Genomic DNA, 72,089 nt, shown 5'->3' on the forward strand with positions numbered 1-72,089 from the left:
ACCGAAATGCCTATGGCCATTTTGGATCGACGCTTTGTTATCGCTTACTTCTCAAATTAATTAAATAATCAAAGGAAAATTGTTCGCGTGTTTGCTTAAGTAGTCTTTATTTTCTTTAGAAAGTAATGTTATAATTCTAATGTAAAATCTTTTATATATTTAAAAATTCGACGTCTTCGATTAATTTGGCAAATTGTTTCTCTTTAATTATAGCAACGGCAACTTGCGAAAAATTTTTACTAAAGACGAATCCTCAAAACGTAGGCACGTGGCGGCACTTTACATCTCACATTTGTACAAGTGGGAGTGTACCATGCGCTTTCACTCACACACAAGCATTTGGACCTCAACATTAAACCTCCTCGGTAGAGCACACACACACCGCCGCTCGTAACCCTAACCGTACAAACACAGCGGCACTCTCAGTTCCATACAACCTCCTCTGCTGCACTCACGCGCAGAAAAAAAGATAACGCGATCTATCGATCTTTTTTCCAATAAAAAAAGACACCGTCTGATAGGCTACGTAGCTATAGTCGGATAAGCCTGCCGTCTACAATCGAACGCGTCGTCTTCGGCCGACACATTTATTTCGATCACAATATTTATGACAGCGTAATTAATTAAACATGTCGTTTTAATTATGTAAATACAAATGGGTGATAATCAATTTAAATTATGTGTTCCGATCTCTTCCATTTAATTTAATGCAAACAGATATTTATCACATTTAGTGACGTTTTTACGGTGCCAATGTTTTAAAGCTAAAACTTTGAATGTAAAAATATAATAAAGTTGTGTGGTATTAAAATGGTTGACTTGAGACCTTTGTGATTTTAATAGTTTGTGAACGATACTTCTGGTGTACATGTCTTTGATATAGTCATACCATTATGGAACGTCACCAAAATGGTATGGATGTGTGGGTAGGTAAGGGTATATAAATAATGTTGTTATTTAACATCGTTACTTTTTAATCTGAGTTATTGCTTTTAAAAAAGAGTTTTTTTTTCATTAATTTTTATGTATAAAATAATGCCCTATGGGATTTGAAAGTTTTCAAAATTTGTTATATATTGTCGAAGAGTATAAAGATTTATGTGTTATAAAAGCGATAACTCAATATTTTTATTAAATCTAGTCTTTTTAAAATTATTATTTAGCAGAGAGCGTTAATGGTATTAATGTGTGCTGTAGTAAATATAATTTTGGAACCCTTCTTTTTTCAGCAATCTTACTGTTATTCGTTACATTCTATTACATTTTGAAAATTAAGCTCATGTGTGTGATATATATGATCATAACAAATCGTACTATAGTTGGAACTGCCTTTTAATTTCTTATTTCTCTATGGCGTAATTGCATAAAGAACTTGTAAATTAAAAATAAACATCGTTTATACTTTTATGTACAGGTTTACATATTCTATAATAATTATTGCGAGAAATATTAGATTTTCCACTAATTATAAAGTGCTATTTGTTAAGGCTTCTACTTGGAAGCATAACTTACTTTGTTAATATCCTCCATTCAAAAGGTATCAATAATTTTAATTTGAAGTTCGCTCATAAATATTAAAACTTTCTTTGTAAACGAGTATACTTTGTCCAAATTTAAGTTTATAAAGCAATTTGCTTATTTTAATTATAATTTAACAAAACAATTAAACAATCCTAGAAGTATTGCTTCTGTAAGTCATGTCTAAAAAGGGTACTCTGATCCTTAATTACGGTTGAGTGTTACCTTAGGACCTTAGGTCACAGGGTTGAGCATTAACATGAGCACACATAAAATGATTTGAACCATGGTCATTACTTACGAATGGTGAATGAAGTAAAAGATTTAAAGGAAACCGGCATAGGCCGAAAGAGATTAGACCTATTCGCTGAATCCTTTAAAATGGTCATTGTTTTTAAAAGGCTTATGTACGAGACCTGAGAACATCGAAGGAATATATCTACATATAATCGAACAGTTATAAAACTGTTCAATGCTTTTATGTACCATCTAACATTTCGTTATATATTTATGTATTATTTGCAATTTTATAATTATTTATTCATTGATCACTCTAGGCTATAAAATAAATGTAGCAATATAAAAAGGAATTAAATACAGGATGTCCCATAATAAAGTTTAAAATTGACTTATTGATTATATAAGTTAGTTATCAGATTAGTTATTAAGTTTTATTATAAAAATTTATTTCTACAACTAAGGCTTATTTCCGGGAAATAATATCATAGAAACCATTATCGAATAGTAAAGTTCCTCATGACGGCTCAGTAGGCTCAGCAGTTATTTCATTACTAGTATTATTTTCATTACTAGTAGGAACTCAATTCATTAGCATAATACTTTAGTAGAAAGAAAATAGGTTTTAATAAAGACTGCAAAAGCGTCAAACTTCAATCAACTCATCAGGAGAGCAGTTGCCAAAAAAAAATTAAACACATTTGTGAATGGTATATGTGACATGTGTAGTCCTGCGGAAAATATATTCCTTGTTAGCCACGACAGTTTTGCAGTCCAAGCATCAACTTGCTTTGGATAAAAAAATATAAACTGCCTTTTCAGATACCCATTTATATATTTCATTTGTTTATAGAGCGAATACTAATTCGGGGAAAAATTTTGTGTCAAAATATTATAGATCTTTGTGAGTAAGCGTTGTATGTATGTTAGTATAATATTAGGATCATAACTTTAAATAATAATAACAAAAAATATTCTACCAAAACGTATCACCTGTTTATTAGCTTTAATATGATTATCGCTTAAATAACCACGAAAATGACGAGAACTTGGAACCAAATAACGCAAGATGTAACGCATAAATTTGCCTAAATAAAACACGGGCTAATTTTTTTCCTGCCAAATGTCTTATGTATAAAATAATTAATCAGTCATCTCTCCCGCTCGGTGCTTTGGTTCTTGTAGTTTTTATTTTGCAATATTAAACCCGTAACTAAATAAGTAATTTTGATGTTTGTTGAAGACGAGATACGAGCGTCTAAAGAATTTTAGTAAATTTTCGAATTTTACTCAAATACCATATTTACTGTACGGCATTGTGCAAAAATTAAAAAAAAATGTACATTAATTATATTGAACCTCTAATGTTCACTATCATGTTCACTGCTTCACCGATGTGTCCTTCTTAGATTTCCAAAAAGACCGGCTGAAAGCAGCCTAAGTCCGGCATCTTCAATGACTAACATGATCGTCTGTCCACATCGTGGACGTCCTTCACTGCCCTTGTCCGTCCATGTCTCCATTAAAGAACCTTGCCCACTGATAATGGTTAATTCTCAGTCGTTTTAAACACTCAGGATGATTCTACATGCCCATCATATATAAGTTATTCATGAAACCCTTGTTATCAACACACTAGCCTGTGGTTTGTCTATGCATCTCCTTATTCCTAATTTGAACTCATAGAGTAGCCCTCTCCATGGCTTAGTGAGCGACTGTCAGCTTGTCCAGATTGAGATACAACATTGCAAGACCGTGGTGTCTTTCTTTCTACGGATACAGTAGCTACTGTATAGAGACTTATTACGTATAAATATTGTAATTGTAATCTATTATGCCCTCATAATATTAAGATGTACTGACGTTAAATTAGGACAGGGCCGAGTGAACCAGCTCGGCGGACTATTCATCAATGGACGCCCTTTGCCGAACCACATCCGACTGAAGATCGTCGAGATGGCAGCCGCTGGAGTAAGACCCTGCGTCATATCCCGACAACTCCGTGTGTCTCATGGTTGCGTCTCCAAAATTCTTAATAGGTACCAGGTGAGAGGGTTTCATTTACATTTAAATATTATCATCTATGTTTTAAGCTTCTAATTTGATTAAAATAATATATCAAACTTTTGGTTAAGATAATAAAACCATATTGCGGTATATTTTTTATGTTCCTGACCTTTCGAGTGCTTTCAAGCACCAACTTTCATTTGTAAAATGTAAGTCGGCTATATGTCATATTTATTCTGCGGTGAAATATTAAAAAACCGGCGCTCAAAGAAGTCTGCAATTTGTTAACATGTATAAGACCGCACGTCACTACATCAGATTTTATAAACCACAAACCTTTTTAAAAGAACATAGATACCTACAAAGGTTTTGAAATTAAAATAATTTAACCCAACTTTAATAGTGGGATTTACTGAATGTTGTCATCGGTGTAAGAATACATGATTTGTACGTCAACTATATAAACACTTCATATTAACAATAATTGTGTCCTTAACCAACATCATTTATGTTTTTAACGGACACGAACAATATTCTATTTATTGTAACTTCTAATTACATTTCAAATTACGCAATATTGTAATTAAAAACACAACAAAAATTACAGCTAGAATTAAAATTAAAATGAAAAAATTAGTCATAATTACAATTATCATGACAAAGGTTAAAATAACTACATCTTTAAATAAGTATAACACCACAAGATCTCATTTTGAGTAGATCAAACCTACAAGAAAAATTAAGAAATTTGAATTTCGAAAACCAGGGGTTCTGATGCCTCAAAAAAAAATCAGTGCAGCCAAGCTGATCTAAATTGGCTACCGGTGACAATATAATGGGAGAATATTGTAAACTTCAGGGTTACTATGATATATGGGCGTCCAACATATCAGTCTCTTTTTATGATCATGGAAATATCGTCACTTGAAATGTCAGAAATATTAAAATAAAATAAACAAATTTAAGCCCTTATTATTTGGTTGTATCTATATTCACATAAATTTGCGAAATCATTAAATATTTCGTGCTAATAAGTTATCTTGTCAGTTAAATTTACACAAGTTAACAAAACAATCAACAACGGTCATTAATTAGACGTTAGAGAGTGAAGTCAATCTTCCGACTCCTCCCCGGTAGCCGATGAAACAATTGCTATTGATTTTCTGCGCGGCCAAGCCTGAAGGCTCGTTTCCAACAACACCCCCGTGTACATACTACAATAATAGCGATTGTTTCGTCCAGGAAACGTTTATTTACGCTCCACGTGCCCTGCAGCGGCCTCCACCAGCCCGTTTACATCTATTGTCAAAGTAATAGTGCTGCGTCAAATATATGTATGTTGTTTATGCCAACGGTGATTGTTTCCGCAATCGTTAAAGGCATTCTAGAAGTAATATTTTTCATTACTTATTCTTATAACAAAATCATGCGGTGTTTAACTTCTTCAGTAATTATTTTTTTTGTGGGAAAACATCCATTATTGATATTTGTTTATAAAAATAGAAAAGGTGCCCAAACTTAATCAATTATTTTTTACATAACCCTCAAAATACACGCAAAATGCGTGTATATAATAACATTTATAATTACTTAATATTAATGACACAAATATGCTATTATTGTTACATTTATTTATTCAACACATATCCCTTTAATGTTGTTAATAGTTTTTTATGTACAATGACATTATGTTAATTTTTAAGCTGTGGATGACATTAGAAATTTACCTTGTTAATATAAAACAAATTTTATTTACAATTCCATACAAAATTAATCGCGAATCAAAAAAATATTTGACACTAACGTGTACATAGTAGGCGATAGTCTAAAAAGGTCCAATATCTTCTTTTTGCTTAGGAGACCGGGTCAATCAGACCAGGCGTTATTGGCGGATCAAAACCACGAGTGGCAACACCAGAAGTGGAAGCGCGAATTGAAGAATTAAAACGACAAAATCCAGGAATATTCTCGTGGGAAATACGTGAAAAATTAATCAAGGTATGAATTTACTATTACAGTTATTTAAACTTTTATATTATTTGTGTATATATTTATTTCTATAATCGCTACCAAACCTAAATTTGATCTAAAACTTATAAGGCATTATTTAAATACAAATCTCGTATAATAAAATTCTAATTTGCACGTATTTGTAACGTTAATAGGCGAGTATTTCTATAATTCCGCTTATATTCTATAACTGAAGTAGCTAATTAAAGTAACTATGTATCTAGATGTACTATTATATCTCGGGAAGAACGCGCAACTTGTTGCTGTATCTTTTTTTTTCTCAACAATTACCAGACTCGAGCATTTATGTCCCTATTATTTACCATCTTCATCGTCATTATTTCAGCTGTAGCATTTTCAGCTGTAGAACGTTCAATGCTTGAGACTGGCCTCCGTGGATTTTCTAGCACTTAAAAGCAACCAGTATCAAGTGTCTCCCCACGACCTTAACAAGGTCGTCTGTCCATATTGTGGTTGGATGCGTTTGTCGTTCCGTAATTACTCTAAAACCTTAAGGTATCCGCTATCTGTTATGTGCATTATGTAGCCTATCTATTCCTGCCTTCAATTTAGCAATCCGCTGGGCGATGTCGGTTACTTTGGATCGTCTATCTAATCGTTCCTGATTCAATCTCGTAGAGATATTGCGCTTACCAATGAGATTCGAAATAAGAGACCACGTTACACTGATATATGACGTCATTGATAACACATTAGTCGTAGAACTTCGTTAAGGCACTGGTCAATACCTCGGATAAGAAGATGTGTCAACGCTACCTAGCCATGTTGGATTCAACGATTGACCTCCTTCACAAAGTTGGATGTACTATAACATCAACATAACATTTTTTTCTCATTGTGACCCCGTGCCTACAGAGTTGCGACAGTGAAACTGCATTTATATTGCTAGTGATGATTTATTACAGAACAAATATTAGCTGGATTCACGCTCCATCGATATTCGCCGCGGTCATTGCAGTTGCCAATTTTGTGAAACTCGATTATGAAATTGCAGACAGCGATTATGTTAGCCTATGAATCATAGCTACGATACTTAATATTACACTTTGAGTCAACTGATCGCGATCCACAAAGTTAAAATTTTATTATAGCTGCAAAAAATGTTAGTTCATAAATCTGTACTGTTGATAATCTAAGGTAATCTTGCATTCGATGGAGAAATGCAAATACGTAAATATCATCATAATCACCATATTTGTCATCACCATTTCAACCGAGGAACATCCGTCCATTGCTGGATTTAAGTCTCCCCCATAGATTTCTAACAGAACCTGTTGGAAGCAACCTGTATCTAGATTCTTCCGACGAATTTAACAAGGTCTTACCGGCCTTACACTCTACACTAGATTTTAAGGTCCCGGTGACCATTAGTTATATGCGCTATCTTGTTTGACTACTGCTACTTCAACGTGTCAAACCGCTAAACTAAATACATTATTTTCATTAATAATTATAGTCGGTAGAAAATATTAACAAACCAAAACGTTCTAAGAGTTCACATTCTCAAAATTATTATACAACTGCATTGTATACATTGTTTAAAATATGTATATATATGGTAAAATATAATGAAAATAATCTATGACATGTGACATATAATTTAAACGAATGAACGAGTGAACATGTATTTTTGTATGAAACGTATTTTTATACAATGATATTAAAAATTTCAGGAAGGAGTAACGGATCCGCCGAGCATATCCTCCATCTCTCGGCTATTACGCGGTGGCTCCCGAGATCCTGATGGAAAAAAAGATTACAGTATTGATGGTATCCTTGGAGGTAAGAGATTCATGCTTTACTGGTTATCAATTTAATTCATGTAACTAGTTTTTTTAATCATTATTATCAACATCATGTCAGCCCCTGCAAGGCATACGCCTCTTCCAAAGATGGCCACACGACTCTTTTAATAACACTTTGTTTATATAAATTTTATAAAATATGTAACTGAAATAATAAAAAACCAACACAAAGTTGGTTATATTCCAATACATAATTATAACAAATAATAATCAATTATGTAAAAAATTAATTCAGTACATTTACATGAATAAAAAAAAATCACAGTGCATATTGTACATAGATTTATAAATGTATAGAATGAAAACGGAAATCACATTTATTTTTAAATGCACAGAACGATAGCAACTCGACCCACCTGTACACATTGCACAATAACTTCCCGACTGCACGAACGCTTATTTTGCAATAGCGGCAACCTGCAAAGCATTCACACGAGAGCGGTCAAAAAATCAATTTCCGCACACAAATCTTACCACGTCATTGTTGGCGTTTGAAATATTATAGTTTGTTCTCGAGGCGTTAAAGGGCGGCCGCGTTTGCGAAGCAGTTTCTACACGTAACCGACAAAGCCCGCCGCGGACGCCCGTCGCGACTCTTCATAGTGCTGAAAACATCTACAATTGTCGTAACATGTTTTGGTTATTGTCCACTCTATATTTTGTCGCACAGTTAATAGTGCTTTGCATTTAAATGCCGCTTGTCTTTATATCGCCGGAACATACGACAACAAACAAGTGATACATTGTTAAGAATTTAGACAAAGAATTTTTCTTTTTTATGAACAAAACATTTCTTAAACTTTTTAATAGGTATGAGCCCTAGAGAGCAGTAAAAACTATAATTATTGATATATTTAATTTTATATACTATATTTGCGTGTACTCAACACATTACATAACAAGTGTGTAAAAAATCAGAAAACGGCCATAGTTATAAATAAGAAGCTTTGTCAATTCCTAAGCTGACTAAATTTATTATGTATTATTAGTATTATATATTCTCTTAAAAATTGATGTAATAAAAAATAAGATCTGATCCACAGTCATAACAATAAATGAAAAAGAATAAAAAAAGTATGTCATAAAAATTGAGGTAATACAAATATTTTTACCAATTTTTTTTATTCTCCGAAATGTACATGTTCTTTGATATTATTTTCTGAAAAATTACCTTATTCAAGAAATGTAATGGTAAATTACATGTGCTTCCATATATTATGCATTACACACTAAGTTGTCGCCTCGAGTGCCATCAAGATAAAACAAGCGATCCACTTTCACATCGCATCAGAACAATACAAAAAGAGGTGGCGATAAAATCTTACATTTGTTTAATAACATCGGTCGTTAGAATCAACTAATGTCGCGCAGTGGAGAGCAGATGGGCTATTACAAAGAACCTCCACGAAGACAGTCACTGGCAATAACTATAATATAATATATATTATAAAAAGCGACAAACCCATTTTCTGTATATTTCTCATAGGTGACATAGATTCAAAAAAAATTCAAAATACAATTTGATTAAAGACATAAAAATACGACTCTAATTTATGTCGAGAAATATAATTTTGAGTAAATATTTTATAAACACATGGCAATGTTAATATGAACTTAGTTTCAATGGGTAGATTCTGACCATCTTTATAAAGCGCAAATGATGCTATAACAACTCGTAACCAAATCAAGCACTGTTCACACCGAGGATGCTCTTTCATTTTCATTAATGAGTGACAGACAAGTTGCTGTAGCTACTTTCAATACTTTATTTTTCAACACTAGCCTTTATGTTAATTTCTGAAGTTCTTGCGAACAAGCCGAGGCTCTATAGGCATGCCTAGCATCCACCAATACTTCCTATCATTCAATAGAGTTTCTACCGATCTTATGCTATGCTATAGTTTAGCGGGCATTTAATGCAATCAAATAAATGATGCAATTGCACTAACTGATACTTCGGGCATTATTGATTAGCTCACAATCGCTTAATGAGCTATGAACAGAGCTAAGCTAGGGATTTCTATATGAGATCCTATCAGGAACTATGAAATTTGAAGACGAAATGAACAAAGAGACAAATTGACATGATCCATATTATACATATATATACCATATATAGATGGGTAAATGAAGATAAGTGGCAAAAAATAATTCGGATAGCGCACAGAACAAATAGCCGTTCGGTCTAGAATATTCTGAAGACACTCACATTAGACAGATGGTCTATTTAAGGAAGTTTTAAGACGTGAGATGCAGTCGCATACAACCGGCCTCATTGGAAATACTTGCAAGGGCCTATGTCCAGCTCTAAACTTGTTTCGGCTGAAATGATAATGATGGTGAACCGAAAGAGAGCTCTTTCAATTAGTGTATAGAAGTCTAGGACAAGCACCTTCGACGCTCTGCCATATTAATACCGATGACACTTCTTTTTGACAACGAGTAAACAGCACAAAGAAGTACAGGAAAAAAAGAAAACAAAGTGTGAATGTTCATGTAAAACGTCGCTTTTGTGCTACTCAATATACGACAATTTAGTTTAATTATTATCCTATCGAATTCATTTACTAAGGTTCGTCAAAACCGAAATACAATAGTGTTTTATGCTTATCTAATTCCTATATCTATCTTACTAAAGAAACCTACTACTATTCGAACAAAACGAATCCCTGGTTGGTTAAAAATACGTGACATTTTGTGACATTTTTGTTTAGATTTCATGACAAAAAGAGAGATACCCGAGAGAAAGAAAAAACTCTTAAGTTCAACGATCCAACAATCATAAGTAATTATAAATATTTAGGACAACAGTACCAAATAAAAACTAGGATCTTCTAAATTTAAACTTAACTTAAAGATAAATTAAGTACATAATCTTAATTACATAATCCAATATAAGCATGTAGTTTTACTAAGACATTTCATTAAATATCATTGGCCCTTAAAAACTTTCACCGAGTGTAATCGGAAATAGTATTTCACTAACGCGTAGAGCACGAGTGGTACTTGAAATGCTCATTGGTTGTTTGGTTCTTTACTATAGCATTGTATTTGACACGATTTCGTATCATCACATTATTCAACGTAAGCCCTCCCATAGAGCCATGAGTCTCTTTAGAAATAAAATTAAACTACTCAAAAGTGGTGGTGATTGATCATGTTTAATTTGACTTAGACAAACATCATAATTCCTTTTTTAAGTTTTACAACGTTTTTAAAGATATCTTTTTTAACGTTAAAACATTTATGTTATAAATTAATTCATTTTTAGAAATGAAAAGAAATCTATGCAATTGAGATCATTTTTGTTAAAATTATATTTAATGCATAAAATGTTATTATTTAATTTAAGCCACAATAAAAATTGTGGTACTTTAAGTTGCCAGTTAGTTAACTGAAAAATAGTCTGTACAATTAATTATTTGCACTAACTCCTGTTAGTTAACAGTAAAATATACAAAATATATATAAAAACTTTTCATACATATTATAAATAAATTTTAATATCTACATAATAACAGTTACAAATCTCGATGACCTTTTCAATATAATTCTTGTATGAATGATGAATATGATTCAAATGAGTAACTTAATAAAGACAAAGATATTTATAAATTATTGTGGCATTTGCGGGCCCATACATTAGATTTGATTCTAAAGAATATGCTTTTGAAAAAACTTGCGAGAAAATATTTAAAATGGCTGTTACTTCACAAGTATAGTTAAAGCTTGGCAAGCTTAACAATATAAACAATATTTCAACCTAAGTTTTAATACCCGTAGTCTTTGAAATTTAATATTCGCGGCATACTAAAACAATTTAAGGGGAGCATTAAGAAAGCGCTCAAAATCACGATGAAAAACGAGGAACGCACGCCCCCGCCGCGCGGACGTGCTAATCCGGCCATCTGTTAACATCGGAACAAACCGCTGAAACAAAGCCCGCCCGACCGTTTTAATGAAGCCAGATTATGAAGGTGTTAAACCGCTGCCGCCGCTCTTTCAACTTCCAAATTATGACTTTTGAACAGAGCCGGCGTCTTCACGGGGTCACATTTCGGCAATCGCCAAAGATCACTCCACTCTCTCCCACCCACGTTCCATGTATATACCTCTCGCATTTCTTTGAACATAAAATCCTTTACAGCTTTGGTTTTATTTCAATTTTCAACTGTCAAAATAACCTCTAAAACCCACGTGTTAAGGTTGTGAATAGTTTGTAACGATTGATATAGGCACCGAGAGTTATTTAGCCCCATACGTTATGATCAGAGTCGGTACAAAAAAGACAAAATAATTTTGTCCCTGTCTTACGAGTCGGCCATAGAATTTAAGCAATGTAAATCATTTTATTACAACAAACTTGTTTTTTCATTGGTTTCCCAGGCATTGTAGCTTAAATCCTCTGTTTTATATGTTTACATATTATAATGCTTTGGTTGAATAACACTTAAATTAATTACTATAAATGATATGCATTAACTATCATAATAATATTATACAGTTAGATTTTGTAACGCGTCATACTTTATGATTATAAAAATTATCATAAAAAATGAGCAATTAGTGGAATACATTATTTATAGACAATAGAATAATTTAAGAGAACCTTACAATTAAAACCCTTTCGTATTATTATCATTTATTTAAATATTTCTTATACTATTAACAATCATTTGGGCGGCGCAGAGATAAATTAATGAAGGAAGGTGAAATAAGAGAATATCGTAAAAGCCATTTAAAGAGCCAAAATTTACAAGTTTGTTTTTATAAATAGTGGAATCCTGAGTTATATAAAAAAGGAATGTAACCGGCGATCAACGCAAATTAAACTCGGAAAGATTGAACATATTAAAGTCCGCGCTTTTCCTTTTGCGTGTCATAAATCCAGAGCGCGACACCAAAATATTGAATGGTGCCAAAATGTCACCCGGACGGCAAAGAGGCCGACAAAGAAGCCGCCACACTGGGTGTTCCTTATACCACCGCACTGATCCACACTGAGCCCCAATTTTTTCATTTCATTCAATTCTGACTTCTTTCAAAAGGCTATTAATATAAGCCGCATTTTTAAACAGTTTTAAACTTGTGCATTGTTATGAGCATTTTTTAAGTCTGTTTCCGTAGGATACCGCTACCGATTTATAAATGATACTCGGCTCGCAGATCTGGCGCTCCTTGATCCAAGCGAATTAAAACGTGATGTGAGGTTTAACAAAAAACCGACCGTTAATAAATTATGCGTTGTAAAAAATGAATGAAGACAAATAGGTTCAGTGCGACGTCTAATAAATTACGAATGAATATTATGATAATTATATAACACACAGATCGCACATGTCTACGATTCATGACTATAATTTTCTCTTACAGTATTATTGAAACAAAACTAAAAACTGTCTAAGTGCGAAGGACAAAAATTAAGTACGTTTTATAGACAATATTATAATATTTTATTAATTTCAATTTAATTATTACGCGGCGAGGGCAGACCACTAGGTGGACCGACCACATAGTTATAGTCACCTCGACTAAAAGAAGAAGTATTACTTCACAGTATAAGTAAAATAAAGAAAAGGTTTTTGTCTGTGTTTCTTAAATAAAATTTAATTTAAGTTTGTAGTTGAAATGAGCAAATGACTTTCAGTGCTAGATTTCAATAATATTAAATCCATATTATTAGAATAAATAACCAAGATTTTTACAATTGTTAACTTTTTTAGAACATTGTTTTTATTACAAATGAATAAATAAAAATAAAGTTTGCTGATTAGAAAAAAAATACATGCTTCATATTAACTAAACAGAAAACGTTACACACACTTAAATCAGTGATTTTAGTAATAATATTAGTAACAAAACAATTATTGATGTTTTATTGTTTATTTATTTTATACGAGTATGAAAAAAGTTTTTTGATTTTTTTTATATTAAAGATATTGCCGTATACGGACACTTTTTTCAATAACCAAGGTTTTTTTATCGACAACCAGACATTGTACGGAATGATTGGTAATATGTGTAAACTATGTATATGTATAGCCCATTTGTTAGAAAAAGTCTTAAAGTTTTTACTCCTATTTCCAATCACTCTGTATAAAGTGATCACTCTGAAATAAGTTGCAGTATTATTTCTATTGCAATACGAAAGGCCAAACCTTCTGGAAATTAACTTCTGGATTTTAGTTAACAATAATTAATTTAAATATGTAGTAATCGGAAATTTCAAACGCTTTTTTTTCTATGTTATCGTTAAGTTAAGTATTTCCAATGTCTGAAACCGTTGATTTTTGGAAAGATTATATAACACATTTATTGGCGGCAAATGAACCATGATTTACCCCTCTGGATATTTACCGAGACTTTTAAATTTCGATAAATTTTTTATCAATTTAATCTGTATAAATTTGTGTGCACTGTTTTTAACCTTTAGCATTTATTTTATAGGAAGAGGTTCAGACTCATCTGATATTGAATCGGAGCCTGGTTTAACTTTGAAGAGGAAGCAACGGCGGTCGCGTACCACATTCACTGGTGAACAGTTGGATGCGTTAGAGAGAGCATTCCACAGAACACAATATCCTGACGTCTACACACGAGAAGAGTTAGCTCTGCAAACAGGACTTACGGAAGCCAGAATTCAGGTATAACGTATTTATTTTAATGAGTAATGTGCGTACTATAGTACCACACTACTCATTACTGTACTCACCACACTGCGATCGCCAACTCGCCTGTTAAGCATGGCGATTATGGTATATTCCCATAGATATGTTCGGAAGACCCTATTCCTTGCAGTGGTTTACATACACAAGAAAGAAAAAGAAGGAGAAAGTACCAAATAGGCCACGCCGTTTTTGAAAATGATCTAGATTAAAGAACAGCAATTCATTTCAATTGAGATCAATAATACTTGCTATATCTACCTACTGTCATACATATTTATTAATCTGCTATAATTTTTAAATGAAACTTTTAGTACAGTTTAAAAAATCTTTTAATGTGTCTTATTTGTATTATACATTATACATGAGTATAATTATTCAATGGCCTATGTCCAGCAATGGAAATGATGATGCTGTGGTTTTTTGTTTACCCCCTTGTTTTTTTACATGATTTCAAATGTAACGCCCTGTGACTGTGAGGCACTACACAGTTGTGAGTACTACCACATATACATTAGCTTACCAGAAGGACAACAGTAAATTTTATTATATCTTGAATTAGAGCAAAGGATATTATAATAAAGTAACTATATATTCTCCGAGACGTTAACAATGATTCCCGGCGTCGGGTGAGAGACTTATCGGTGTAATGATCGATTTCATTGTTCTATCTACGAAGTTGTGGACATGTTTTGTATTGTTTTCTTCTTAATATTTCTTTAAATCTTTCCTTCGAAATTTTTAAAATCGTTATAACTCTAAAGAGGTTTATGAAAAATTCACTGGCATCAATTCTTCTCTGTGGTCTCACGTTATGCGTCGCCTAAGAGCTTGGTGCTTGGCATTCATTTACTGTGTTTCAATAATTCATTACATTGGTGAACGTGACGTCACAAATATAGGTCAGCAAAAAAGTACTATATACCGAAACATCTTCTTTTAAGTATTTCACGATCATTTACCCAAAATGCTGTTACAATTATATCACACTAAAACAAGTCTTGCATATCCTTTTCAATATTACACTCTGTATTGATGGTAAGTGATACTTCTATACCATAACAATAATATCAAAACGTAATTGTATTAAATGTAACCTCCTTTACGTACTTCGAATCAAACAACAATGATGCTTACTATTTCGGTCAGCGACGTAGATAGAAGCTGCATTGGAACACAGATATGTGCACATTTTTGGATTTTCTTGTTCAAGTTGATTCATTCATGCTCCCATTAGAGTAATAGTAAATTTCATTTTTTAAAGTTTTAATATTTGTTAACGCATAAAATATAATTATGAACATCTATGTCTTAATTTTCTTTCCATTTCAGGTTTGGTTTTCAAATCGAAGAGCTCGTCTACGAAAACATACAGGATCTAATACTGCGCAAACACTTGCTACATATTCCGCGATACCGATGCCACAAATACCGTGTCCATATCCTGCTGGGGACATACCCACTCTGTCACAACATCACCCACAGCACTCTGACAGCTGGCACCACCAAAAATATGCCAACTATAATCAACTAATGGCACAGTCGCAACATCTAAATCAAGCTTTTCAAAGCGCTGCTTTTCCAAGCACATCTGGTTCCACTTTCGGGCATCTAGTTACTGGTACCAATGGTCCACCTCATAGTCAAATATTAGATCCAAGCGTACCCAGGAATGATTATCCGCGATATGCTACTAACGAAATTTATAATAAAAATATCAACTATTTACCCAAAGAGAATGAAGGAGATGACAAAGTTACTACTGATGAGGTTATAGAGCCACGAGATGAAGCATTCGTTAAAGCAGCACCGAGTGAGTACAACAAGGAGTTACCAAATAGTGAATATTCTAAAGTTCCTACAGACTATTCTAAAGTGTCAGTAGATCCTTCTTCAGCTACGAATTGGAGCCCTTCTCACAGCTCCTTGAACATGAGCTTAGCAGGCTTGTCGAGTGAATATAAATATATGAACGATCCTTATGCATTTCCTAACATGGTTGATCCTCTTAACCAGCATAGTTATCCTAATCCTGCGAACACTGGCAACAAATATTGGATTTGACATAAAAATTTAAATAGATTCTCTTTACATTATTGGAAACAATTTTGTTCTGAAACTAGTGTTAAATAATTATAAGTCTTTAGATAGAATTTAAAAAATTAGTTAAGAATTTAAAAGATACCTCTGTTAATCATTCCACTTTAGTATACCTATGATAAAACCAAATTGTAAAATATATACTAGTAAAAGTCAGTAGTAAAATATACATACGCAATAAATTTATTGTTTTATTTCTTCATATTAAATTTTATAAAGTGAAATCTTGCCAAAACAAGCTATTTTATTATACTAACGTATGCGAATTCTGACGAACATAAAAACCATACCACATAATTAAAACGTGTGTAGTCTTGTACCGAATTACAATTTCCTTTAATTACTTGCATGAAAATGCGCTTACGCTGCGCTTACCTATCCGTTATCTCCAAACTGATCGCTCTTCCGGTAATCTGTTCTGCGCACTATGCGACCAACTCACTGCCAATTGAATTTGTTTTAATGTTGTATACTATTAAAAAAAATTACATTTTATAATTTATTTTATAATAATGTTAAGACTACATTTATAACTATGAAAAAGTGAAAAAAATCGACTGGATAATATTAGGCAAAGCACAAGCTATGCATTATTTTAATAAGGTGGGCAGCATTTAAAGAAACGCACTGATATCGCAAACTACTGTAAAGTTTTAACCAACTTGGCAAAACAGTTTTAATTAAGATGAAAAACACGTAAGATGCGTATTGAGAAATTCCTCAGATGTGAAAAATCATTCAATAAAGTTCTTAAAAATTACCACTGGCAGACCATATAGCCAAGTTCAAAGATGTACAAGAGAAGAAAGAAGAAGAGTTAGACATGTTGGACATCTTTGGATGTATTTGTCGGTCAGAAAGACAATATGTTTTCTGTATATACCGTGATATTAAGTATATATAATATATACGATATCTACACTGTAAGAAAATAAAATATCATACTACTTGTTGAGGAATCTTATTACATTACAACAACTACTCTCTTCTGTTCAATTAATTACAGTCATAGTATTACTATATTATATCGTAATACTTATGAAAATTGTACCTGTTACTTCTATATAGCTTTCCATAATTGCTCGTTAAATTTAGTCACTCTTTTCTCTAAAAAAGTATTTTATGGCTAAAACTAGCTTACTCAAATTTATGATAAAATATGCGACTATTTTATTTTTATTACAAACTAGCTGCCGGACTTCCTACTGACAAAAATTATTAGCCTATCGTACTTCAATAGTAAAAATAAATAGAACATAGTTTGGAAATGAAAAAACTCCAACTAGCTTCCCCGTTCTCGGATTTTGAGGTTAACAATGTATTTAACGCTTCATTTTATTTTATATAGGTATACATATAAAAATACGGACGTTGAATTGTGACAGAAGGCAATAGAGAAGATCTTTGTTTACTAGTGGTGAAACAGGAGCTTATTTTAATATTTATTGTATATCAATTTCATTTTTTATTTACAATTTATCCTCACAGAGGAGAAATAGAAAGAGGTAGAAAATATAATTAAATGTATTACGCTAATACGTCTACTGTAGTAAGTGTGCCAGGCTTGAATTAAAAGAAATTTATGAGGTTGTTGCGTGTAAAATAAATAAGAGCGATATTTTTCTGTACAATTTATTGCTACTTTTTCTAAAATATTGAAGATTATACGAATACATTTAACTCATTGATTTAATAACAAATGCACTGAAATCTACGAGATTTAAATAAGTTTCCTTCTTTTATTTTCGTTTAAAAATATTTTATCACTGTTTTGCTATATCTACTATTATGGCATGAGGTTCTACTGGAAGTGAAGTACCTACAAGCGTAGATTCCGTATTTAGAGTATTTACTTCATTATTTTCTTTTGTTGGTACCTCTTTAGGTATTACTTCTATTATGCTTTGTTCTGTATTAGAATTGATAATTTTACCTGTACTTAATGATGTCACTTCATTTACAATTACTGGTTGTTCCGTGTAAGATATTTCATTTACCATAGTAGGTTCAGTGGCTAATACAGTTTGATTTAATTCCTCCACTTTCGGGCCAATGTTTAGATTTTGAGATTCAATTATTCCATTAGATCCAATTACAGTATTAGTTATTTCGTTATTAGCAGAAACGTTTTTCATCTCGCGCGCAATATCTTGAGGTTGTTCATAATATTCTGATACTGACTTTGGAGTAACGTCAGTAACCACCGAACTATACGACGGAGAAGATAAATCGACTTTGTTTGAAGAATTTACTAAGGAAACGGATGTATTACCCATATCGTTATTTTTTTCTGGCGCGGTAATGACTTCATTTGTACTATTGGAAATGTTAGAAGAAGTCTCTATATTATTATGAGCAACTGTTGCGCTATTTTCTGTAGTAGATGATCCTCCAGGACGTATATCATTTTTAGATTCTTTCAAAGATGCATCTATAGTAATAGAATTAACAGCAGTAGCATCACTAATTTTTACAGACGTTTCAGCATAAGAATCGTTCTTCTCAGGAGCTGCCTCGGTAACAGCAATGTCAACTAATAACGATCCTTCAGAACTCAAAGAAATAATACTGTTTTCAGTGCTCGTTATTTGATTTTTAATCGAAATTGAATCTCCGATTACATTTATCAAATTTTTCTCAGAATTCACTGATGCTGTTCCTTCATTTAAACTTGATGTAGTCGGAGACGAAGTAATTTCATTTACTGATGATGATGATGTTACTAGTAATGTATTATTTTCTGACCTTTCAGATGGCTCGACATTAGAAGTATCATTAATAACTGTCGATGATAAATTGCCATTGGGGATATCGATCTCATTAGCAGGATTCGTTGTTGCAGTATTTAAAGACGATTCCTTATTAAAGTTAATGCTAATGAGAGAACTTTCTGGTGTGGAAGATCCAGATTCGGGTAAAGAATTTTGTATTTCGACTCCGTTTGTAAATGATGTATTGGAATCAACATTGACAGCGCCAGTATTACTTACATTAGACAATGTATCACTCTCATTTGGAACTGATTCAGTTCTTACTGTATTTTTCGTTCCTTCAGAACTCGGAGGTTTATTACTGGTCACTGTATTCGATATTTGATCTGCCTGAGAAGGTGAACCTATGATTATGTTTATCAAATCGTTAGTTATACTTTTCGCTGCATCTAATTTACTCTTAGCGATTTCAACGATCGATGATTCTAATTCACCCGCTAAATCGGATATCGCAGGAGATGCCGTAGTTATGTCATTACTTACCGCCGATGGTTGATTATTATTTGATATTTCAGACTGTGCAATGCTGGTAGGATTGTTTGTAGTCGAAGATGCCAAGTTACTTGTTTCACTTTCAACATTAATTTCATCGACAGGATTAACAATACTAGTAGATGAGGTCTTATTTAAGTCAACGTCTATAGATGAACTGGTGAAAACCGATGACTTGTTATTAATGACTTCTGATGGGTTAGTTAAATCATTTGGTGTTACCTCCTTATTAGTAACCGAATTACTTTCAGTTTTTTGCAAAGCATCTTTAGAGCCAGAGTCACTTGTAATAGTGTCATATGATACTTGACTGACTTCGGCGGTATCATTTATATTTGTTATGTAACTATTATTGCTTATTGACGAATTCTCTGGTGCTCGATTATCATTAAACCAGTTTGGCAATACGTTTGATAGTATTTGTTTGATGGATTCTAAAAAGGATACCCTTGCTGCAATGTTTTCTTTAGCGTTAGGTACCCAAGTTAAATTAATATTGTTAAGTAAGTCGGTTTGATTTTGCAATTTATCAATGTCTTTTTGAATTTTTCCTCGAATTCTTTGAACACCTACATAGTTAATGTAATCAATTAATTGAGTTTGTAACACACCAATTTCTGTCACATTTTGTAATTTGGTTTGAACGAGGTTCAATATTGCTTTGCGACGTTCAACCTCTGTGCTATTAGAATTAAGACCTAATTCTTCTTGCATAAACCTCTTTAATGCTGCGTTTTTCTCTATTCTAGAGCTCGTTTCATTTATACCGTATTTTTTATAGATGTGTATTTTCCAAAACTCTTTCATTGAGTCATCTTCTTGTACACTTAATGTATCTTTTTCCATTTCTTTCAAGTCTTTTTGGATTTGCTCTTGTCGTTTACGTTCATTTTCAAGAAGTTTTTCTTGAATTTTCTTCTGCTCTTCTTCCAACTTCTTCCTTTCTTTCTCTAGCCGTTCTTCCTGTTTTCGCCTTTCTTTTTGACGTTTCTCTTCTTCCTTTTGTAGTTCCTTCGCTATTTTCTCTTCAAGTTTACGTTGAGCTTCTTCCTGCCTTTGTCTCTCTTTTTCTTGTTTTTCTAATAACTTTTGTCTCATTTTTTCCATGTTTGCAATACGCTTTGATTGCTCTTTTTCTTGAATTTGTTCTGGTACGTTATCACCGTCATTGCTATTTGAATCGTCTTCATCTTCGGAAGATTCTTCCGAGTCAGATCTTTTATGACGACTTAACAACTGCCCGGAATTTTCCCATTCATTTGGTAGATATTTTGCTGTCACAATGCAGGCACCCACCTGAAAAATATTATTTACATGAAAAAATATTTTTTTCTTTCTTGTAAACGAGATGTTTTTCTACGCAATTTCTACACCATTGTAAGGACTCAATGGGACATTTTTAGAAATAAAATTAAAGGAAATAAGCACATGAAGGTAATTAAATCAGAGCGATATTAAACGAAATAATAAATTGTGCAATCTCTGTTATTCCTTATAATAAAAATTTTAGGATACATAGAAATTTAAACAAACTTCACTTTATCGCTCATGTCAATCCACGATCCAGAAAGTAAATTTGTAAATTATTACAGGCATGCATTTCCCTAATATTGGATAAAATTTTACCTTTACTTTTAAATCTATATATTAAATATACCGGTTACATGCAAATACATAATAATATAAAAATATAATCTTTATGTATATGTTAGTCTTAATTATACTATTAAAAACATTCTACTTGCTCCAAATATCTTGTCGTCGAATTTGCGTTGGCTTATTTCTACGTGATATATGAATAAAATAAATACATGGTTACATTACAGTTGTATTAGATATATATTTATCTGAATCAAAAACTAATTGTACAATTATGTCAGACATAAAATTAATGCGCCATTACAGTAAAATAAATAAAGTGTTTTTTTTTTAATTCTTGTATATTAGGGTAACATGCCTGGAATATTATTCTTTCTCAAGTACTATAAATTATTTGTATATGTAATTCACTACTTACAATCAACAGCAATATCGTTAACCTCATTTTAAAAGGGCCAACGTTTTTTTTTAAATCAAAGTCGTTCGTAACTATATCACAAATTCAAATGCACTTGTGGTTCGTTGCGGCTCGTTCGTTATAATGCCGAATTCCTTCAAACCAACCTTTTATAGTCACTGTGACAACCAACGCTGATAACGCAAGATAATTGTTTGTAGATAGATAAGTACCATCTCTAAGTCAAACAACGTGTTTTCGCGAAGACTGACTCAAACCAAACAATGTTCTTATAGCCGCAATCCAAGATTGTTAGAGCGGTATGAAAATATCAAATGAGTGTAAAACCACCGGATGTTTACTGCAAAATAAATATTAAACGGAAACAATAAGTCTTCGGTAACTATTAACATTACGAAATGTTTATCACGTACAATTAAAATTATTTATATTAAAATGGTCTGTATTCCATTTTAGTCAAAAATATTTATGACATATGTTTTTGTGCAATGGTAGCCCAGCGGTAGAGGACTGTAATTGGAATCGTAGGTCGCGGGTTTGATTCCAAGTATACAGTCTTGTCTATAATACATATTCTGAGCAATAATTATATAGAATTGCCTCTGCTCACAACAAATATTACAGTGCATTGGTAGCAGCGTCCTCTGCGTACCATAATATCACACCATGTGATCCCTCCCGCATGCCAAGCGTGGTGATTAATGGTATATCCCCATAGATATCTTTTGGGGGAGGTCTATGCCTTTCTTCTTTGATTACGCCTCTTTACGATTACGCCATCTTTTTTTAAAACGTCGTTAACGACTTCGGTTTAATTGTTCATTTAGTAACTTAAACCCGGTTTTTCAATTTCGTAACATATGTTTTAGTGTATGGTCGTTTTTATAATTCTTATTTTAATTATGTATATATATTCTTATTATTTTTTCATACAGATCCTCGGTTAGTCCTGCCGTAATCTCATCCATCCCCGAATGCAAATGCTAAACGCGTATCGACCAATAGCCCAAACTGCGGAACACTGACCCTTGATCCCCCACATCCATTCAGTACGCGAATCGTTTTCTAAAAGCAACCTAGAAGCTCGGAGATCTCTCGAGTTGGTAAAATAAACAATGTGATTAATCGAACAGGCAGAACAGTCTTCAAGCTTAATTAGGAGAAAAATATATAGTTATATACTTATGTTAAAATAATGAATAGTTTATACGTCATTAAGATTTAGATACAACAACATACATATAACAATTTAGAGAGAGACGAAACTGAGACCAAGTCGTGTTAAGAAGTAATATAATACCAATGACACGTTTTGACTTCTGACACGTTAAAAAAATCTATGGTAATATTAATGTGAATTCTTTATTTAAAACATTTCATTTATACAAGGTTAACCCAATGTTAAAGTTATCACCAATATACAAAAAATATACAAAAAGATATAACTTTAAAAAAATAGGGAAATTGTATTTAGTGACAACATATAAATAAAATTACAAAAAATGTGTATCGAATTTAAAGACTAAAAATTTTTCTTTTCGTAATGTTTCTTTAAAAATTTGTAAATAATATAATAAAATAATTGATACGGCTACTTATTTATTTCTTACTTTTTCTTTTATTTGGTCGTCCTATGAAATCCAACTTTTTTGTTGTGCTGCAGAATGTAATGAATTACAAATACTTGTTAATCGTATTTGTTCTATTTTATTATAACACTGGAAGGTGTGAAAATAGAGCTTGCAATCCCAACAGTAACGTTATTAACAAGAGTATTGACGATATTGTGAAGACGATCCTTCAAATGAAATGTACTGTAATAGTTTCCATATGCATTCCTTAGATACTACTTTCTTCTACGACAAGAATTGATGTATAACTTCATCACCATCAACAATATTTAACCCCGTAAAAATTTCCAATAAGAGTTGAAGAAGCGGCATTCAACATCTTCCAACGACCATTACAAAGCCGTCCTTAGTTACGTTATATATATATATATATATATATATATATATATATATATATATATATATATATACATATATATATATATATATGTATATATATATATATATTGTTTTACTTTAAAGTCATGAAATGTATATTTAGTTTTTCTTTTCTTCACTGAATAATTCCATTCAAAACATTCACGATAGAATTGGGGATTACTCCTTATCTTTTTTAGCTGCTATGCGTTTAACACTGCATTATGATTATTTACAGACATAAGTACTCCGCTTTTTTAATTACTGTTTGCAACACTTAGTTAATTACTTAGTACAATGCACGTGACGTTAAGTCAATGAACATTAATATACAATTATTTTGTTAATAACTTTCGATAGCCAACAATTAATCAACGATGGGTATTTCATAGATGGCTCTTGGTCATTGATATTACAATATTTTAATGACAACTCAATACAGTGTAAACTTGTTAGTATTTTCTAATTACACATTAACAACTAAAAAAAATATTTTTAATTTTAATCTGAGTTTTGAACATCCGGTTAAATATATTCTGTATCACAAACCCAATCTTGATTGATACAATGTGTCTTGCTAGTATCATAAAACATTAACTATAAGAAACAAGTTTTTTTTACTTACTTGGTTTACAACTAAGAATTTACACCAAGCTTACTAAGTGACTAAATTACGTAAGGAAAAAAACTAGCGTAATTACAATTTTAGATTCAAAATACCTTTATTCAAGTAGGCATTTACATGCACTTTTGAATCGTCGATAAGTCTAACATTAAGCTATCATTTTCACGGACAGCCGATCTGCTGAAAAGAGCTCGGCAGAAACCACTGAACAGTTGCTCTTTTTAAATGCAATTTAATAATAGTTTTTATGTACATTATAATATCAACGATGCGAAAATTGGGTGACAGCTCACGCAGAGATCCTCTTCTGAAGCTCTTGGGACTAGTTTCTTTATGATATTAACATGTAAACTGTCTAAAAGTTATATGATCGAATATCTAATACATCGGCCCGAGCTAACGAGGATGAGCGGCGGAGCACCCAGCATACTTGTTGAAAATGGAGGTAGACTAAGCAGTCTTAGTGTCCAGCCACTTCAGAAACGGTGAAACAGTAGGTAAATAAGAGGAACGAGGTGTCCTTACGAAATACAATTTTTTTTTATAAATAATTTGGTTATAAAGCTATATCTGGCTTACAATCTGAGAACATTTATTTATTATTATACATAAAAGTCTGGAAAATAACATCTTTTATTACAACTAGTATAATAATAAACAATAAGAACACATGACATCAAAAAGTAATATTTTGTTTGTACTCGGTCGCTTCTCTATCTGTTGGCTCTAGTAAACAAATAAGTTACGTGAAAATTATATAAACACAGCTTGTGTCGTGTAGCAGTCATATGAATAAAATTACGCCATACTCTACAGTTATTTTATTGATAATGTTATAGTTTCATTTATATTTGTATATATAAATAGTTACTTCCTGTTCCACGTAAATCTCATGATTTGTGTAAACAACAATCATCGTCATCATTTCAGTTATGTGACGTTCACTGGTGGAAATTGGCTCTCCCAGAAATTTCAAATGGGATTGGTTGGGAGCAGCTTGCGTTCAGCGTCATACAAATGATAAACGACAATATTATGAACCATTTATTTATTTCTTTACAATTGAACCGCCTTAACAAATATGTGTCTTATAGGTACTGACTCATAATATCCGGCCTTAATTTGCATGTACATCTAATACTGCCTTAAATAATATTCATTTTAAAGCCAAATTCTGGTCGAGTTTACTACACGATTTTTCTTGTACATGTTATCATATTTTTAAATTAAACGGATTGTGTGTATTCCATGGGAGATTGTTTTTGTTGCAATACACGTACAATGTCTATTCTCAAACAATGTTCGAAAAATGTTTCACAACATAAACAATGGTTTAGCACACGAAAGTTTTTTTCCACCTCGACATTTTTTCTCGGAGCGTTTTTGGATGCGGTAGGTTAGCGGTAATGATATTTAGGCAGCTACTAACCAGGTCGAAGTTCTGCGCCCTTAAATCAGAGTGCTCAACTAGTTCTGAGTGACCATCCAAGCCTAGAAGGTCCCTATGCCAAGTGAATCCAAAGACCGCCCGCCTAAGCTACGAGGGTGGATTGAAAAGTACTCGGCCTAACACAGATCCATTCAATTCTAAAAATCAAATCTATCCACATTATTTAGTTCAGTTCAGACTAGTTCATTGTGTGAAGTTCGAAAGGTGTGCGATAACTAGTTGTGATTTTATAAATTTATTAACAAAGTAATCGGACATAATTTCCGAGAATGGAGCAAATCGAGCAGCGTGCCGTCATTAAGTACCTCCATAAGAAGGGGCTATCATCAAAAGCCATCCATGATGACATGGTCAGTACATTAGGCGATTGTGCTCTGTCATATTCATCCGTCAAAAAATGGATAGCAGAATTTAAGCGTGGTAGAGAGAGTGTGAAAGATGAACCCCGCTCTGGAAGGTCTTCGACGTCAACTACTGACGAAAATATTAAAAAAGTACTTGATTTAATAATGGGAGACCGCAGATTAAAAATTAGAGAGATAGCCGTGATTATAGGCATCTCTAATGAACGAACTCAATTCACACGACTGTTTGGAGTTATTTGAAGCCGATGCAGATGATTTTTTGAATCGTTTTGTTACTATGGACGAAACATGGGTTCATTACTGTACACCGGAAACAAAACAACAATCAAAACAGTGGAGAAGACCTGGTTCACCACCCCCTAAAAAGGCTAAGTCGATTTTGTCGGCAAATAAGGTGGTGGCTTCAGTATTCTGGGACTCGAAAGGTGTGATTATGATTGATTATCTTGAAAGGGGTCAGACTATAAACTCTGATTACTACTGCACCTTACTACGTCCTTTACGAGAGGAATTAAAAGAAAAACGTCGAGGAATGCTCAGAAGAAAAGTCCTGTTTCATCAAGATAACGCCCGTGTTCACACGTCAGTACAGTCAATGGCTGAAATTCACAACTGTGGCTTTGAACTGTTACTGCATCTGCCGTATTCACCTGATCTGGCACCATCAGACTTCTTTCTGTTCCCTAACCTAAAAAAGCACTTGAGAGGTCAAAGATTTTCGACAAACGACGAGGTCAAAGCAGCTGTAGACGCATATTTTGACTCTAAGGAAGAATCATTTTTTTCAACGGTCTAAATGCTTGGAAGGGGAGGTGGCAAAAGTGTATTGAACTTGATGGTGATTATGTAGAAAAATAAAAATATAACTGATTTAGTATGTGTTTATTTTCTTGGTTAGGCCGAGTACTTTTCAATCCACCCTCGTAATAAAGAGCTTGGCGGTCAACTAACCCGGGAATATAGTAGAGTAGGAGCGTTCCAACTTTACTACCTGTAAAAGAGGTTTAAGCTATGCGTCATCTACACTCTGATCAATCAAACCCTCATAAACTGCCAATATCATTTGGGTAGTAGTGTACATCGAGTCAAAAAAGTGTTAAGTTTCACATTTATAGAAGAAAAACCACTCGCAGGCTGGAATCCGAGACTCCGTATGAAACTATAAATGATAATTGCCCATTTTAATTCTCTTACTTCTATTTTTCAGTGACGTAGCAAATACTTTATCTTATTTATAAATTATGCGATAATAATTATGTGATTTCTAAATTCATTTTTAAATCTTTCATAGCATAGTTAATATATTATGTTAATTTCAGACACTCATTAAAATATATTCTGTTTATGTTTGTGCATGCAGTCTTGAAACTTGTACTAGGACTCTTTTGGCCACAAATCTCTTAAATAAATAAATTTAAACGAGCAGAAACCATATGAAAGTTTTTGATGACCTCGGGTGTATTAAACTTACGAAGTAGGCCGATTGTTTTTACTGTACTATTTTTTTTTAAATATTATAATAAAATCAATACTTTAACATGTTCCAAATTAAATAACAAAATTTTTAAAATAGAGAATAAACAATTTTTTTTCTAGAACTGATTTTAAAAAGAGGATCTTGTTTAAAATCAATTCTACAAAAATCAGTTGGTAATCTGTTTTCGAATTATAAATTAAATTAAAATGTGGCTGAATATTAGACAGTTATTCTACAAAAAATTAGTTTTTTTTGCGAAAATTTTTACAAAGATTACGAAACGAATAATAAAAGTAGTTAAGTCCACATACTTGTAGTGTTCACTAAATCAAATATCATTACGTCATATGCAAACACTTGCTTAAATACAGTCACCTGCAATTAGATCACCTACACACTGTCTTAGGAATTATATCAGCAGGTGTGTACATCAATTTAAAAAATTTGAATACAAAAAGTAGATCTAATAGTCAAAATAAATTAAAATCCCCTAGTTATTTTAATAGATAGTAAAACAAATGTACCAATTATTTTGTCCATTTTTGATAACAAATTTTTGTTGTTATAATTTTAATTAATGTAGAAATTTCTTCATAATTCCCATATAGACCATTGAAAATAAAGTGCTATATTATATAATAATTTAAAGAAAAAGTTCCTTTTTTCACATAGCGCATAGAACAGATGTACGTCGGACTATTAGAGAGTGGAGTTCACAGACCGACAAGCGCAGCGTCGCATGACAGCTTACCATGTGACAGACGTCCTTGTTAAGATCGTTGGAAGAGGATGAATGCAGGCCGATTCCAACTGGTCCTATCTGGAAATCTATAGGAGAGGTCTACGTTAAACAGTGGACTCCATATAGCTGAAATAACGATAATGATAAACAAAGCAGTTGATTTCATGTTAGAAATTAAGTTCTTAAAATGTAATACACAACAGTTACACATAACCTAACCTAATAATACATGGTATGATCACAACATACAGCAGTCTGATGAACTGTTACGCGGTGGATTGACTAATATCACAAGATACGTACGTCACGTAAGTCACGTACAAAAACTTACACGATAAATTCAAAAATATACAATGATGCACTAGAGTATGTAGCATTTTATGCAATAACTCTTTTCTACATTATATTAAAATTCTCATGTAACGCCTGTGATTTAACATGCGATAACTTTTAAAAGTTAACAAACAAATATTTGTAAACAAAATCTTATTACAGTGTAAATGACTATTTAAGTGATAATAAAGCTTGAGAATGAATTGATTTAACTATTGGGTTAAGGGTATTTGTTATGCGATTACGACAATTTGATAAGGGTTTCTCTTTTCAAATTAGAGCGCGTTCGGAACTCTCGTAAGCAATTATTATAAATTTAAGGATACTATTCAAGGAGAGTTAAGTTTAATTCTGGCTACTACTAAGTATGAGTCTATGAGAAGACTCAATATAAATTATCCTAATTGTATAATAATAAGAATAAATTAATAAATTTACTATATGAATTGACGTGTAAATCTTTATCTATACAACTTCCTATAAACAAATGATATTTTGAAGCATGTAATAGAATAATGACATATCTTTGTTTCCTTATTAAAATATTTAGTTCATAAACTATTAGATTAGGTTAAATAAAAATTCGAAATTTCAGATTAGCTAGTTTTTGATACAATATTAGTGAAAGGTATAAAACCAACTTTGATGAATTAGTTTCTCTTTTCCGTACATGAGCAATCTGGCATCAAAATTCATATTTTACTTCTCTGAACGAACGACGTATCAAATGTAATCTTGGGAAACGTCGGGTGCGAAGTGAGCAGAGATTCGCATTGTTATAATGGCTTTTATCGCTAAAATTCATATATTTTGTTGTGCAACTTTCTTGCAACCTTTTCAAATAAAATACCAATACAAATATATGAATAAAATATTAAAGATTTTTCATTTTGTAGCATGAGGGACGAGTAATCACATCCTGTCAAAAGATACAGTTCACAATAAGCTCTAATGGAATTAAAAATATGTATACAACAGAGAATCAATCATTAGTAAAGTTCTGTGATTTTACTTGTAACGTCGCCATTCTCATCCTCTTTTGTCATTGACGAAAACTGAATAAACGGCTTAGGTAAAGTGGACAGTCGACCTTTCTGAGTCGACGGAAGATGTTAGACGCAAACCAGAAATTTAAGGAGAGAAAACATGTGCCCTGCAGTGAAAGTCAAAAAAGTCAAAAAAAGCAGAGTTTAAATGACGATAGTGATCTTCAACATAAAAAAACGTGCACTAGAGTGTAATGCCTAAAATTTTGTAATTAAAAACCTGGAGGATCTTATTTACCGGTCGGTAGTACAGCCTTCAACTTTGCACTGCCAAATAACAGCTTGCGCCGTTTTCTTACATTTACACGTAAATGTACACTTTTTGATTTTTAATGATAATCTGTTATTGTGTACATATGTGTACATAACATAACTGCTTCGTAATAGGAAGAGCGGTGTTTGCTTTTTTCATATATCAAGATTATTGTTATTTGATTTAAACAAACTGCGATAAAACATAAAAATTTATCATAGGCCATTGAAAACATTGTAATCATATTTACACAACTGTAAAATTATATAGAGATTAAAATGAAACTAAGATCTTCGACTGACTGACCACTAAAACAAGAAAAATAATGTTTAAAAAATTAATATTATTAACTAAATGAAAAGTAAGATGAAATAGTAAACTAAAAGCATTAATTTAATTCTACACCGAATGATAAGTCTTGTCAAGTCAATATAATATGATTAAATTACAGTTCGAAAAAATCTACTGTGATAAATTGCGAATTCTTTCTGCCATCCGCCAGTGCGCTATTTCCATCTGTGATATTCGAAGACAGTATTATACAAAACTACTTTTTATCTAGAAAACGGAATGATTACATTAACGTCATAGTTTTTTATGTAAAATCTTATAATATGAATTGATTTTATAACGTAGTGTTTTATTTAATGATATAATTTCACCAACTTCACCATAATTTCAGCCGAAGGACATCCACAGCCGGACATAAGTCTCCCATATACATTTTCAATACCAACCGTATTGCAGCCTGCAATTTTAACTACTTTTATTATATAAGTTAGTTACAGGATAAACAATAAAAAGGAAAATATAGCCGCGAATCAAGGAAAACACACGCAACGCAGTAAACAAATCATAATATCTGACGGGTTTGCAAATGATAACAATTATAAATACATTATGTTCTAATGTGATTTCATGGCAGATAGCTACGCCAAAGGTTTTGGATCTAAATATAGCGAGAAATATTATGAGTATCATATTTTTTGTCATTAACAAATATTTGTTCGACTTTGGTATTTATAGTTGCTCCGCACTTATCCTTAGTTACTTTGAATAAATTCTTTACAATAACTTAGCCTAATGGCCTCCTGCGGAATTTTAGCTTCTCCTGTTAACTATTTAAACAACCGTATAGATCAGTAGGATAAACATAAACGACTTAAAAAAAAGTATTTCATTTCATCAACATTTTTCTGGAAATTATATTTCTATAAAACTAAAATTAATTTAATATTTTGGGTTTAAATTATTTCTTATCGTCATTTACAGTTAACATGGCACACGTACAATAATTCGATTACCTCTTTGTAAAACAGAACGATTAAATTTCGTATTTTATAAGACTTAAATTTTAAAATATTTAAATATCTTTGCGCTATAAATAGTATTCCTGCTTGCAGAGAAAGCGGTTTCATAATGAACAATAGTTTAATAATGGTAATTCCATCATCTTGTAGCTGCCACACTAGAAGCTACAGCCCTATCCCAAAACTCTTAACCCATGAGCCCCAACCGACGTTTTGACGAAGCGATGTGACTTGCCTTCAAGAACGTCGCTGCAATAAAAACACCGCATTAATAAACGTCGCCACAACTGACGGCGTGCCATTTGATACGCCACGCGAACGTCGCGAATTATTCCCTTGGGTACACACCGTTTACATAAATGTCCATGTAATTTTGACAAAACAGACATTCCATATGTAACAGTCAGCCAGTTTTTCATTTCACTTAGGATAAAGAACCTTTCTACTTATTAACTTTGATTAACGTTTCTGAAACTTATCAGCGCTGTGAAATGTTGAATACATCTAACCTAGAGCATATTTTGCAAATGAAATTCAAATTACATGACACTATAATTAGGGTTTAAGTTAATAAATATATGGTTTATATGGATTACCAAAGACTATTGCAACCAAAAGACCGCTACCGTTACTAATAAAATTAAGTAATTCACAATTGTATTATTGATGTTAAGTAATACGATGTTCAATGTATTTTTTAAGATGGTTTTATTAAGGCCTCTTTTGTCCACCCGCGGGATCTGCAAATGCCATTTAGAAAGTCCTATTAAAAATAAAAATGTTTGGTCACACTAATATTTCACATGACTTTGATTTACTCTGGATATGATCGTGATACCTATTTTTGCGACCAGCTAAAAGAGATTAAGCAACGGCCTGTTTCAATTTCAAAATTTTATATTCTATTAATTATAAATTTATAAAGTACATTGGATAAACGATTTGCTCCTTTCGGCACAATAGCATCTAAAAAAGCAAGCAATTTTATTTGCTTTTTTATTTTTAAGACAATGTTTCTTGTTTAAAATATTGCTATTTAAAATTGAAAGGCATTAACCGTAATAATAACTTCCAGTATGTGTGAATAAAACACTAGGACATAAGTAATAATCGTAATAGATAATGTATCAAAAGCAAAAAATAATTATAATTTATTAAAACTTTAGCAAAACAATATAGATAAATGTATCACAAACTTTCCATTAAGGAATTATTTAATGAAACTAAGCTGATCACAAACAAGATAATTTTTATCAAATACGTTTTACAAAACGCTAATCGTTTATTGACTCATCACTTACTACTTTTCTGTTTTACAATTTTATTACTCTGGTTGCTTCATGACCACATATTATTCTTGTTAATAGTTGTTTTGATGCATTTAATGCAAATATTATTAACAGACTAGTTTGTAATTACCGCGTTGATACTGTTATCTGTTTTGAATGCAGTTTCCATTGGGAAATCCATATCGGTGATATCTAATTGGGTTGTTAACTTAAGCCTAAAACTAACATAGACTAGTATAAAAGACCTGGCGTCTAACATTGAACTATTCACAAACATTTGAAACCCATTACTTCTATATTGAAAATCTTGTAACAACACTTAAATATGAACGTGAAAATCGCATTCGGGTTAGCCCTTTTGGTAAGTGACTAAAAATATTCACAAATTCTTAAAACTATCGTATTTTAACTATATAATGTTTGCAATTGTAATCTAACGTGTTTAGGTGGCTGTGGCCTCCGCTATACCAGCTCAACCCGGAAATGCAGGCTGGGGATGGGGCGGTGGTGCTGTCAACCCATGGATACCACCGTGGGTGTCAGCGGCACCCTGGTACCCACAATGGTCACCGTGTACCACTGTTGGTAGTGCATGCGTAGATTGTAACACAAAACTGGTATGCACTAAGATCGGCGGTATCCAACGCCCCTGCAATGATCCGGCGCTCCCGTTCTGTAACTTGGGTGAATGCTCCGCTACTCCCTCTGCCGAGTGTGGACCGGCTGTGTCGGAACCTACGGAAGCTGTATAAATTTATATTGACCAATAACCGATACTCTTTAAATTATTTAAAATTTCATAATTATAAAAAAATAATAACGTTTAGTTTATTAATATATCAATATCTAACACTAATTATTTTTCATGTCATAATTTCATTATAGTAATTATAAATATAAAACAATAAAATAATAAAACGTAAAACAATCAATCATTTTGCCTTACTCTGTTACATATACGATATTCCTATTAAACAATTCAACAAATTATTTTTTTTTTAATCTAACAAATTATTATTATTTCGAATAGGTAAGCCTAAGTACTTTTGAAAACCAATGTATGTAGACTTCTGCCTGGTTTTAAATGATTATTCTGTGGGGGAAAACCAGACAAGAAACTCGATAGTTACACTTTAATGTCAATTTTACATTTTTTTCCTATTATAAATTTTTTCTAAATATATATAGGACCGAAAATAAATAATCTATTTCCCTGCCCATTTTTTAAAATAACAATCAATACAAATGAAGGATTTAAATTATAATCGAAAATATCAAGCACACGAATTTAATATTGAATATATGAATAAAAGAACAAAGGCTCAGTATGCAAAATCTAATTCTATTAAAAAATTATCGCATATTTTGTCCCAAAATTAATAAATTTAAACGAAAATTTTGTCGCCAATGACAGACACGCAATATATTTTGTAATATCAGCAGATCGCTGAAAGGTTTCACAATTTATTAGCTTTAGTGTTGAATATCATATTGTGAAAGCTGTACGATGAATTAGGTGATCCAATAAATATTTAGATTTTTTTAATTTAATGGATTAGCAACAATTTAACTATTAATAAATTTATAAGCATGTATAGGGTGATTGGTTATAGCTGTAAAAACTTGAACAAAGGAGTGAACATATTACTCTGTCGAACTTGCTATACGTTCAGTGGCGTAACTAGAACCTTTGCCGCCCGGGGCGATCTGCAGTTTGCCGCTCTTTCTATTATAAGTCAATCATATAGTGGTTTTTATAAATTAATACACATAAATAAATTACTAAGTTATTAAATCAATATTAATTATTACACAGAGTAAATTTTTTTACACATATTTGTATGCACTCGTAAATATATTTATATAATATCTACTCTCCTAGCTTTCATACTAGAAAAATCGTGTATAATGCTCCCAAAATTTATATTATTTGTAATTTCTTGTTCTATTGACAATATTGCAAGATTTTGTAGTCTTAATTGAATTGAATATTGATATATCTCTTCAAAGTAATCATATAAACTATTCAAAAGAAATGACATTTATAAACTGATATCAAAAAATTTTAGTAAGGAAAAATTGCCGAACAAAATCGTAAAGATCCTTTTCCGAATTCAACTAATTTTAATGAATACAATAAAATAAAATTATTTTATTGTTCTTGAATTAGAATTCAAAATTTACACTAAAATGCATTTACATACACCGAGGAATAATATTCGAAATCATATAGTTAATCATAATTTTAAATCAAATATTAAATTTATAATAATCATAATAATCACTTATTATTCAAGAATGAAAATAAATATGAAATGAAAAAGTTGCTTTTTATAACTATAAGTAAATATAAAAAATGCCGCCCCTAGGTAAGTGCCGCCCGGTGCGGACCGCACCCCCCCCCCCCCCCCCTAGGTACGCCACTGTATACGTTCATCACTTTAAAGCTTTTACATCTGTAACCAATTCCCCTGTGTAAAACCAGTTCTCCTGTCTTTAGCTTGCTATTAACACTATCATGTTTTGGTAGTTACTATTAGTCGCAATTGAAGCTAAAAATGGTGACTAGTTTTTACTATCTTAGCTTATATTTTATTGTATTGACCGAATACAGTTAATGTAAGAAAATGCTCAACTTACTTTACTCAATTGTTAGTAAAAACTACTTAATGATGCGTTTACATAGAGGCAAAATCTCAGTCTAAATCTGACATTTAACTTTCCAACAACTGATCCAAAAAACACTGTCTGCTTAATATCTTTCCCTTACAAAAGTGCGGATAAAAGGACGTTGTAATGTGTAAGCAAAAATAGTAATATATTAATTATAATACCAAATGCCATCATTTACTTATATATATAAAAAATGTGATTACACGGCATGACAAGAATTCCTCTCTAAACAGTATTATGTTAAGAATTACCAAACTTTACGTAAAAATACATTTGTGATTCCTAACGTAACCGCAAGAAAAAAACACAAACACCAACATAGTATTCCATTAGGCCAGTAATTTTACCTACCGAAACAGGTGAGAAACAGTGCAAATATATCTGTATCTTCTAATTCGAAAAGGTCAATCTAACCAGAAGTTATTTGTCCCAAAATCATAATTTTAAGTGGACCGCTTAGAATCTTTTCACATTCCTATAAACTTTTTTGTCTCACGAAAACATTTATGATATTAAATATACATATTCATATATTTATTTTGCTGTCTTTTATTTACTGATTACGCAATCTCATAATGGCTTTAACCATATGCGACAAAATCGTGTTATAGGCACTTGTTATGTGTAGAGATAGAATTACTCGCAAGTTAATTACCACGGAAACTTCTATTAGAGTTACATTTGTACACACCGCAGCCGCAGAGTTGTAACACCCACAAAGGAAACAGAGTTTCAAAGTTTAATTAAAGCTTGCTCTTTGCTCACAATACAATTAAAAATAAAATCACTCTTTAGATACCAACATACATTTTCGTTCTACCTTAATGAAATATACGAACGTCTTTTATGCCGTCTTCATGTAATAAATTGTTAAAAGGATACTTATTAGTTTCATAAGTTCGTGAGCATCATGTACGTGCGCGACTTTAAATGAATTATTGTGACGTATATATATAATTATAAGCCATCTCACAGCGAAGCTCCTAACATTGGAAGGTATGACATGGTGTCAGAAACAAGGCGATCCAAAAAAGAACGAAAGTTGCTCGTCTGAAATGGCAGTGGGCGGCACATAACTTCTGCAACCAACAGCCTATGAGGCTGAAAGGTTCTCGAGTATTGACCACGAGCCAGTAAACTCAGTATTGGTAGATCAGGTGGAGTAGGCTAATAGAACCGACGACGTAATCAGGGTCGCGGGATTTCAATGGATGCGGCAGCGCAAGACTGGTCATAGTGGATATCTCTGGTAAGACCTATGCCTTGTAGTAGACGTTTGATGGCTGACATGATAATGATGTTATCGACACACATATCATACTAGCATTTTTCTCACGGGAATAAAATAAAAAACTGTCCCATCTGCCTCATCGGTTTGGTGTGGAGTTCTCCTGCCTAGGGGAAAGTGCAAAAGACGTCCATCATGCTTCCGCGGCTACGTAATCGCCGAAAAAACTCAAGGAGAGACCCTCGTGCAGATCGTGCCGAGTGATCCTGTGGTGGACCAGACCATGGTGCACCTGCTGACAGACTACCCCTTATTTGAAGGACTTCGGTCTGTTTGTGAGATAGAGCTAGAAGAAATGATTGAGACAAGTAACATCGCCTCACTAATGTATAACGAAAAATATCGCCCCATATTCCTGAGCTTGTGCAGAACAATTATACAAAGTGTTATACGTAGTAAACAGACTTAGTTACATAAGGCAGGGTTGGGTAAGACCTTGATAATTCATAAATAAAAACTGAAGATAGAATTTGTAATTAATATCGGTGTGTACTAAACGAACAAAAGTTAAATCTAATCTGCGATATCTTGAGAGTGCAAGAGAAGGTATGTAAGAGGAAGTCTGAACCAAATGCAAAGAATGTAAAACGTGAAAGATATTGTGATAAACCAAAGATGACTAACCAAAAAAAATGAAGTACGAAATTAGAAAATAAATTAAAAATCTAAGCTAATAAAATAATTTACACTTGTAAACAAAGTTTTACATAAAGGGGTAAATGAGAAGTCCCCAAAAAAAGATTCAGGAAGCAAAGGTAAATCGGCTAATAAACTTACCAAAAGTCCTTAAACGTCATTTCGCCGAGAAAACTAAGACACAAAACCTGTATTAAATTACCAAAGGCTGCAGATATTTTATATTCAAATTTGATATCTTTTTTCGTCAATCATGTGATGTGTTCTGGTTATAATATCGCCATGTACTCTTTTAAAAAAAAAAGATTTGTAGTATATTTTATCTTGAATTAACGTACTGCAGTGTATCCAGGATTATTATTTTTAAAATTGGTTGGTTGGAATTTAAAAATTGAAAAATAAAACATACATCCAAATATCTTTTTAACTTGTTCATTCACAGTTTAAAACGCTGTATGTAAACCGGCAATCAACAGACCTTTTTTAACTCCGAAATTAAAAACACATATACAAAAAAGCCTGTCTATTACAGCGTTAAAAAAGAATATATAAAATAAAACAATTTGTTTTACACTAACCTGGAGGTTATCTTTGTGTACAAAGAAATTTTCTAATAGAATACAATAAACATTCCATTGTTGACTTCGCACCGGAGAAAACCCTCGACGTGAATGTTTGTTATTTCCGTGTTTACACTATCTACACAGGGGATATAGCCTGTGATAACGGTCAGACATATAAAGGTAAGAGAGCCATTTGTAGTATTAATAATCAACATTTACAGCATAACGGTTTATTCTAACAAGCCGGTTTATTTCGCACTGGAAATTTTTCTTCAAATTAATTTTCTTTTATATTTATTATGAGTTATCAGAAAGAAAAGTATTCTTAGCATATGATGCAGCAGTTTTTATTAAAAGAATACTGGAATATTAATTTAGCTAGAAGCCACAATAAAATAATTGGTATTTGTAGTTTTCATTCGTAAGAAATTTTGTATTGAAAAGTAAGTTGCAAATGCAATTACTGATAAACGCTCAATTGACCCGTTTTTATTAAATATTTTGGATTAAAACTGCGATAAGCGATTGTAAAACATATATCCTACTAAAATACCACATCCAGCAATATTATGTTTATTTTGTAAAAAAAATATTATTAATGAATTAATTCCTTAAAGAAAAAAATTATATGAATAACAATCTTCTTTGAGATGACCATGGCAGCTATTGCTTTAGGTAAATTGCAGAGTGTATCTCAAATTTCCAAACGGATTACTCGCAGCGAAATTAAAAAGTAACAACCAGACCGCTGAACCAAGTAAGCCCAAAGATGTATCGCTATAATTACACCAGACGTGTCTTCTGTAAGCCGAAAAACTGCCTCTTAAACGACTACGGTCGATGGAAATACTGCTGTAATGATGTTACTATTTACCAGTCCTTGGTGGTTTCTATTAATAAATAACTAAGATCATCAATTCTTGGGCCTTCCCCATAGATCACTGTCTGCATCCAGTGACTTCTCTTATTTGTAAAATGTAAAATAGTAAATAATAGAATGCAATTCAAAGCCGCTTAGTGAATCGTCATTCCAATTATCTATGATAAAGCTAATCACGTAACCTGTATTTTTAAAAAACAATCAAGCACTATTTAATTCAAACATCTATAAGATATACCATAATAATTTTGTTTTTAGTTCCTAAATATTTAAGATATAACTTTGATGTCAAAACGAAATTCGGTTATAAGGACGTTTCTAGAATTTCCATAATGTTATTTCCCTATTATTATTAGTTCACTAAACAAACTTTACAATATAACTAGCAAGCCGCTTTCAGATCCTATCAAGCAGTGAACATCCTACGGGACAATGATGGTGCATAGTTATGATCAGTATAATTAACTGTGGACACTAAAACAATATTCCCTATACGTTACAATTTTTTCTAACATGACAAAGTGTTTTTATTCAATATCTCGTTATACATAATTCACGTATAACTTCGAGATATTGTAGTTGTAGTAAATGAAACCTTGACAACAACGACAAGCTATGTTAATATTTCATAGTTTCAGTGACACGTGATCAATCCTGACTTAAATGGTCATGTTATATCTCAACTGCTATTAATTTAAATGAATTTATGTAAATGTATTTGATAGAATACAATAAGTATTCACTACATGCTCACGATATATATTGTCAGAGTGAACATTAGCTTTTCTTTTAAAGAAGGAAATACATTAATACGATGTCAAAGCGCATACACAACAATAATCTATATGATTTTAGGGCTGGCTAAACTATTTTTTTATTTCTTTTACGGATTACCTAAATATTTTTTTCATAAATAATCGAGTGTTTGTGTAATAATATAGAAGCTATTACAATTAAGCATATATCAAAATAATTTCAATGTGTTTGCATATAATTTTGAAGATTTGGTTGTGCCAGTGATGCCCACTTCATTAAAAGAAACTTAAAATCGTTAATTTTATGTTAGATATAGATGTAGTTCAAATATACAATCGAAAGGTTTGCTTCAAGAGTATATAGCCAAAAAAAATATTTTTATAGAAACTAGTATCAAATCGAGCTCTCCTATAATGTCTTACTTCAAAGATACGTGGTTTCCAAGCGCGTATTTATACTATTAAAGGCCATTGTAATTTATTTATGAAAATTTTAGTTTATTGCATAATAATTTTAGGGCATTGCAAGAAAGTTTTTTTGTAAAAATGTAATATTGAGCAAATCAGGGAAAGATGAATTTGTGTCTACAATTCTTTTTTGGTTGTCAGCTTATTTGTACAAAACAGACGAAAGTCGTTTTTAAATACGCATTTCATATAAAATATTTGCAATAACACTGTAATAATGATTATATGAACGATAATGTGTATCACATTATTCAATCGAATTTACAAATATTTAGTGTACATACAGTAAACAGTTTTTACTTTCAAATTCTTTCTCAGTCAAGGATTAAAAAAATTTGAATACATTTACTACCACAAATAGCAAAGCCATCTATATATTTAGTTGCAAAAGTTCTCGTGATTTACATAAATATCTCCGAGACCATTGCTTCCGAAATTAAAGAGTAGTTTGTACTAGTTTCTGCTTACAAAAGCATAAATGTGTTTCCTTATATTTATATAGCAACATAGCAGGTATAAGTTACCGGAATGAAGAGACGTACTTCAGAATTGCGTACACGCGGCTTGAATTTTGAATCAACCATGATTTCAGGTACACCTCATTTTGGCTGGCAGCGTACTGAAGCATTTGTCCAAAACCCTGTGTGATAAAGCACCGTGATGGTCTAATCGTACTACTAGCCATTTTATGATCAATTATTCTTTTTTCTTATGAATTTTTTGTTCAAAAAACTTATTAACTAATATATTTACCTACTTAAGCTATGCTATATCTGTATATAAATATAATAATTGCATAGTTAAAATAGAACCTATTAAAAGTCCTAGCTTATAGTATTAAGATCTCCTTTTTCTTCTTCTTCAGCCGATAGAAACCCACTATAAGGCATGGGCATAGTATTAGGTTAGAAATATTCAAACAAATGGCTGAAACCACAATAATTTTCTACAATTTTTCTCGCGAAAAGAAAGCAGAAAAATTGCAGTCGCCAAACAGACCTTGTTTAAAATTTTTTTTTACTTAGGCCGCCTCGCAGACAGACGATTAAAGTTATCACAAGCTCGCACAATGTAACTATTTTTCCTACAGTTAGTTGATGTATTATACACATAGATGAATTATATCGGGACATTTCAAAGTTTATTTTCAATAAGAGATTCCTCCAATAATGACTTTTACATAAAATAAAATGTCTACTAGGTTTGACCGACTTACAAGTGGCAATAAATGTAAATGCATTTTTGGCATGATGACATATTTATTCATTTCTATGAGATTATTATTGTTATGTAATATTCCACGTGTACATAAAACATTAAACTTAAACGATGAGTTGATTTAGAAAGATTTAAATGTTATACCTGCTATGAACATACATTCATACGTCATTAATTATTTGGCACTTTATTAAATATATTTAATCTATTTAGTGACTGTAAAAATCGAATTATTAAAAAAACACTAATTTTTATTTATATATTAAGTTATCATAAAAAATTAAATGTTCGATTAAAAAGGCTATCTAATTTTCTAACGAACCGCATCCCTATGTCATCAACAATAAACGCAGCAACTAAAATGTACATATATCATACATTTTCAAATGCTATATAAACTCAGACCTTAGTAAGAAATTTATAACACTATCAGAAGTGGTAAACATTGAAAATTATTAAAAATGGGATTATTTAAATCATATTACATCTTGCTTGTTGCTTTGGTGAGTTATTTTTTTTTCAATTGTTCTCTCTATTTCTTCAATCGTTTCTTCTTTCTTGAAGATCATGACTCTAAATAGCTACCCCTATCAAATGGATGGCTTCCTGAGACTGCAGTTTCCACAGCTGCGAATGTAATATAAATGACACATTAATACATACATTAAATATCATCGCCGTCCTTTCATCCGTAGTACGCCACTACTAGACACGAATCTCCACCATAAACTTCTCATGAGACCAATTGGAATCGGCGTTTATCCAGCGTCTTCCGCTGGATGTACTGATGATGATTGATTGATGGATGAGGATGTTGCCGGTCTGTGGTCTCCACTCTGACTCCACCTTAAAACCCCGCCGGCCATTTGTTCAATGCGTCATGTACATTAAATATATGTTAACAGGAATAAAACAAGCCAAATAAAAATTAGGATATTCATTTTTAATTTTTCACAGTAAAAATCATTTATGGTAATCACTTGTGCACGTCAAGATAAAAATAGCTTAGAAAAGGGAAAATTAATAGAAACGAATCATATTGATTTATGATCGATTGCTCTTTTATTTAATATATATATGACACGTCAAGTATAAAGATTTTTTCTATATAATATTTATAATTACACATCTTAAGATTAATTTTTTTATTAATCTTTTTATTCAGTGATTTTTTTGTACAGGTTGCCGTGAACATCATGGCTATGCAGCCAAGTACCGACCAGGACGATATCGGAGGACAACAAAATAACAACAGACTGTCGTTGTCCAGATGCAACTATACTGCCTCCGTAAGTCAAATTCACTCATTTTGTTTCTTTTTAATAAGTTCTGTGAGCAGTAAATTCGTAATTGTTGAAAATTGACAAGACTGAATAGAGATGTTAACTGCGAAAAATAAAAATACAGCTACAATAATCTTATTAAATTTCAGGGCCTCCGATCATGCGCTTCCTGTGATACTGTTTTACTGTGTAGTCACTTGAATATCGGAATTTTAGCCCGTTGTCAAGGGAATTTATCGCATTGCAATGATGGCGTATGTTCAGATGTACCCAGTGCCAGCTGCAACTCTACCGTTGGGGTATTATACATTTTATTAATTCCTTGTAAAAATCATATCATTCTATCAATAGCTCATTCAACTACCTATCGCACTGAACACTCCTCGTATCATTAATACTCTACTACTATATAGCATTACTATATCTGAGACTACATTAAGTTTTACTTACATACCAAGGTATATAAAAACAACTACACTTTAATAAATCGATGTTGATATACAACTGCAAAAGATTCTTTAAAAAAATTTAAGAAAGCATTTACATGCACTTTTAAATCATCGATTATTTAACATTCCACCGGCTAGGAATGCAGATCTGCTGAAAACAGCTGGCCACAAACTCAACAGTCTCTTTCTAAAAGATTTTTTTTGTGTGAACATTTTAATATCAACCATGTAAATGAGTCACTCAACAAACCAAACTCTACACACATTGATCAAACAAAAACTACTGAATGCTGTTATAAGATTGATTTAATAATATAATTTTTATTTCAAAACTAAGAAAAAGTAGGTCTAAGTGGATTTTTATTACATATAGATTGTGCGCGGACGTATCCATATGTGTCATATGTGTGCGTACCCATGAAGGATTTGATCTTTTTGTAATCGTAATTTCCAGCTTACTCACGGTTTTAGTAATATTAAAGCCCATATTTACAGTCTTTGTTAATAAACAATGATTTACAAATATTCTAAATACAGGTTTATTAAAATGTATGTTATTATTCTGTATAGGACTTCTTGGTTGCTCTAAATCTACGTGGTTTTTAATATGTGGAATTTTGCACGAGAAACAAAAGTAATTTATAAATAATTCGTTATTGTTTCAGAGACGGTTCGGAGTAACATTTACATTCGGAAAATAAATATCGACAAGAATATGGAGTACTCTACTCACGAGAAGAATGTTTGTACCTAAGCAATAAAATTTTAGCACTTGCAATATTATGTTTATATTATTTCCTAAACAGTTATCGAAGTAACACACCTCTAGATTACACAAACTTGCATGTGAATATATTATTTATTATTCGTCAAAAATAACTTTACTAGCCATACGCAAAATAAGTCTAAATGAATGTGACTAAATACACCTCTACGGAATACTATTCCACAATACTAGTTACACTGTAAGTCGCTTCCAACTGGTCGTTATGGAAATTTAAGGTGAGGATATTATCTAACGGTTACCTCCTACGTTTGAAATAAGTGTGATGATGAATAGTAGTTTACTGTTCATTCTTTTGAGCCTTTAAATCGCGGGTACAAGTCTAATCACAGTAATTAAAATACATAAAATACCATTCTTCATATGCAACGATTCTTTATAAAATTTACTGTCGGAACCAAAATTCAAAATTATTCTTAATTAATAATAATTTAAAATTTTGTTTTATTAATAATTATATTATCAATAAAATCAATAAAAAATATTATCAATAAAACAACAAATGAATAAAATAACAATATTTATAACAATATATGTTACTTAAATTATTAATTAGATTTTTTTTCTATAATATTAATATATAGAATGTTAATTAAAAAATGGCGTATGTAATAAGCTTTCATAAGCATCTCTTTTACAACGCTTATAATATCTCTGAAACGACGTTTTCTATTCAAATGTTACACTTGAGGCATAAAATTAAAATCGAAAAGTATAATAGGGACTCGCTTTTATTAAAAATTGATGTCACAATTCATCAAAAGTACGACGTTTCTCAGAGACAAGTTTCACAAAGAAGAATAAGTTAAAAATAGATAAAAAAATCATTTAAGTATAATTTAAACGTGACTTTTTCACGACAGTTTTGGTGACAGTCCATAAGTATATATAATATATGTTAATAAAACATATTTCACAGTGATTACTACATTTATTGCTGCAAGACATTAATGTCTTAATAATAAACAACGATTACTAACGAAAATATTTTTTTTCCTTTCAAAACTATATATTTTTTATTTGTTTTCTGTACTTCCTCATAGTTTACGTTATTTTTGTTTTAAATTAACAGGGAATTAACCCAAAAATGCGGTTAGTTTAAATATAAAATCAAAAATGGTGTTTATGAATATTATAACCTTCACCGTGACTAAAAAGAAAATATAAAAAAGTACGTACTTGATGGAGTCGTTTTTTACTTTTATGCTTAATAGCATATGTGGCGATTTTATATTATTAATGTATATTATAATGGATGTTGCAATACTTATAATTAGAACAGAGCATAAAACAATTGTAGCGTTTCAAGTAGTGGCAGCGTAGCGGTAGAGGACTGCGATTTGCGATCGTAGGTCGCGGGTTTCATTCCCAAGATAAGATTTTATTTAATTCCAACGTTTTGGACTTATTATACAGAATTGCCACTCCTCATAAACTTACCAGAGAATGGGCAGCGGCGTCCTCAGCGTACCATAAAGCAACACTGTGGTCACCAACCCTCTTGCTTATGGTGTATCCCCCATACACATGGTGAGGCCTATGACTTGCAGTGGGCGTCTATTGGCAGAGATGACAATAAAACATTTGTATATTTTGTTACATATCACATAAATTCTTAAGTAATACTTATGTTGCAAATATTACGATATACATACATTATTAGCATGGCGCGTGTATTCGTTACTAAAAAAACACATTACGATGTAAACTACAAATTGCGTTTGACATTTAATCAAAAACGTAATATGAAGTACTTATAGAATTCTTACATTTTTTCTTACTATGTTTAATTAAAAAAACTATAACTCCTCAACCAGGCGATGAAGCTGTGAATTTCGGGTTCAAATAGTTTATATCGATTACAAAAGAATACTAAATGCACCTGATTTATATCTTAATACCTTTATATTAGTACAAAATTAAAACTGTAAAAATTAATATAATAAAAATTATTTAAGTGGCGAAAGACAGATTTACACCTAAAGTAATTCAATTTCCCTGCTTATGTTCAAAACCAACTCGGTATATAACGCTACAATACTTCAAAACGTCTTCTGAGATATGTTCAGGAGCGGTAGAATAGTTAAATATATGAATTTTATTCATCACCATCACCATATTAGCCAATAGACGCCAGATAATCTGGCGCTGCCTGCATCCAGCGACTTTCCGGGGCTTTGACTATATTGTCGATCAACCCAATAAAAGATCTACCCACGCCGCGTTTATCAGCTCTCGAAAAGTCGCCAAAAAGTCACCAATCGAAAACCTTTCAGCCACAACAAGCGTCGGTGCACGAGCCATGTACCCCGCTGACTGTCACTTCATACGAGCAATTCTTGGAACAACGTCGGTGAACCTTGGTTCTTCCGCAAATCTCTCATTTCTAATTCGCATCTACGCATTTACTTGAACAATATTAATTGATAATGTTCATTATATAAGAAATTTGTCTGAAATTCATATAGTCCTTATAAAGAAATATTTCATTAATAAAATTTGTTTATGGTAATTCAAGAAAATGATATTCAAAAAACTTAACACATACAGGAAACGAATAAGAACGTCGCCAACGATAAAGTGACAGAACAGAAGTTTTACAAGTTTTGTTTGCAAACGGCATTTATTTTAAATGTGGACAAAGAAATTTAAATTAAAAGTCACATCCAAACCCTATCTCATAAAAATTTGATTTAATTTCATAATTGGTTAGTTTAATATAATATTAATAATGTCTTTTTGTTTTTTATTCGATTTTAAACATTTACGGATAGCTACTTTTAAAAGAATAATAATTAGTATTCAAAGTAAAGTATAATATATCCTTTTGCAAGAAAAATCAAGTACCTTTTTTAATTTTTAAGTCTTGTTCTTATAAAATTTTTATAGATATTACTGAATGCAATATAATTATAGTTTTCTATTAATGCACGGGGGACGTCAAACGTTTCAACACACAAAGGTTTGTTTAAAGTAACATGAATGTTACGTTGCTGTTCTTACCTCACGATTTCTTTTATAACGTTTCTGAGGTGTTCGTGTTAATACACCCTAGGTACAGTTAAAGATCTATTGTTTGATCCGTTTCAAGATTAATAAGGAAGGTCGTTAGCGAAGCACGTCAACAGGGTTGTGTAACAAGAGCATGTAAATGTTTATGCAACTCCTACTTTTACCCCAGAAATCAATATAGCGCCCACAAGCGATCTCAAATTTTATTGAAAGGTTAAAATGGAAACCTTAGAAAGGTGAAAAAGTAATTATCCCGGCTTTTGTAAATTAAATACAAGTTGTACATTTTTTCGGTTTCACTTCCTATTGATTCTGAAATTTGAAAATCTTTGAATATCTTGATACCACATTTGTTGTTCAGATGGCCTTGTTAGGGTATTCGAAAGCCGCGGGATACAGGCGTAGGGACGCTTCCAGGGGTCGTATGTTCAGCTAGAAGTGGACATTGTCCAGTTGACGTCTTACGGCTGAAATGATGATCATAGTTATTTGTTCGCATCATGTACATGTAAGGTACATAATGCAATGTGAAAATTTTGTTTTAATAAAAATTGAGATTTTGTCAAAGTATACGTACAAAATAATATAGGCCTTAACAAGTTAATATAAGTCTTTGTAAAGCCTGGCTAAAAGAAACGTTTTTACTTCCACTAACAATATTATTTGAATAAAATATTTACTCCGAACTCGATTTAACAACTGGTCACATCCTTATATTTGTAATATTCTTTTCATTAAATACAATACTTATTGTTGTTACAACATATATAAACTGTAGTAGCCGAAGTGAAGTTATTAGCTACATTCAAAATGGTGCTCATCAAGTCGCTTTGCATTGTCTTGGCTCTGGTGAGTTGATAACAAACTAAAATATATTAATTATAAATATATTTGTTTGCTTTTGTAACTGGGGTGAATTTAAAGTAGAAGGCATTAGCTGGAACCTAATCCCTTTTAAAAGCGTAAACATACTTAGAGAAAAAAAAAAGTATAATTTAACCATATGCACTTTATCTCACTCTCCTAAGTTATGGCAAAAAAAGCATAGAAAATGGTATTTAATACAAAAATAGCAACACGTTGTTATTTTATTTTTTATCACATCTTTAAATTGTGTTCAAAGTCTGCACATGATATTGTTAAAACCTGCCAACAACTGCCCCCTTACGTGCCGTCACATTTCGACCACTCTTGTTTAGTAAAGAAACGTAAATGCTTTGACTAATGTATAAATGAAACTGAACGCAAAAGAAAGGGGAAATGGTATGTTTACATTTGTATGACACAGATTGCAGTAAACTATATTACTGCAGAAGATCCCAGCAGTTCAAGATATGGCGGACCAGGAGGTTATGGAGGGTCTGGTGGACCAGGAGGAATAGGAGCACCCGGTGGATCAGGCGGCGCTGGCGGTCCTGGCGGATCTTGGGATGACGAGAGGTTCAAAAAAATTGTACGGTGTAATTATACTGAAACGGTACGCAAAGCTACTTTTTATTTTGATATTACATCAACATTTAAAAACGCAAGTCACAATAAGTTACATGTTTGAGTGCATTCACTTTTAAGGACACTGCGATAATAAAAATAAATTTTTAAAAACTGAAACAGAATAAATTTATTGCAACACTTAACAAAAATAGATAAATTTAACGCAAAAAATGTGGCTCGTCATTAAACTGAACAACTATTTTTAAATATTTCGTCATTTACAACCTTTCTGTGATAAAATATAACAACGAATACTTTTTATACATTCACATCTTTTTATAACTTTTTCAGCCCGGCATGACTTGTGCCAGTTGCAACCAGACTTTAATATGTTTACGTAGCAATTTAGGTGTTGTAAGAAAATGCAAAAGAAATCGACCTTACTGTAACGAAGGTTCCTGCTCAAGCTCACCTGCTGAGGGTTGCGACGCGACGTCTTCCGAATAAAATGTTTGTAATAATTTAAGTATGCATTATAATGATACGGCTGTTTATTATAGCCTATACTTTTACATATATCATGTTTTATTGCTGTGTATCTAGCCTGCGATTTACGCAGAAGTTACGTAACCTCTGAAACACCTCTCTCCTCGGCGGGCCTTAGGGGTTATAAACACGTAATCATTCTTTTTTATACTAGAAAATCATCAGTCATTTACTGCTTCATATAGGCCACCTAAATAGACTTACAATAGGACGGATGGTATCAGCCTGCATATACCGTTTTCCGGCGACTATAACATGATCATCTGTCCACTTTGCGGGTGGATATCCTACGCTGCGGTTGCTGATCCGTATCCGTATCCACTACAGAACCTTAAAGGCACACCAGACAATAATAACACGTTTCTTTTCTATTATAAAGAAACAAGAAATTTGTTATCAGAGAAAAACATAATGAGTAGCAATATTTACACAACCTTGTCTTTTACCTTGTTTTTTTGCACAGCCATTTTTTTTACTAATGTTTAAATTTACTAAAGAAAATTTATTATACCAAATTATTAATTCTATCGTTTACATTTAAGTATAAAGAAGTGATAATGTTTTTTTTTTCTAAACTAGTTTTAAACTAAAAATATTTTTTTATTTATTTCAGTAACAACGTGAAGGATTCCGCTTTCGCAGATGTAAACGTATTCAACAGAACTCTGGCATTAATGTGTTTGTCAATAAAAATATAATTTACTTTATATCTTTTATTATTGCCTATTTACAAACCACGCGATTGACACGTATCGTCATTCATGTTAAACAGTACATTTAAAAATAATTCTTATTTCCCTTTGTTACGCGATGAGAGACAAGATGAGAATTACTTTACCGATTTCAGGTATTTTTCTTCTAATATAGTAAAGTATATTAGTAAATAATATAGTAAGTAAAAGTAATAAATAATAATTAACTTAAATTAAAATTTAAAAAAAATTAAATAATTAACTTACTAATATAGTAAGTAAAAGTTTCTTATAGAAAAAAACAAAGTTGCACAAAAACTTAAAATTCTGTCTGAATATTAATAAGTTTTCTAAATATGATGATCACCATAGTATTTCACACTTTGTTGATAAAGTTTGAAATACTTTGGTGATCATCATACTGCAAAGGTTATTATTTTGTTTAATTATTCTTTATTGTACATCGATTCACATGAATCAGATGAAATAGGCAAAAGAAGGCAAAGTTATTAAAAAAGGGCGATTTTTTCCAGACAACTGTTCACAACACCGAACATACTAGATTCATTTATTTTTTCTGTTGTAACACGACAGGCCAGTAACTTTTGGCAGTAGTATGAATTTGTCGCGACTGTTCGTGGTAATTGTTTTTGATATCTTTCAAACTTTATAAGATTATATAAGATATATGCGATAGACAAGTACTTCGAGTACTTCGCCAACAGTTGATAAAAGTCTATTTAATATTTTTTATAAATTCTAAAAATAAAACATTTTCCGCTAACTATATGAGTTTATGTTATTTTTTTACTATTAAATATTTAAGCAATTATTTATCTTAGGAGAACTGATTAAAATAAAACAACTAAACTGAACGTTTTCTAATAACTTTATTATTTTTATTTATTTTTTCATTACCTAAGCAAGTTAAGGTCAGTCAAATCTTGTAACTGTCGCCGGAACCGGTCATGCTGTTCTATTGTATTAGAAATCTTTATTGTAGGCCTATATCCAGTAGTGAACATCCTACGGCTTAAAATATCGTGATCGTCGCCGTTGTCGTTGCTTCAGGCCATTGACACCCATTGCAAGGCCTTCCTCAGGCGGGTTGGCGATCGCACTGTGGTATTATAGTGCACAGTTGACGCTGCCCATCCTATCGAAACTAGTTTGTTAGCAATGGCAACCCTATATGATTAATACGCAAAGAGTAAATTATTGAAAATTATATTCCGGGTTCCTGACCCGCAACCTACAATCACAAGTCTCATACCTCTACCGTTGAACTACCGCTGTTAAAAATAATGATGAACCTAAATTAACGAAGCGAGCCCAATAGTAGAAGTGTGCACCTAATGACAGTGACAATGAACTTTAAAATAAACCCTGTTTGCAGTTGCAACCATGAAACAAAATACAAGACACTTCATCAGCATAGAAATGCTATAACTTTATTATGAGCAAAATTGTTTTATCGCCAGAAATAGGCGCCGCAATAATACTCTCGAAATAGCCTCACATGTGCCTTAAATACAAAATGTTATCCAGAAAATAGAAAACCGTTTCAGATGCATGCGAGCAACTTATAATTTTATATACAGATAAAATATATTTAGAGTGTGTGGTTAAAGACGTAAAACATAAAATTATGATATCTAGTAATCCGTATTTTGGAAAAACTTTTTTGTACTTTATTATTATTATGTTATTTATCATTTCTGCGACTATTGATTTTTGGATAGAATAAACCATGTATACCTCCTTCTCCATACATTAATCAACAAGAAAAGCGCTACACATTCATCCCTAAAGCTTTCTCACCTATAATCACCTTGATTTCACATACGGAGATTGGAACTGAATTTCTATTAAATGGATGCCAACAAGCGCGTACCAATAAGTTGTAGATTTCAATTTACAGAAAATCGTATTCATTTAAAAGCAACGTAAAATGAGAAGTTATTATCAGAGTTTTTCATGAAAATATTTGTTTGTTATCAAAAATAAATATATTTTTCTGGGTTATGTTTATTTCTTTTTTTTTATATTTTCTGCCCAACATAGAGCGAGCTATTGAGCTGTGAAGGGCGGAGTTCAAAATATCTATTCTTATTTATTCTTAAAGAAAAATAATTCAAATATAATAATTGCCTAAATATTACTGTAGGTAAACGATAGTATACGTATTCAAGTATTATCCAGGTAGTCTTAAAAACTTGCTCCGAACGTACCTCGTTAGCTCTCTAGCTTTATTTTGTATTAAGAGGGGATAGGTGACGGCGTTAGGAAATGATTGCAAGCTCAGCGCTTGGAGCCTTCGAACGTGTCTCCCGACTTTCACGCCTCCCGTATTGCTGACTTGCAATTAGGTTCGCTACCTTGCACCCCGGTGCAAGGAATTCCTGCGTACAGCGTTTGGAAGTGCGGAATTGTCTTCGGACTTTCTGCCCGTCAAATTCTGTGCCCCTGCGCACGGAGTCGCTACGCTCGGGGTTTGGAGTGTCGGAAGTGTCTTCGGACTTACCCGCGTCCAGTAGTTGCCGACGTAGTGTCCGCCTTCTTGCACCTGAGAGCAAGTAAACCCCGCGATCCCGCGCTCTCCATCGTTCCGTCCTCGCAGTGTCCTTCACTCCCCCCTGCTGTTCGGCAGGGAGGTACTGAGTAATTCGACCCCACCCTCACCACTACACCCAACGATGGCGCAATCCTGGCATCATTACACGGGCCCTCCCTTCAGCGAAGACCCGGTGATCACCTTCGGCCGTAAGATGGCCATGAAACACCCGGACGAGTACAAGACATATGCCGAGGACCGTCGACTCCAAGAAAGCGGATATCCTCGTAATCGACGCGAAGCGCATGACATCTCTGCGCACCAAGCTCCCCACGCCACTCATTATGGGAACCATAAAGCTTTCCTCTGAGGGAAAGAAAATCTTTGCCCTCAGAGAGGTCTACTTTCTTTTAGGGGTCTCATTGGAGGCCCCTCACCGCAGAGGCATCGTCGGCCAGTGCCACAGATGCCAGCTGTACGGCCACGCAGCCCACAACTGCTTTTCCCGCCCCCGTTGCGTCAAGTGCCAAGGGAATCACGGGACTGCAGACTGTCCCCGTCCCGCGGTCACAGAGACACCAGCCGCGTGTGTCCACTGTAAGACTGAAGGCCACTCCGCCATGGGCTGTCTCAAGGCGCCTAAAAACGCCGCGCAGGCCGCCCCTCGACCTCCCGCCCTCACAAAGTCACCGTCCATCCAACCTCCTTAGTTCCCGCGGGGAATGTTTTGAAGCCCTCTTCGAAACCTCTTCTCTCTCCTCCGCCCCCAGCCACTTCAGCCTTGGCAAAGCCACTCTACCCGAGAGGCAAGCCCGCCATCATCCCTACCGCCCCAACGGTTGCTCACGAACAACCGAAATCCACCAAACCCCAAACCGGATCCCCTTCGCCTGCCAAGGAACTTAAAGCCCTCGCGCTATACCTCGCCCATGAAGACCTCGACAAGGTCTGTATCCTTGCCTCAAAACTTCGCAAAGCCTCCGGTCCTTCGGAACGCTTTATCTGTCTTGCGGAGCACACGGTCCTTCTCGCCGCCCCTAAAGCGGAATTTAAATAATATCCGCTCCCCCGTCTCAACGCCAGGATACACGCCTCACATCGAGCCCCGGCGGTCTCGATGCACATGTCATGCACTACTCACTTACACATGACACGGCGGCCGTGTCCGCCTAACCCGCGTTCAAGCAAGGGTGGTCCGGAGAGGCCCGTGTCTCCCCCGACCGCCGAGTAGTCCTCGCTTCGTGCACTACACTACACACCTACACGGATATATTTCTACGAGTGCGGACGTCTTCGTCGTAACTGAGGTACGATCCCCAGCGTAAAATTTTGGTCCGTGGACCTTTGTTTCCACGGGCTCAATTTCGATGAAGCTGTACAAAGCCTAGACCAGCTAGCAGCACAACTTCTAACAGATAAAACGCAAAATGCGTTAGGAAATAGAAAATTGTCAGTCCAAACTACTAAGAGGGTTTTATTTGGTACTTTAAGTATATGCAACAATTAAGTTGTGGTAGAGTTTAATAGGGTAAGTAGTCAATGTTAAAGACAACACGTAACGAGCTGGAGCACAAAAATTAAAACGATTGGATGAAAGATAGACAGTTTATTTTAAAAGTCATCCGCCTACAACTTCGGACACACCAACGCTCTAATAAATTATTTGTCATGCGAATAAAATATTTTTTACATATAACTTTCACCACTCATTTGTACAGATTAAACATTGATTCAAAATTAATATAAGATAGTCTTTAATTTAATATTCCATCAAGCACTAAAGATTTAATACAAATTCACAAAACGACGACACATATATCACTTGACGCCGTTCGCCATTATTATATTTTATTTATAATATATATTTATAATATTTTTTCATTGTCGTGAAACGCGGTTTTGACAACCGCCTACAAATCATACGCCGCGCGTCCTTACATTTTGCGCATGCGTAGACCGATAGATTGAAAGATAAGCGAAAGCGAAAGTGATCCCCCTTCGCATGACCAAATAATCCTTTCGCGTAGAATGTGGATATAATGCCCGGTCCAGAAGGTACGTACGTACGTAAGCGTTCGAAGAAGAAGTCAATTAAGACCAAACCCTATGCTCTTTGGTATAATATAATACAAATGAATATTTGTTCAAGTTACTTATGTAAACGGCAGCATATAAACCATAGTGCCATGTAAAATAGCATAGGAGTAATCTAAGATCGAATAGAAAACCTTCACATGTCATTTGCTGATATTTGGTATATTTTTTATTTATTCATTACATATTTTTCTTCAGAAAAATACATTTCCTTTTACTCTCGCTTACTTTAAGTTAATTGAATTCAGTGTTTTAACGTTTAAAATTAAACATAGTGCCCAGAGCGGTTTACAGCGGACGTTCTAACTTGAGTGTTTTTCAAATTTAACTAAAGATTTTTAACAAATAATGAAAAAAAAATAGGACAATTGATAAAATCTTTATTACTCCTAAGAACGAATGGTTTTTACTCTAAATTTAAATATTACTAACTCATATATATGTATATGCATCATCAGGCTTATAGCACAGTTCGAAAGGGATATCTAACATGTGCTTGGAAGACCGCGATTAGGCACGGTATTTAACAATATATAGTTTAGCAACCGAATCTGACATGGGACGCGATTTCTTACTCAAAGTTTGCCCAAAACAATTTAAAAAATTCTAATTCAATCACTAAAAAATATATAAAATATATAAATAAATGATAAAAACTGTTGATGTTGAAAGTAAATACAATAATTAAATATGGTTAAAGTTTTATGCATATTATTAACCTTTTTCGTGGCAACTTTTGCGTGCAACTTAAGACTGTATTACTCCAGAGACAATACCATGTACTTTATTTTATTTATTTTTTTTATTTCATTCGGAAAACAAACAGTGGTGTCTGATGCACCTTGAGATAAAATTTGAATCGAACTTTCTGCATTTATATTGCAAGTATTTTAAAAATTCACGTTGAATTGACCATACTCATACTATTTATACACATAAATACTACGATTTACAAAATTTTACATACACCTTTTTAGACCGAATTAAAATTTAGTTTCCGTACGTACGAAGGCCTAAAAAAAGAGCCACCACGACTCTACAGGCACTGCTACTTTGTCTCAGGTTAACGCCAAATTGGAAACACTGAGCTATTAATACGATAAGTATTTTATCTGAAATTTACATTTCGTTATTAATTAACATAAAGTAAAAGTATATATAGCTGCTCTTTTATAAGTGTTATTTAGTTCATTAATATATATGTTTGACAACGGTATACAATGGAAAATTTCAAAATTCTTTTAAGTGTAATTATTACTTTAGTAAGTTAAAATTATTTATTTTTACTATTATTTATTACTCATTACTATGTAATATGTACTATCGTCCGATTTAATTCAGCAATTATTGATATTATAAGAATTATTTAATAAATTATAAAGATGTATGTCATAACAATAGCTGTCCCTCGGACTATTGTAGAACTTAAAAAACGCCCCCTTAAATACTTGAGTATAGAATTTCATAAAATCCTTTCTTAACTAACCTTTACTTGGCAAAATATATATAGATATTTCTACCAAATTTTAAAATATCTAAACCTTATAATTCTACAGACTTCGTGATGACTAAGTATGTGTGTGAAAATTACTTACATACGTAGATAACAAAAAATACGAACACTTGACTTGAAAACCACAATTCATGAATATAACTAGTTCCGATATCATGCATTTAGCGTCGCACTAATGTCTTCATTATACAGGAACTCAAAATAGACAATTCACTCTCAAATTTTAAAATAATTTGAATTCGTTGTGCGAAAAAAACGACGCAATGAAAAGATTCGTTCAGGTTAAAGCGAACGGCTCAAGACCCTGATTCGTGATAGACGCAACATGTGAGAGAACCCTTATATAATAACCTCTGGATTTGTCCGTGGACAGTGCCACAGGAAGAAATCGTCAATGACCTAGAAAAGAATCAAGGAACGGTCACCATAATCACTACGCCTCTGCCAAGAGTGTTAATGAAAAGAGAAGAGATAAAAGTATTACATATTAATAAAATAGCACCTATTACCGCAATAGTAGTACAGTACATACAGTACATACAAGGCAATTTAAACCATAATATAAATATATAAACAAACATAATATAGATGTATAAACCGTAGTCTTTGATCCCTGTCTAGTAATGTTTTTATTTTTGTTTGTTTTTTCATTGTTTGACCATAAATCATTATGTGTTCTCAGTGAGATAGTTATAAGGTAACAACTTTAATTATTTTATATTTCTAAGCTTCTAAGTTTGTACTTTCTTACTGCCTTTTGTTACTGTCTATCTCCTATAAAGTAAATAAATAAATAAATATACAAATTAGCATAAAGTACCGACGTACCAAACATTAACATACGGTGCTGCACTGCGGTTATTGAGACATTTATGACAAATCAAATGCATTGGTGGAATTGTGTACTTGCCTTGTTAGTTGTGGAATTTTTGGTCAGATGACCGAGGACAGGATAAATCCTAATACATATTTATTTGTTCGCAGACATTTGTCAGTGTACTAATGGCATCACAGTCAGGCAACTCCAGTGAAAACTATATTTCTGTAAAACCCACTCCGGTTAGCTGTGACTTCTTATCGACGCCGGTTAGTCCATATATCGTTTTTTTTTTAATGTATCTGATTATCTTATGCCAACAATTCTACTTAGCACGGATATGGAGCTCTGATATCCTCGCTTTCCCGTTCAAAAGCCTCTTTCTCCGACATTACTGTGGCATTGACATATCACACATCATATATGTTACACTTTTGCATTAATAATTATAATCTGGTTACACATCATCTTGCATTACAATCGTATTTTATTTGCTAAACAGAGTTAATACCACAAAATATCACATAGACACAAAAAGTCAGTCGATATTTGTCATTCCTATGGTATAGCCGCGTTGCCTTGTCCTTGATTACCGAAAATCAGTACAGTCGTTGTTAGGACAAATATATTTTTGAACTTGTCGAATTAAAAAAGAATAATATGAACTACCACAATACTAGAATCATTATTTGGAAGTTTCATTGTCAATGCCTATTCTGATTAATAATATCACCTTTGGCTCCAAACGTAATAATTCATATAATTTATTCTTCATCTTTGACTTCATTTTACATAAATTTTTTAATTATGATGTTTGTCTTTTTTTAAATTAATATTTGTTCAATAATTGAAATATTGTTTTAGAGTAACAACCAACAGTGTTTTATTACAAATATATAAAATGCAAATACATTACATGACATAAAATATTAATAAATTATATTTTTCTACTCTTACAGGGCGCAACTTGTCAAAGTTGTCGACGAATGCAAATCTGTAAACCTAACAACCGAGGATTCCAACGTATATGTTTTGGAAGGAAAAAATTCTGTATTAAGGGAAAATGCAGCATCTTCCCTAGCGAATCTTGCAAAAGAAGTAAATTTTAAGTTCGCGATCGGCATACCATTCCTTAATTAATAAACAATAATAGCACACTTTAACTAATAATTCATTAACAACAGCACAATTACATAGATGTTAATATATTTATTTAAATATAATACTATGTGTGTGGTAGGTTAATGTTTTCAAACTTAATTTTAAAAAATGTAATATCCAACACAGTTTCAATAAAGGCATTCAACAACAGAATAAAAATGGGATTTAATTTTTTAAACATTTTATCATCAAAATGTCCTGTGTTCTATCACACGGTACAGTAAAATTGATTCGGTTGAGCTGATTTCTCAACGAATATTTTCTTTTAAATTCAGTGTTCGGGAATTGTCATTTTAAACTTTCTTTTGTGGTAGTGCCTAAAAAAATCCATTGAAGTTAAGTCGGGTGACCTCGGTGGCTATAGGATACAGAATCTCTGGCCATGTGTACAGTCGCACCATCCTACTGGAATCATACGTGTAGTGAGTAAGTTAGACGAGCTCGCAAGTTCGGAAAATAGAAATTCGTAATCATCGACGCGAATCGAATTATGGACGCATGATTCCCACTATTGTCATTCGACGCCTAGCCTCGAGCATTTTCGAAATACATTGGTCAAATTATCTCATTCGTGAATAAGTCATATTAAACAGGCTAAGTGAACCAACGACATAGTTAAGGGCGAAGGAAGTCGTTGTATGCGATCAGCTGCGCAAGACCAGTCATCGTGACGATCTCTAGGGGAGTATGTCATGCAGTCGTTGTCTATCAGCTGATATGATGACTACGATGATATTTTACAGTTACATAAATGTTAAATTTTACAAGAATATTAAATTTTTTTTTAATGTATGTTGTATGTATGCAATTCTTATATTCTTCAAGGATCTACAAGCACTAAAGCTATATAGCTATATAGCAGAAATGCCAGAGACACCCAATCGTATACAGATATCTTCTCTCTGTCCATCTCTATATTTGCATACCAAAATTAAGTTAATGAATTTATTTATTTTTTATAAAATATTGATAAGTTTTGCATTATACTCCATGTTTTATTTCTTTAAAATTTATTATCAATTTTATATATACAACTCTTATTTATTTTAAAATTGATAATGAATATACTAATTGTTGCAAACGATACTTTGTTTTTCTTTAATAGTTTTCGTACTAAGATACTGTTTATTCAGTATGTGATGCGCATACTTCAATTTTTTTTCTAAATATATATGTGGTTATAAATAATCTAAAACAATTAAAATAAATTAAGCATAGGAGGTAGGATGTGTTATTCCTCCTTCGGAGCATATTTGATTAAAGGATGTTGAATTAATAACAAAAATACAAAGGTTATATAAAACCGTGTTTTATAATACCAAAAATTAAATTTTCGACATTTTATTCGAAAAGATTTTTAAATGCATAATCACGATGATTCGCAATTTTTAAATTCCCGCCAATTTATGAAAATAAGCGTCTGAATGATATTTAAGAATTTTAATATAATAAAATTTTCAGTATTACCAACGTAAAAGTCTACAAGGAATCAAAAACATAGTATTTGTGTGCATAAGTGGTGGACGGATAGTGTCAATAACGGCAAAAGAAAATATGATAACTGTTTTTGCGCTTGATGAGGCATTTCTTTGTCGCCATATGTATTGTATCTGTCGACTTTGTGCGGCTTATCGCAATTGATTTCACAGAAACTGAGGGTCTGCAAACTAAAAATAAAATACTAGCCCGATTACGCCAGTTGCCCGAAGATGTTCTCACGATGATAAACTATACTCGTAAAGTGTATAGTGCAATGTTGATTACAGGATGTCATGGAGAACTAACAAGAGCTAGGACTAGTCACGAAGATCAACTAGCTTTTTAAATTTCGTACAGCAGTTGCATAACAAAATAGCGGACCTCAGGCCTATTTCTCCCTCCAGGCATTTCGTATTAGCATCCCTTATCTTTAAAGATATATTTTCTGCTTCTCTCGTATACTTCGTGAAGGCACTAAAAGGAAAGAGTTAACTATATTGTGAGAAGTATCTGAAAACAATCATATTTAGAATAACACACATCAGAGTGAGGATTGCACATAATTACTAAATCTATACATGACGCGCGCCGCATGCAACACGACCTCACGAACTGTTACCTTATATTGTTATTTTAAAACAAAATCTTTGACGTCTTAAGTCCATTGACAATAAATGAACTTATGTATTATATTAATAAAACTAAATTATGTGCTAGGGTTAACATCTTGTGTTTAATGTAGTAAGAGATGAAATTTAAAAATCGTTACAATTTCCTAATTTCCAGATAAAGATTTCTTCCACAATCACCATTTACATTAAAAGATCAATGCTTTTTTTGTAATAAACACGGAAAAATCTATTTTATTTAAAATTACTTTTAAATTCCCTTTAACCAAATTCCGCAATTTGCGGGAAACCTTTGTTATAATTTTAAAAATGATTTTCTTTAACCTAATTATTAAAAGTGAAATAATAATACATTTTAAAAATTTTAAGACTTAAATTTAAAAGAACAAATTTATCAATTCACATTACCCTTGTATTAAAATATCAACAAAATAACACCTAGTTATTAGTTAGTATTTTAGTTTTTTAAAATTCGTGAAATATTGGGATAAATCAAATCTGGAACAAATCGATAAAAATAATTGTAACAGTAATTGGCCGATTATTATTAAATTTCTTTAAAATGATACTGGAACTATACCGCAACCATATTTTTAACGCCTTATTGAATCTCGAAACCACAAAATCAAGTTATGCCAAATTAAAAATATTAGACTAAACAGTTTTCTTGATATTTTCTTATTTTCATAAACTTCGATATCCTTTAATATTATTCGCTTGTTAATTAATCAGGTGTTAGTTATTATTCGTAGGAGTCAGCCCTGCATGTAATTATTCATTTGACGGTAATATATAAGCCCCTAGAAATAAACGACTTCAGTTGTCAAACAGCAAAACTAAAGCAGTAACAAGATGGCACTTTACAAAAAGCAGATACTTCTGTTTGTGGCATTGGTAAATATTACTTATCTTTATAAAAACATCCATAACAATGCTTCTACTCTCACTCCACTTGCTATAAACCTATTTGCTTCTCTTTCTCATGTGCAAATCTCAATTTTTCGTTTTTGATTTACTTCTTTGCTGCAATTTTTTATTTCATGAAATAATTTTAGTTTGCTGCCCATCTAATTTTTGCGGAGGATTCATCAAATTCTACTGATAGTGGATCTAATTCTGGTTCAGAAAATGGAGATAGAGAGAACTCATCGAGCCGAACTTTCTTCTTTACGCGATTTATTGGTTGTAACTACACAGAGCAGGTATACAAACCTTCATTTATAATGTTTTTTAAAGAGCTACCAATACCGATGTACTGGGCCGTAGATACGAATACTGAGGGAGATATCAGCTGCAACATTCCGACAGTCGGCGACGACAATGATTTTTTTCTCTCGGTCCTACTTCGCTTAAGACGCGATACAGCGTTTTCGAAAGCAACATAAAACTGCTATACATTTTCATTCATCCGAAATAAAAGTAAATATGAGGAAGACTTATTACCGTCGAAAATGAAGCATAATTACATCTTGCCCCTATATCTATTATTTAAAGGTCTTTAAACAACTAACCTTTATACTCAGTGAGTAAGCCAAGTCGAGACTTCCTCTCAGTATCCCTTGCTCCTACTTACTGCATAGACAGTCCGTTTAAGCGGCTAAAGAGTGTGATGGGCTCCTACTTATATATACTGATAATATTTAATGCAACGGACCGTGCCGAGAATTCTTAGGAACAACTCTCCAGCTTTGTTAGTATAAAGAGGTATAGACTGAACGCTTTCGGCACTTTGCCACAAATCCGGAGAAACGGTAGATTATTATCATCATTTTAGCTGCAGAACGTCCATTACTGGACATAGCCCTCCGCCATATATTACCCATGATCTCGGTTAAAAGCAGCCATCAGTTAAAGAACGACCAAAGTAATTACTTTAGTGCAAAACATATTTAATTTATAATTTTTTGCACCCATTTATAAAATATGTAAAAACAAAAATATTTTGATGTATAATATCTTACCTTTTGCGTGGCATGTGCGTAGCGGAACTACAATTAAAGTGAAGTTTGTCAGCTTACCAGTGTGGCCAACAGGAAAAACTGTATATGTGTTCGAAAACTAAGAAATTATCTAAACATTCAAATAAAAATTTTAAGTTTGCGCTAAAAATAATGGCACTAGATTTTTTTCATTTTGATGTATCTCCATAGATACATTACCGATAATAGGGTTAAAAGACCATAGTAGTATTAATTAGTTATTCAAATTTCATTAAAATGTATTAAAATTATCTACATAAATGTGCAACGTAAGGATCTCTTTTAATATAAATTTATTAACACATGTACAAAATTTGTTGCTTTACAGGCTGGACGATCTTGCTACGGCTGCAGACAAACGTTAGTTTGTACACAAAATAACCTCGGAGTACTGAGACGTTGCCACGGATTCTTACCATATTGCAACGGAGGACGTTGTTCTTACATCCCAGGCCCTGCTTGCAACTCCACTGGATAAGAATATATAATAATATCGTACATAAGTCGATATTTCAATAGAATTACATGCACCGAGTAATGTTCGTTTTTTTTTATCGTTCGAAAACGAATACCATTTAGTATTTAAATCAATCCTCAAAATGTTATTTTTTTACTAAAGTACATTCGTTTCATCACAAATGTATACAAAAGAGTCAGAACTGAATGCTTATAGGGAATTGATAAAAAAACAAAGTCGTCATAATCTCATTTATTTACAGTTAACATTAAAATTGATAAATATATCTACGTCTACATTTTCAAAAGAGACATTGCAAAGAGAAAACTACAGTATAATTCTTTAAAATTATTATCATTTTATGGTCACATCACGTTGACTAGTTATTGTCAATGTAAGAACGAATGGTCTCGTCCACTAAGACTTAACACGTTATATAGTAGCATTTGAATTTCAAAGCTTAATATATAAATCCAAAGTTGAAGGATATTATATTTTAAAATTCAATTTATTTGTCAAACACAGCTAATTCTAGTCAATAAAAAGACAATATATTCAGAAAGATATGAGTGACAAGAAATCCAAAAGTTAGTTAAACAGATAAACGTTATCACGTTTTAATAAAGTTTAAAAGTTTTCTGTCTAATTTTATGGGACAGAAAAATAAAAATGATTATAATACTAACTTAGTTTATATTAAAATTTTCTTATACATTTGCGATTGACAACATCACTTTTATAATTTTAAACTACTTATAATATTATCATATGTCATATTCGAAAGTCAGAAGCAAGCCAACGTCGTTTGGTAGTCATCAGATCAGCTATATAATAATAATACACGATTTTTAAATCAATTTAAATCACAACATGTAACATCAAATCCTACGTAAATATTTAATTATTGTCTATTTCATATTAAGGTACTCTCCCGATAATTCCCGTGAAACAGATGTTTATCAATTGGTTGCCGACGACGATGCTTAACAGCAGACAAAGTGTTCTTTCCAAAGAATAGTTGTTTGTTAATAAAACCTAATGTCTTCCATTTGCGTAAGGGTTAAATGATCGGGCATCGCTTCGGCAGCGGCATAGCTACTGATTTTTACGTCTGCTGGGAAGACTGCTATTGCGGTAGGTTTTCCTGAGCATGATGTTATCAACAGCTGGCAGCAACAAGTATCTCTTGCCCGACGAATGATACGGAACTTTGAGTGATCTAAAGTAATGGAACCTTGGATAGTCTTTGGAATTTGTCGGCCAGCTAGTTTTTGAATACGAATCAACGGAGTTCGACGGGTTTTGCGGGAGAGTGTTTTGTGAGAGTGACAGGTCGTTTAGCGATCGGTGGAGGTACCGGCCGGTCGGGTGCGAGTGAGCAAGTACTGGCGGCGGCGGTAAGTCGGTGTCGTCTGAATCGATTGCTGCGTCAACTTCGGGACTAGAGATATATTGCCTATTGACAAACAAAAAACTCCTATTAATTATTTAGTTTCACACCAATTACATAAACTTTGATGACGAAATCAACCCTCGATCATATTTAATTCTCAGATAGTGAAAGTCTGATACAAATGAAATAAAATTTATGATAATTTAGTCTTTGTATAGGTAACAAAATCTTGATTGTATAACATCTTTTGAAGGGGTGAATATATAGATCTATCCTACCATCATACCAGCAGATATAATAGCCTACTGCAAGACTTAAATAGACAAATTAGAATAACTACAAATTAAAATTAGTAATTTTTAACTATCTGTCCTTGCAAACATTACGCTGTCAGAAGTTATTAGCCTGGGCATTTCAATGGAATAATCAATATATACATAACTTTTCCTATATTTAACTTTAATTTAGTACTTAGCTTTGAAGAATGCTATAGGAAATTAGTGGCTTTAAAACTTTACTATTTTTGCCTGTTCTAATAACGTTACCTTACCTAATTCCGAAATTCTCGTCAGAGGAATGCTTCCTGAAACACATCATAAATATTTAAATTTTACTAATTTTGTAACAATTATTAATTGTCATGCGGTGACATCACATATATTCTAAAAGGCTCAAAATATTGATCTTTATCATCTTTACGCTCTTAACATCTTACATTATAAACTACTGCACATATATTTGACTCACTCAGTCGTTATAAATTTGTTTATCTTTCCAAAATATAAATTTGCACTTCTAGTAACACATATTTCTACTAACATTAACATGCCTTGATCAATAGCAAAACTAGATGATGGGATCACTTGACAAAACAATTCAAAACATTCACGTATAGTGTAACTGTTTAAAAATCCAATCCAAACTTTAGTGGTATCTTTATAAAAACAGCATGTTTTGTTAAAACATTACACTTATACGAAACACATTTTTGAATAATAAAAATCCACATTAGAATCACATCATTTCGTTATCTACTATCGTGGGGAAAAAAAATTAGAATCTATTTAAAAGTTAAGTAGTAATGATCCGATCCTTCATCTAGTTTTAATATTTTCGATCGAAGGTAACATGCCTTTATTGAGTCGCCACTACCTAAGATCGAAGCGTAAAAGCACATAGGATCTACTGCACACATAGTCCTTCTAACACAATCTATGACATCGATGTTATCCTAGCTTTACAAGACCTGTACAATTCCTGACTAGGTAATAGCAGTCTGGCTCTTCCAGATCTGCTATAACGACCTCCAGAGAACCTAAAAGATGGCAAAAGACCTAATCGGGCCAAAGAACCTATATGACGTTTTGCGAAATTATCACGGCCGACATCTTCATCTGTAACAGATGCAACAAAAGCAAACAAAATTTCATAGTGTTAGTTTTACTTTAATTTACATTCATTATCTACACTTAACTTACCCACTGATCGCTTGTTTTCGTTGTTATTATCATCATTTTCTGTAGCTTCGATATCATTATTATTAATAACATCAGGCATTGATAGAATATATCTTTTAGTGCGCGTAGTAGGATCAATGTAAATTGGTCTATATAGGCCATGAACCGGCATGCCTATAGTTCCTCTCTTTAAATACCAATTGCGATCGTAATCAGCTTCATTAGAATTATCTGGATAAGCCAAAGGTCCCACTACGCTACGCTTAAATATTTGTGAGAAGGGTGGGAGCGCGTTTGGGTTTACAGATTGATCATAATCATAAATATCATTAATATCATACGGACTATCAATCTCTGACATTGGTACCAAAGAATTCTGGTAAATAGGGTAATATTCATCTCCAATGATTTCGTCTCTTTTGTGGATCATTCCGTTGCGAGCTAAAGAGGCAATGTTACGTTTATCGTTAGGTTGGTACTGTCCTCTCCCAACTCGGTAACCATCTCTAGCCAAGGATTGAATATTCCTTTTAATCGTTGTGTAACTGCGGAGTCGAGCAATAGAAGCAATATTTCTCTTGTCCGGAGAGCTTTCATCTTCTTGTTCTGGTTTATCTGCTTCGTTGTAAGGAGATCTAAATGTCGGCAACTGTCCGTTCTTAGCCAAAGTCGAGATGCTTCTCTTGAAGCCAGGTGAGATGGTTTTAAGATATCCTTCTCTTGCCAGAGCCGCAATGTTCCTTCGAGGGAAACTCGGCCATTGATCCGATGTATCAGTAGGTAGACTTAGTGCCTATGAATAATAATCGCCATTTAATAAATAAAATTTATGTTGAAATAGTTTAAAACTTGTTTAATATCCCTTACCTGGTCAAAATAAGTAGACAGTGCTAAAACTAAAGTAATAATCAATAAAGGGCGATGTTTTCTATTACTCGTCCGAATAAGGCGCCTCATCTGTATAATAATAAAAATATTATTTTTCTGTTGACGCTGTAATTGAACATACTATACAATTCTTATAAACAAAGTATATAATTTTGATAAACATACTATATAATTCTAATAAACATACTACATAATTCTGATAAATATACTATGTCATTCCGTTATAATTGATTTGAAAATAATTCCTGCTGCAACTTAATACATCCGTAATCATACTTAGCTTATTATTACTTGTTCAATATTTACTTTAATAAGCTTATTTTTATAATGCTGTATAATATCGCTTATCAATCTTATACTTATTACTAAACCATAAGACATTAGATTAAAAGATAGAAAAAATGCTTCTTATCTGGTACGTGTTACATCAATTATTTTTATACCAATAACACGGTTCTTAAAATTATTCCAATATTATTCTATAACAGAGAGGCCGTTAAAGCCGGCACCCCGGTAATTGTCTGTCGTATGGAGGATATAAACTTGGCAGATTCAATTACAGCGGACCTTGTTCCACCCTCGGTAGACACCTGAGATAAAAGGGAATAATAGATATATCACATTTGAGCACCAGAAAATTTGAAATCCATTACAGTGGGTGAAAAATTTTAGGCTAGAGTTGCTTTTTTAAATTTCGATTTTGGTAAATTTTATCGAAGAAATATTTTTCAATATTTTACTCTTTCTTAAATTGTTTTTCGTTTCTGCAAATAATATGCATTATTTTGAAGATTGATATTACACATACTGAAACCCGTTGCCGTGAAATTATTTTATTAACAAAAAGTTTTCTCTGAATTTTCTGAACTCGTGAAATTCTATTATTCAGACTATTTGTCTTGTGAACTTTCCAAATTGCCGCACTAAGCTTTTACAGAAGATACCATCCTGAATCCGAAAAGTTTGAATTCAAAGATACAATGAAAAACTAAAGGCTAGCCAACACACATTAGCCGATTGTTAGTATCTAAGAATATTCTAGACGAACAGTGTATTTTCAAATCTTGCTGCGATCGAAAATCAAATTTGCCCGAAACTGTAGTGATTCATATTATATTGTTGTAGATGGCAACAAGTCCTGCGATATAATAATTTGAACATCATTTCATGGATGATTTAATGATGAGCAGCGGTAGCTCAGCTGTAGAAGTCTAAGGCTTGCGATCGTATGTCGCAGGTTCGATCGATCTTATATAATTCATACTTTGTGCATTAATTATATTGGATTGCTATTGCTCACAAACAAGTTTTCACAGGATGTTCAGAGAGACACTGCGATCGGCAACCCGTCTACTAAGCATGACGTTTAAATTATTCCCCCCCCCCCCCCCCTAGATTTTTGGAGGAAGCCTATGCCTTGCAGTAGGTGTGTATAGGCTGAAACGAGAACAATGACAACGACGGTTAAATGATTAAAATCTAAAAAATCTCTTTGTGTAAAATTAATCTGATTTTTTTTATGTATTACAAATGAAACGCATGTAAACGTAGTCTACATTTTATCCAAAAGGTGCCAACACAGCAAATCATTATATATTTATTTGAAAGTTTCAATAATGTACAAAAAAAATTTAAAAGTTATTCAAAGTTTATCATACTTAACCTTATTTCTAATTTAGAATCAAATTAAACTTGAATTTGATTATAACAATTTAGATATTTACACTTAGTCTCGACTCTGGCCTGTGAATAAAATAGTCATGATGGTGTATAATTTGAAACTAAAAGAATACTAACAGATAGTCATCGATGACGTATGTAATAATAAAATTAATAAATTTAATCCATAAGTTTGTATAATAAAGTTACAGAAGGTTTCTTGGTGACGTTATTAAAGGCCGAAACGGTCGGCAAACAATGTAAATGCTCAAGGAGAATTATACCTACATCAAATGCCAAGGGTATAATATTATCAATATATTCTGAATCCGACCATCTTTGAAGTCTGAGTTGAGATGAATATTTGTTCAATACATGTGTACATTGAGTATATATAATACATATTAATTTATATCCATATTGAAATCTGATTTATTATAAATAACGTTGAATAAATAACGCCTTGCTATTCAATTTTTTTACGCAATTCTAAGAGACCTTATTGCGTCAAGAATTTAGTTTCTGTAAAGACATTAAAGCTAAGTATCTCCAACACTCTGTCTCACAGTTGCTCAACCAACCATGGAGAGAGCTATGCTCAGAGATCAAATCAGGAATAATGAGACCGACATATATCAGTGGCAGTGAGCAGAGCGCGCAGAACAAATGCGTGTCTTATGGTTTTGAAGCAGAAACCACGGACTGGCAAGCGTAACGTAGGTCATGCGCCCACAAAATGGACAGACGACCTTCTCTAGGCCATAGGAAGACGCTGTTTTCCAGCCGCTGTGGACGATCTTGTATGTGTCAAATTTCAATAATATAACTAATTGTGATATTAGTCAATTACATTCTTTTAGCCCGTAGTTGAAAAAATAAGTAAAAAGAAAGCTCTTTCTTTAATAAATAAATTACATATTTTCTGCACATTTTATTTTATTTATTCCAATTATCAAATTACATATTAATGCAGCTTTTAACAAAAGATGTGTCATAAACTTAAGTCATAGAATATAGTTCTTAAAATACATAACCAATATTAAACTTAAATTTTAAGAAAACGTTACTTTTTTACAGTACATTTATTTATACAGAAGAACATTTATGTATAATTTAAATAGAACATTAAAGTAAACCATAGCAAGCAACAGTTGATGCGATCGGATTTCTTTCATAAAAGAAATTTGTAGCCCTTTTTCTACTTATATTTGATCTAAGAAATATTTTTTGGAACGCATCTCCCTGAAGGAACAAAAATATTTAAAATATAAGGATATATGCCACAAAATATTAGGTAGATACCAACGTTCACTAAATTAATTAATATTACACCGCTATTTCGACAAGACCAATCAACTACCATCCATTCAATGTGAAAAAACAATGGCTGAGAAAATCTCATTACTTTGTAGAACATTTACAGACTTTATGTAAATCTACATTGTCTGTTAAACACCGTAATTAAAACTCTTTATGTGTAGGGAGAAAAGTTTTGCGAGTCGTACTGGCTACCAGGTTTCGATAAATTAAAAATGAAAAAGAAGTGTGTTTTTTTTTAGTTCGTGGAAATTGTTATATTTGTTGTCAACAGATGTTGATCTCTCAACAGATCGCCGAGGCGATGGTTGCCTACTTATGATGTTAAAATAATGAACGACTCAAGAACGCATGTAAACGCCTACTTTAATAAACATATTTATGAATTGTGAATGAATTTGAAATTGGAAATGAAGCAACTGTTATTTCAAAGTGTAAATATAATCCACGTATTTTCTAATTAGTGTGAGCTAATTATAGCCACCATACCAAACGATGCAGAGCCAATATTAATTATCGGCTTCTCTAAATTAATTATTGCAAATATTGAAATATAGTTTTACTAGCGAAACCGATTTAATTAGTTTACTCATTTATTCATTTTATTATCCACATTTGATCATTTACAATATATGACATGAGAAGAATGCGAGAAGAAAGTATGAGGGTTCCAAACGCGCCCTGCACTGGGAAAAGCCTACAACAACATCAGACGATTTAATTTTTGCGATAAGATTCCTAATATCCTTAATTCAAAATTTCAATGAGTTTCAAACAAATCTGTTGCACTGCACACAACATTTTTTTTAAATAATCGAGATTCTCTAACTTCAATTACTAGATAATAACTAGATAAAAATATCAATCAAACAAAAAAAAAGAAGTCTTAAAGTAAGGTCAATAAATATGAACTCTAAATACGTTCAAAAGAAAATATTGATATTAAAAAAAACCATTACTTATGTAAATCTACATGTCCTTATTAACTAAACACGTAGGTGTAATAAATGTACTATTAACATATTCATTATAACATATTTTCAATTTAAAAAAAAAAGTTTATAGGTTAAATATTTCTGCCGTCGGCTCACGTTTCATATTTTAGTTTGTTTCGTATTTTATTTACAAACTTTTTTATTAGTTTATTATTAATCATATAAAGTCGGAAAATCTTACATCGTATTAACATTAACAAGTGTTTTCTGTATGGGTTAAATTAAATAAAAAAACGATGCTTGCATAATTCTAGGCAACAATAACAAAATTAGAACAGAAATAGAAATTTACGCTCTTAATTGTCCAATTAAACGAAGATTGCTTTAATTAACACTTTATATATTCAGTGAGTTTTTCGTACTCTTAAGAATATATTGCTTTAACACAAAAATATATTATAAAAATCATTACATTTTGGTTATTTAATAAATAGCTTATTTAAAATATGTTTAAATTCTTTTACTTAATAATTTAAATTCTTCGTTTTTAGTGCCGTCAAAAATGTAATCTATTAATAATTTATATATGTAAAATATATAGAAAAGAGAACACACAATTATATGAATTTTAATATTATTAGTATATCTAATTTAAATATTACGAATGCGTATATTAAATATTTTTAAATAAATCAAACTTGAATTATACATTGAGATTTATTAGAGCACTATTTTAAAACTTTACAACAAATCAATACAGCAAAGAATGTAATAATTTATTTAATATACACCTAATAAAAATGTTTTTGACTAAACAAGTATAACAATATTTATAGGTCATAAATTAATCATTAAAAATATATGAATTAATTAATAAACATAAATGTAACGTCAATTTATACCAAGATAAAAAATCATTGTCGATAAAAAATCACATTGAAAATGATTAAAATAAATAATAAACATCTTAACGAAACTTACCTTCGGATTTTCCAATCCCAGCCCCGGGCACTTTTTTTTCAACTTTCAATATATGGAAACTTTTTACCTTTTTTTGATCTTACAACTTTGGGATGTTGGCGGGAATGGTTGTTTCCTAATGCCGTTACAGCTTTTATACTAAAGCTCGAGCGATTTCTACGCATGCGTAAAATTCTGGAAGGCGGGGTTGGTTTTGAAGTCTACTATTCCTGCAACATGCACTTTATTTGATAGCCATACAAGGTCGCGGGGTGATATTTAAATTAGATACATCGAAATGGTTTTAGTTAAGAAACTAATTATTGTAACGATGTATATTCCAATACCTGCGTTGCAAACATCAAATTTAAATACTTTAACTAATTTCGTTCTGCAAAATTCATGTTTCAACATTTTAGCTAATCACGTTTAGAAATGTTGGCTTTTTTACAGCTAAATTGTGTTGATGAAAAGTATATTGCAAGGTGCATTTTATATTTTAGAATTTTCTACTTAAAAGTACATATTTTACCTAAAGGTGCCCGATTATTATACTCTCTTTCAACAGTAACAGTAAGATTAAATATAAATATATTATACTAGTTGTGGTAACCCGCACAGCTTCTCATAGGTGTAATTCCATAAAATTCCAAAATAAATATTCTTGGCCAAATAAATATTCTGAACAAATTTTTACACGTTTTATTTCTTTCACATTTTATATATTACAAGAGCTTTAATTTCAATAGTCATTTTTAAAGAAGCTCGCTTACCCCATGTGCAGGTTAAATTTCGTAAAATCCGTTCTTACCTAACCTCTACTCGGCGAATGGATTCCAAAATTTCAAGATTCTATTTTCAAATATCAAAATTTTGAGATGCATTAAATAATTTATGTATTGCGAAAATTTGTTTTTCGTTGCTTCATTATTGGAGCCTCTTGTACCCCTATCATCTTGAGGACAGGGCATATTTTAACATTATTTTTTTCCCGTTTCGTTTTATTTTTTTACTCTTCCTTTATCCTTTATACATTCTCTCATTCTTTCGTCTATCATGCCTCACATCATTTGTACATTTTCTCTTAATCAACTATATTATTTAATTTAGATCACAGAATTCTACAATTTTATCACAGTTATTATTACTTTTCTGTATTTCATATTGATAACCATATATTCGAACCATCTATTATTTTCCATATGCTTACAAAACCTGTAATTTTACACTTTTTGTATAACTTTTTGTAATCACGTTAACTAAATGAAAAACTTCTAAATAAAATAAGCAGTACAAATTAGAAGGTTTGATACTTTTATTGCGATAACGAATATTTTCTGCTAGGTCTGTTTATTGATTATACATAAAATCCAATCTAATGGTATCTGCTCGATTTACTTAATTGAAATTAGTTATAAATCTAGACATATGGATGTACAATAAACTGGCAGTACAAATAAATGACTGGGCGTTTTATTGTCTGGGCACTAACTGTCTGACGGGAGCGCAGAGTGTTGGTTTAAAGGGCCATTAGCAGACAACAATAGAAACAATAAACCTAACAGCTGGGCGCTGAAGAACTTAAAGACATCTATAAA

The 72,089-nt window shown here is 32.3% G+C and overlaps 4 protein-coding genes across 8 annotated transcripts; 2 read left to right on the top strand and 2 right to left on the bottom strand.

Annotated features, from left to right (window-relative positions):
• Positions 1-386: 386 nt before the first annotated feature.
• gsb-n (gooseberry-neuro) lies at positions 387-16,534 on the top strand. 5 transcript variants are annotated; one of them, XM_068761488.1, is made up of 6 exons: positions 387-930; positions 3,629-3,801; positions 5,620-5,760; positions 7,467-7,575; positions 14,046-14,242; positions 15,596-16,534. In XM_068761488.1, the coding sequence occupies exons 1-6, from the start codon at positions 894-896 to the stop codon at positions 16,325-16,327; spliced, it is 1,389 nt and encodes a 462-aa protein (XP_068617589.1). In that variant the 5' UTR covers positions 387-893; the 3' UTR covers positions 16,328-16,534. The 5 variants fall into 5 exon arrangements, with proteins under 5 accessions (XP_068617589.1, XP_068617590.1, XP_068617593.1 ...); XM_068761489.1 differs by having other exon boundaries at positions 387-912; XM_068761492.1 differs by having other exon boundaries at positions 389-926.
• Positions 16,535-17,961: 1,427 nt separating this feature from the next.
• Positions 17,962-21,778, bottom strand: LOC137918697 (ras guanine nucleotide exchange factor R-like). The gene is made up of 2 exons (XM_068761573.1): positions 21,644-21,778; positions 17,962-20,922 (listed from the first exon to the last, which is right to left on the bottom strand). Exons 1-2 carry the CDS (start codon positions 21,668-21,670, stop codon positions 18,127-18,129), a joined length of 2,823 nt encoding a protein of 940 aa, XP_068617674.1. The 5' UTR covers positions 21,671-21,778; the 3' UTR covers positions 17,962-18,126.
• Positions 21,779-32,777: 10,999 nt separating this feature from the next.
• Positions 32,778-33,498, top strand: LOC137918874 (uncharacterized). The gene is made up of 2 exons (XM_068761801.1): positions 32,778-32,882; positions 32,968-33,498. The coding sequence occupies exons 1-2, from the start codon at positions 32,847-32,849 to the stop codon at positions 33,271-33,273; spliced, it is 342 nt and encodes a 113-aa protein (XP_068617902.1). The 5' UTR covers positions 32,778-32,846; the 3' UTR covers positions 33,274-33,498.
• A 29,232-nt stretch (positions 33,499-62,730) lies between these two features.
• Nplp1 (Neuropeptide-like precursor 1) lies at positions 62,731-70,602 on the bottom strand. Its single transcript, XM_068761812.1, has 6 exons — positions 70,513-70,602; positions 65,600-65,689; positions 64,754-65,525; positions 64,522-64,669; positions 63,826-63,858; positions 62,731-63,338 (listed from the first exon to the last, which is right to left on the bottom strand). The coding sequence occupies exons 2-6, from the start codon at positions 65,687-65,689 to the stop codon at positions 62,978-62,980; spliced, it is 1,404 nt and encodes a 467-aa protein (XP_068617913.1). The 5' UTR covers positions 70,513-70,602; the 3' UTR covers positions 62,731-62,977.
• Positions 70,603-72,089: the final 1,487 nt, after the last annotated feature.

This window comes from Battus philenor, unplaced genomic scaffold (genome assembly GCF_028537555.1).
Source record: "Battus philenor isolate CCGP_79_NKW_IND1 unplaced genomic scaffold, ilBatPhil1.0.hap1 SCAF_15, whole genome shotgun sequence".
NCBI classification, from domain to species: domain Eukaryota; kingdom Metazoa; phylum Arthropoda; class Insecta; order Lepidoptera; family Papilionidae; genus Battus; species Battus philenor.

Coding starts and splice junctions, on each gene's coding strand:
- gsb-n (XM_068761488.1), top strand. CDS start 894: ATGGAACGTCACCAAAATGGTATGGATGTGTGGGTAG. Junction 931..3,628: donor TGGTATGGATGTGTGGGTAG/GTAAGGGTATAT, acceptor ACGTTAAATTAG/GACAGGGCCGAGTGAACCAG. Junction 5,761..7,466: donor TACGTGAAAAATTAATCAAG/GTATGAATTTAC, acceptor TAAAAATTTCAG/GAAGGAGTAACGGATCCGCC.
- LOC137918697 (XM_068761573.1), bottom strand. CDS start 21,670: ATGAGGTTAACGATATTGCTGTTGATT. Junction 20,923..21,643: donor TAACGATATTGCTGTTGATT/GTAAGTAGTGAA, acceptor AATATTTTTCAG/GTGGGTGCCTGCATTGTGAC.
- LOC137918874 (XM_068761801.1), top strand. CDS start 32,847: ATGAACGTGAAAATCGCATTCGGGTTAGCCCTTTTG. Junction 32,883..32,967: donor CATTCGGGTTAGCCCTTTTG/GTAAGTGACTAA, acceptor TAACGTGTTTAG/GTGGCTGTGGCCTCCGCTAT.
- Nplp1 (XM_068761812.1), bottom strand. CDS start 65,689: ATGAGGCGCCTTATTCGGACGAGTAATAGAAAACATCGCCCTTTATTG. Junction 64,670..64,753: donor CGAAAACAAGCGATCAGTGG/GTAAGTTAAGTG, acceptor CATCTGTTACAG/ATGAAGATGTCGGCCGTGAT. Junction 63,859..64,521: donor CCTAGTCAGGAATTGTACAG/GTCTTGTAAAGC, acceptor GATGTGTTTCAG/GAAGCATTCCTCTGACGAGA.